The 70,773-nt window shown below is 34.3% G+C and overlaps 10 protein-coding genes across 10 annotated transcripts in view; 4 read left to right on the forward strand and 6 right to left on the reverse strand.

Moving 5' to 3' along the window:
* The first annotated feature begins 475 nt into the window (after positions 1 to 475).
* On the forward strand, positions 476 to 9,113 carry LOC110687351 (abnormal spindle-like microcephaly-associated protein homolog). The gene is made up of 19 exons (XM_021863993.1): positions 476 to 1,455; positions 2,470 to 2,938; positions 3,032 to 3,117; positions 3,507 to 3,620; positions 3,717 to 3,905; positions 4,091 to 4,156; positions 4,241 to 4,297; positions 4,770 to 4,892; positions 4,984 to 5,097; positions 5,512 to 5,619; positions 5,694 to 5,808; positions 6,015 to 6,152; positions 6,385 to 6,761; positions 6,997 to 7,174; positions 7,296 to 7,534; positions 7,834 to 8,023; positions 8,133 to 8,358; positions 8,464 to 8,619; positions 8,733 to 9,113. Exons 1-19 carry the CDS (start codon positions 751 to 753, stop codon positions 8,836 to 8,838), a joined length of 3,756 nt encoding a protein of 1,251 aa, XP_021719685.1. The 5' UTR covers positions 476 to 750; the 3' UTR covers positions 8,839 to 9,113.
* A 1,064-nt stretch (positions 9,114 to 10,177) lies between these two features.
* On the reverse strand, positions 10,178 to 11,427 carry LOC110687352 (15.4 kDa class V heat shock protein-like). Its single transcript, XM_021863994.1, has 2 exons — positions 11,097 to 11,427; positions 10,178 to 10,635 (listed from the first exon to the last, which is right to left on the reverse strand). Exons 1-2 carry the CDS (start codon positions 11,236 to 11,238, stop codon positions 10,379 to 10,381), a joined length of 399 nt encoding a protein of 132 aa, XP_021719686.1. The 5' UTR covers positions 11,239 to 11,427; the 3' UTR covers positions 10,178 to 10,378.
* A 1,900-nt stretch (positions 11,428 to 13,327) lies between these two features.
* LOC110687353 lies at positions 13,328 to 15,911 on the reverse strand. The gene is made up of 2 exons (XM_021863995.1): positions 15,295 to 15,911; positions 13,328 to 14,882 (listed from the first exon to the last, which is right to left on the reverse strand). Exon 2 carries the CDS (start codon positions 14,851 to 14,853, stop codon positions 14,038 to 14,040), a length of 816 nt encoding a protein of 271 aa, XP_021719687.1. The 5' UTR covers positions 14,854 to 14,882; positions 15,295 to 15,911; the 3' UTR covers positions 13,328 to 14,037.
* Positions 15,912 to 17,173: 1,262 nt separating this feature from the next.
* On the forward strand, positions 17,174 to 22,165 carry LOC110687354 (polyadenylate-binding protein RBP45-like). The gene is made up of 7 exons (XM_021863996.1): positions 17,174 to 17,571; positions 18,552 to 19,014; positions 20,833 to 20,888; positions 20,969 to 21,099; positions 21,203 to 21,299; positions 21,387 to 21,563; positions 21,881 to 22,165. The coding sequence occupies exons 1-7, from the start codon at positions 17,260 to 17,262 to the stop codon at positions 21,881 to 21,883; spliced, it is 1,239 nt and encodes a 412-aa protein (XP_021719688.1). The 5' UTR covers positions 17,174 to 17,259; the 3' UTR covers positions 21,884 to 22,165.
* Positions 22,166 to 22,884: 719 nt separating this feature from the next.
* On the reverse strand, positions 22,885 to 26,462 carry LOC110687355 (mediator of RNA polymerase II transcription subunit 21-like). Its single transcript, XM_021863997.1, has 5 exons — positions 26,189 to 26,462; positions 25,765 to 26,063; positions 24,153 to 24,230; positions 24,014 to 24,065; positions 22,885 to 23,305 (listed from the first exon to the last, which is right to left on the reverse strand). The coding sequence occupies exons 2-5, from the start codon at positions 26,053 to 26,055 to the stop codon at positions 23,229 to 23,231; spliced, it is 498 nt and encodes a 165-aa protein (XP_021719689.1). The 5' UTR covers positions 26,056 to 26,063; positions 26,189 to 26,462; the 3' UTR covers positions 22,885 to 23,228.
* A 362-nt stretch (positions 26,463 to 26,824) lies between these two features.
* LOC110687194 (polyubiquitin-like) lies at positions 26,825 to 27,779 on the reverse strand. The gene is made up of 2 exons (XM_021863805.1): positions 27,723 to 27,779; positions 26,825 to 27,259 (listed from the first exon to the last, which is right to left on the reverse strand). The coding sequence occupies exons 1-2, from the start codon at positions 27,777 to 27,779 to the stop codon at positions 26,951 to 26,953; spliced, it is 366 nt and encodes a 121-aa protein (XP_021719497.1). The 3' UTR covers positions 26,825 to 26,950.
* A 766-nt stretch (positions 27,780 to 28,545) lies between these two features.
* On the reverse strand, positions 28,546 to 29,700 carry LOC110687195 (FK506-binding protein 5-like). Its single transcript, XM_021863806.1, has one exon. It carries the CDS (start codon positions 29,698 to 29,700, stop codon positions 28,546 to 28,548), a length of 1,155 nt encoding a protein of 384 aa, XP_021719498.1.
* Positions 29,701 to 32,477: 2,777 nt separating this feature from the next.
* LOC110687356 (UPF0051 protein ABCI8, chloroplastic-like) lies at positions 32,478 to 40,051 on the forward strand. The gene is made up of 2 exons (XM_021863998.1): positions 32,478 to 34,108; positions 39,507 to 40,051. Exons 1-2 carry the CDS (start codon positions 32,660 to 32,662, stop codon positions 39,723 to 39,725), a joined length of 1,668 nt encoding a protein of 555 aa, XP_021719690.1. The 5' UTR covers positions 32,478 to 32,659; the 3' UTR covers positions 39,726 to 40,051.
* Positions 40,052 to 63,460: 23,409 nt separating this feature from the next.
* LOC110687357 lies at positions 63,461 to 64,162 on the forward strand. Its single transcript, XM_021863999.1, has one exon. It carries the CDS (start codon positions 63,582 to 63,584, stop codon positions 63,960 to 63,962), a length of 381 nt encoding a protein of 126 aa, XP_021719691.1. The 5' UTR covers positions 63,461 to 63,581; the 3' UTR covers positions 63,963 to 64,162.
* Positions 64,163 to 70,463: 6,301 nt separating this feature from the next.
* The window catches only part of LOC110687196, a 1,479-nt gene continuing 1,169 nt past the window's right edge, over positions 70,464 to 70,773 (reverse strand). Inside the window, exon 1 of the mRNA XM_021863808.1 lies at positions 70,464 to 70,773. This exon is cut by the window's right edge and continues 1,169 nt beyond it. Within this exon, the coding sequence (XP_021719500.1) occupies positions 70,464 to 70,773 (310 nt within the window).

A 70,773-nucleotide genomic window follows, 5' to 3' on the forward strand; every position in this document is an offset into this window, starting at 1 on the left:
GCCGTCCCGATAATTTGTTATCGGGTATGATTATTGGGTACCATTTTAAAGTTAACGGTTACCCGATCCGATTCGATTAGCAATTTTTTGTTTTTTTTCCCCACTTAAATCTATTTTTCTAAAATCTAAACTCTTACTTTACTTCATAATCACTTTATAATATCAATGATTAGTAATATTATTAATAATTTGGTCAAGATCATGTGGTATTGTTGTTAATTAGTGTTAAATAATATCATAAAATAACTACATTATTAAATATAATTATCATTATTGGATATCTTATTAGGTATCCGATAACCGATCTGAAAATCCGGGTATCCGAAATTCGGGTACCCGAACTTATCGGTTCAATTTATGGATATCACTTTTATTGATATTAGTTATCGGTTATCCAAACCGTTAATACTAATGATACAGATACCCGTTCCATGTTGACCGCTAAAACGAGGTCATGGTAATTAAAATAACCTACCATAATTCCATAAACTCATGTTTAAGCACGTACTCGTAAAGTCGTACTATACTACTATCCTTCTCATTCCCTAAACCAGTACTCTGTAATCCTCAACACTTGATTTTACCGCTTATTCTCTCTCTCCAAAATTCAAATTTGAAAAAATAAACACGTTACACTTCAAAGTTCAAATCCATACAATCATTCAGACAAACTCCTCCCAAATCCGATTATCATCCATAAAAAAGCGCCCAGTAAAACTTCCGACGCCATTTTCTTCATCATCTTCAACAATGGCGTCTGAAAATCGGCAGCCGCCATCTCCATCCCCTAACATTCCTTCATTTCCTTCTTCTTCTTCCTCACTCTTCAAAGACATTTCCAATTTCAAAACCCCAAAACCCAAAACCTCTTCTTCTAGAATCTTCCAATCTTCTACTCCCAGATTCTACACTGCTTCCAAACAAATGCAAACCCCTTCATCTTCTCTCTCCTCCTCCACCGCCCGCCGTCGTCGCCGCCCGTCTTCACCGGCTGCGAGTAAACTCCGGCAGTTCGAGCTTGAGGTGGCGCAGTCGTCGCGGAAGGAGGAAGTTAAGAAGGAGAGATCGATGAAGTCTTTAGGCAAGTCGCTCACTGCTTGGCTCAATTTTTTGTTTGAAAACCCTAGGTCTTGCGGTTGCGACGAAGGCGGCGCCGGCGACGGAGGAGGAGGCGACGCCGCCGGTGATGGTGGAAGGAGAGGAGGGAAGAGAGAGAATGTGTTTGGTGGTGGTGTTGGCGGTGGTTGGAGGTTGCCGAAGAGGCAGAGGGAGGAAGGGGGTGGTTTCATGGAGGAGGATCGCCGGGAGGTTTTGAGTTCGAAGAAGAGGTTCGGGTTTTTGTGGAAGTCGTTACGAGAGGTTTGTAGTTTTGACGATTTGGAGGTGAGGATGAGGGAGTATTTGAGTTTGGAGGGGTGTATGGAGGTTTTCACTGCAATGTCTCAAGTTGCTAAGGTGTGCTTCTTAAGTCCTAATGTCTTATTAATGTTTATGTGTCACATTTTTTTTTTATTATCATCATGGTGTTTTCTTATCGATGTTTCTCGATTACTTCTTTTGTTTGTTCGATATTAGTCATATTACCACGGTATGTTTTAGTGTATGGATTGAGTTTGGGAATAAAACACACGACTTAGTTTTGTAATACTAGCCACGAGTGTAACATGTATATCGTATCATTTTGCACATATGTGAGTATTTCTAGATATTAGGATGCTTGAATTTATAGATCTTTACATGTTGATTGAAGGTTAATTGTCTAGCTTGCATTATAGATTTGTAATTGCCTAGCATTAGCATATGCTCCAACTGAGAAAGATGTAGCTTAATATGATAAGGTAGTTTTGGTAATGTAGAATTGAAATGTAAGAATACAAATGGAATTTTATATTATAGTATTCCTAGAATGAATTAGACCAATTTACCAGTATTAAAGTTTTTGGACAATTTTATATTATGGATTGTAGTAAACATTAATCTACATGAACTGACGAATTGTTGTTCCTTTGTTATAAATGGAAGTACCAACGGAACTTAATGTTAGTATGGTATGACATGAATAATTCTACATAATGCAAGGAATATGGAATTAACGGAAGCCTTTTGTCATAGAAATACAGAAAGCCTGCAAATTGTATAAAATTTTGTCGAAATCATGCTCTTGAATGAAAATATATAGAATAAATGGAAATGTGAACAATAACTCCTGCATTCTGATTTCTGAAACACGGTTGAGAAACTAATTGTCTGTTTAGTTGGATTGATGTTGTATGCTATTTAGTGAATAGTTCTGAACTTCTGATCAGGTAAAAAATCGTTGCAGTAACGATTACTGAGGATACTTCTTAATTTTCAGTATGGGAGTAAAAGTTGTTACTTTGTTTCTTGTCTAATGATCCAATCAAATTGTTAACTTTTCCAGTTGTCTAGGAAATTATTCTCACTTTCATATGCTGCCTTGTTTCTCAGAATATTGATGAAGGCAGGCTTAAAATGAAGGCACATTGTCCCATAGTCACTGATGTTGGAATAAGAGAGAAGGCTATCAAAGTTCTTATGAGCTACAATCCAGTTTGGCTTCAGATTGGACTGTACATTATCTTTGGTGGTGACTCTTTGTTGCCTAAGGAAGATTCTAGTAGGGAAGACGATATTGCATTCCTGAAGATGGTGATTGAGAAACAGTTGTTCTCACATGCGGGTCTGGCAAAAACTTATGCATATAATAAGTTGGTTGATGGCATATACAGGCCAGGGTACTTCGAAACTCTAGGCAATGTCATATTAAAGAGATTTTTGTTGCTTGTTCTTATACTTGATAGAGGTAAATGCCAGAGTAGCTTGCCTATCAAATATGGTATTGATGGGCTAGATGGTGGTTCTCCCTTGTTGTTCAATGTGAAATCTAACATCAAATCAAGTCGACAATTGATAAACGGTAAGAGTATTAGTTATGGCTGTTTTCTTACTTGAGTTAGTGAGCCTGACATCATTCCTAAGCTGACTTTTCCTGTTTGATGGCAATAATCAGATTTCTTATCATCTGAAGTCATGCATGGAGAGGGTAATCTACTTGCACATCTAGTGATTTTGGGGTACAAAGTATCATACCAACAGGTAAGTACTAAGCAGCTTTTTCTACTGTTATGATCCCAGTATCCTATTAGTAATTACTATCATTATGGCTGTAAAAGTACCTTGTATCAACCCTTAGAACTAAGTTAACACTGCTTGAAAGAATGGAGATCACGGAAGAAGAAATTGTATAGAGAAAGAAGCATGCGGGTGTGAGTCCCAACTTGAGAGAAAAAGTGGTGAGATAAACATAAAGCTGATATGTTAACTTAGGTCTCAGATAGAGGGAGTATAATTCTTAAGTTAATGGTTTATTTTGCACTTAGGATTCTATAGTATCTATAAGCAGTGTGCTTTATTATCTTTTTAAACAACATCAATGCAGTATATCAAGTAAATGTTTAAGATGAAAGATAAATGTCTATGTGCAGAATCCTCTCATTGAGTATGACTTCAGAATTACAGATCTATTTCAAGATATTCAGGATGGTGTGAGGCTATGTCGAGCTATTCAGCTCTTACAACATGACTCCTCTATTCTACTGGTTAGACTTTCTTAAAACATAGCAACTTACATTGTAGGCTTTCTGGGTATTATGTTAACTTTCTATTCTATTCTTGACATGCTGTATATTGAGCAGAAAGTGGTGCTTCCATCAGATACTAATAAGAAGAAATTGGCAAATTGTCGCACTGCGCTGCAATATCTCAAGCAGGCAGGTGTTCCCCTGCTTGATGATGATGGTACAATGATAGTCGGAGAGGATGTTGCTAATGGAGACAAGGAACTTGTGCTTTCCTTGTTGTGGAATGTATTTGTTCATCTGCAGGTCTGTGTTATCTGTGGGTCACATGCCTTGAGGAGAAATGGTTTATAAGTTGACATGATTTTTTGCATGTTCAATTATATAATTCTAAAAGTAAAATTATAAACTTAAACATGATAATATGTAGTCATTTGCTTTCTTGACAAGGTAGCATTCAGCATTTGCCCTGCCTTTTGTCTTCCCTGCAGCTACCTCGACTTGTAACTAAGAAGATTTTGTCAGAGGAAATTCCTAAAATCAGTCAAGCTCATACTGTATGTATCCTAATTTTATTACTTAATATTCAGTTTCCTGAACAATAGCCATGTTTGTGACTACCTTTGCCATCCATTTTACAGGAACTCATGGATGTAGATACGAGTAATCATTTAGATATGCTCCTACACTGGATGAAGGTAGGGCTACTTAACCTTTGTGTATCCAAAGGCATAGTTAGTTTCTAAATTGGAGATCAACCAGTGACTTGAGTCAATTCTATGTGATGTTTACCTTTGTCATATTTGCTACAACATCTGTCATGTCAAAACAGATGGATTTTTTTAGTAAAGTTCTAAGTGAGTATTAGGAAATTAGGATGATATTTGTTTTGGAATTTATGCTCTGATATCAAGTTAAATATTGTAGATATTAAGATGCTAAGAAGTATTGAATGTTGGCACAGAAGGTTGGTGATTTTGTCTCTATTGTTCTATGACTTCTATCACCATTTCTTGCCCTCAAGTCATGGTTGTGTACTTTGTGCGTCATCTCTTCAGGAACTGATACCCTTATTTAGATTATGCTTCTTTTTTTTTTTTTTTTTTGAGAGGTTTGTTGTGATGTGTTTTTTTGATAACCAAGCTGGAATATGTACTTATGTTGTCGCAGGCAATCTGTGGAAACTATGATGTCAAGATGGAAAGTCTGTCTTCATTGGTTGATGGGAAAGCTATGTGGTGCCTGCTGGACTTCTATTTCCGGAAGGAACTTCATTGTTCTTGTTCAATTAAGGTATGCTTTTCTTTTTCTATGGTTGGTTATATGATATTTCACTTTTTCTGCTTTCTTTTGGTCATTAATCTCACACTATACTTTCTTACAGGACCTCAATGATACAAATGAAGGATCAATTGTGTCTATGCGAGATACTTCAGATGCAGTACACAACTTTGTCTTATCTCAGAAGTTGACAACATTGTTGGGAAATTTTCCTGAGGTGAATGCTTTACTTCAGTCAAAATGTGGTCATATATGATTTGAAAGAAGACATTTCATTTTGTATGGAGTGGCTTGTAGCTATTCTTTTTATTACCTTCCACAAAGGTTTCAGTTATATCTGTCATCACTCCATGAAGGCAGTGACTCAAGACCATGAAAGAAAAACAATTTTTTTAGAATTAGAACATAACACAGCTCCTGCAATCTACTCCAAAATTTAACACCTTACAGTTGCCTAATGCAACTAACCTTATTTCTTAAGTGTAACACAGTTAGGTGGTATCACACATTGCATAACATTTCTACCCGCATATACATTCCATTATTTCACTTAATTTTTGTTTATTCGATTATATTATTGACTGTTCTTATCACTTCAGCTTTGAATAGATTCTCCATATTCTCATTCCAGGTCTTGCAAATATGTGACATACTTGAGTACAATGGCGCCTGTAATGACAGGAGTGTGATCATATTATTGGTCTTCTTGTCCTCCCAATTGCTTGTCAAGAAAAGTAAGGTAATGTCAGTGCTTCAAAAATTCTGTCTTCTAAGTCATGATATGAGACTTATGTTGAAAACGACTCTCAACAGGATAAACTAAACTTCCACAAGCTCATGGGATGCCAGTGCCAAAATCCAGAGAGGAAAAGGTGGTCCATGAGTTCCGAAACTACATGGCATAAAGAAAGGGAACGGTCTGCTGGAGGTTGTTTCATTTGATTAATGACTTTTTATGTAGTTTGTAAGCTGCTGTTAGCACACTATATACTATGCATGAAGTTGTAGATTTTGGAACCTTTGACAGTGTCACTTTTGCTTTTCTAAGATTCTGGGATTCTATGCAGCAATTGAAAAGATGATCAATCTTCTCTGATTTCATTCTTTTCACCTAACTGTTTGAATTAAATTTAGATGATGGAATGAAGTTTAAAGCAGTCCAGGCCTGGTGGCAAGAAATGGCCAAACGAAATAGTGATGGCGTTAATCAATCAGATGCTCTTGCTATCCTGCTCCCCTCTGCTGAAAATTGCATCTTTGAAATTTGGAAAGGTGATTATTAACAATCATGTGCTTTCCATTTTCTAACTTGTTATCTTATCTTCTGCTAATACTTTTACTCTTTCAGCCAATGTATTGTTTTTTTTTTTGTTTTTTTTTGCTTCTTTTGGGCTTTAAAGTATTGTGAACTCTACATGGAAAAACCTGGTTTAGTTACTGAAGTTCTGCGATGTAAGCCTCCTTATCATATGTCTTAAAGTTTGTTTCTGTTGACCTTTTGCAGTGAATGCTGCTTTAATTATACAGAGCCATGTCAGGAGAGTGGTTGAACGCAAGAAATATTTGAAGATGAAGCAATCAGCGCTGAAAATTCAGCATGCTTGGAAGCAATTCCTTGCCAGTGAGTACTGGCAGACTCGGTTTTCAGCTGCTACTATCATTCAGAGGCATGTGCGTGGCTGGATACTCAGAAGAAGATTCCTGAGGCAAAAGCAAGCGGCTCTTCAGATTCAAAGTGTTCTTCGCTCCATGAGATATTTGAAGGCTTTTCATGAATATAGTATAGCAACCAAATCCGCTATCATAGTTCAATCTCATGTTCGGGGGTTTATTGCTCGTAGAGACGCTTGTAGACATAGGAACTGCATTCTTCTGGTGCAAGTAAGTTTGAGTAGACAAGTATTTAAAAGAAAGTTTTGCAGGCCCTTCCTTCCATTGATAATTCTCCATTTACTATTTTTCAAGCAGATGTTGCTAACAATTGATGCAACCTTTTTCATGCTTGTGCTATCTGTTTGGTGTGATTATGAAGCTTCTTCTCATCACCTTGCATGACTGTTGGGCAATGTTAATACCTGTTGTCAATAGTAACCATTTTTTGTATTTGTAATTGCAGAGTTATTGCCGTTGTTGGTTGGCTAGGACAAGCTTTCTTCGTAAAAAAGAAGCAGCATTAAGAATACAAAATGCCTTTAGGGTTAAGATGTGCCGGTATGCATTTCATCGCAATAGGGATGCTGCAACTGAAATCCAACGCCTTATCAGGGGAAAGATTTCACGAAATAGACTCTTAGGTTTCTGAAGCATTCACTCTTTTAATAAGCTCCGTGTCCTTTACTTAATCTTTACAAGTTTCCACTGACAATCTGAGATAACTTTGATGTTGAGCATTTGTATGAAAATTGGGTTATGCAGGTTCTTCCTCCCTTCGTGTAGCTGCTTCTGGTCACACTACTCTTACTTCAAGCTACAGGTCATACAGCACTGAATTAAGTATAGTTTTAGATGCAATTGTGAAGCTGCAAAGGTGGTGGAAAAGCGTTTTAGAATACAAATTGAGAAAAGAAGCAGCAGTCGTTATTCAGTATTATATTCGTGGATTTCTCAGTCGGCAAAAAGCAATTAAAGAGAGACGTCATGCCATTACTATTCAAGTAAGATTGAATCCTTTACTAAAATGTTCACTGGAATTTTTTTCTTAATGGAATATTTTGATGTTTGGACTATTAACTTCCAATTTAGTTTCCTGTAACTCTCAGTTTGGAGTTTAAACACTAGCTGGAATATGATCTTATGTTTGACCTTGTGTTGTTGTGTTGTTTGTGGCTAACTGAGGATGGTGTAATGTGTAACCAATGCATACAAAGAAGCATCCCCTGCTAACTATATTCTTTTGGAATGAAAATTAGCTTTGCTATACCAATTTTCTTGATGAGTAGTTTGTATTGTGTAGGCACACTGGAAGGGCTACCTTGCAAGGAAACATGCAAAAGAGCAACTTATTGATCTGCGCTTGAGAATACAGAAGTCTGCTGCCACTGTAGAAGATAGAATGCGTATTATGAATAGACTAATAGCAGCACTAAAGGAGCTAAAAAGCATGAAAAATGTTAGCGGCATACTTCATAATTGTGCAACTCTGAGTGAGTTTCTTACACTGTGACCACCCCTTCTCCCTCCCCCTCAATTGAATTAGCTTTAGTTATGTTATTCAGTAACAAAATATAATGTGTTTCCTACATATGCTCACAGACATGGCAACTACACATTCTCAGAAATGTTGTGAGCGGCTTGTAGAAGAAGGAGCAATCGAAATTTTGCTGTATCAAATAACTGCAGTCACCCGAAGCATACCAGATCAGGAAGTTATGAAACACTGCTTATCTACTCTCCGAAACCTTTCAAGATATGCACATTTAGCTGATGTGCTTGTTGCCCATCGAGGATCCATTGAAACCATCCTTCGAGAGTTTCTAAGGTTGGTATATCATGTCATTTACAGCTTAGAATTCCTTTTCTTCCTGGATGTTTTTGGGGGGTTCTTAAGCTGTCTACTAAGTTGGCAAATCTGAATCTGATTCAGGAACAAGGAAGAAGGCTATTTCATTGCTTGTGAGCTATTGAAGAACTTGTGTACACGCCCAACAAGTGTTGAAGCAACACGCGGTTTGTCTTCCATGTTGAAGCGACTCCAAGCCCTTGTGGACGATCTTACCAGAAAAGCCAACCATGAGAAGAGGTTAATTTTGTTTGTTCCTTATAATCATTTTTAAAGATAACAAGCCAACCAAGTTCTCAACTGTCTTGATTTGTTTTCGAGTTAATACTAAGAATATAGTAATGCATATGCAGGAAGCCTCGAGCTGCGGCTGCACGAGACACCACAGAGCGAAGATTAAGAGAGGCAGTTGAACTGCTGAATTTGATTACATGTGGGCTGAACAGTTCAAGGCCTTAAAAGCATTAAACTAGTTGTTTAAGAAACCAAGTGCAACTGTAGAATTTGTTGTAGGACAACTCTAATTTTTTTTTTTTAGTTTTCTTGGAGGTTCTATACCACTGCACTATTTGTGCATATATTAGAAATTTGTTGAAAGAGTACAATTAACAAAAAGTTTTAGTGTTCATATTTCAGGAAATCTGCATTCATATGCTGATATACTATGTATATATTTCCTTACCTTTGTTAACCGAATTCGTAACTTGATTTATTATTGACACTCTTGTCAGCCATATTTCCTTATCTTAGTGTTAATTCTGAAGTAACTAAAGATTTAGGAACGCATTACCCCAATTCGGATTCAGTTGTTTCGCAGATACTTATTTTTTGATGTGAAAATCATACACATTTAACATAAGCAGCTTCTTATTGATATTACATTAGTTAGCTAATGCAGCAAGGAGAGGGAACAATACAGAGAAAGAAACAATAGCCAGCTCTAACTTTGTTTATTCTTTATTTAGAAGCAGTGGGAGTTTCTTAAGCTGCAACTTGATTGGCATTTTGGGCGATTTACAGTTGTTTAGCGTAGTCATTTAAAGTTCAACCGCGCAAGTGGAGCTTTTTTTGGATGATCACAAATGATTAGTGGTGTACAAGTACAAGTTAGCTCACGTTGGCCGCCAACAACGAATCTGTTGAACAAGATTCTGCACTCTATAATAATCAATAGCAAACAATTCCACAACACACTCTCTTGCACGTCTTCACTGTCTGTTTTATAAGTAGCCTGTTAGCTATTGTTACACTTGAGCATACGGATGCTAAACCGGTATGTAACGCAGTAACATCACTGTCTCGACGTCCTTTAGATACACAAGTGTACAATAGAGTTTATAAGCGAAATTTACCCCCAAGAGAAAAGTCTGATTCTAAAATGAGAGACCCAATACATATTTGCTGACAAAAACAAAACTTGGTGAAAATGATACTCCTAGTTTGCATTTGGCAAAAAAAAAAAAAAAAAAAAAAAAAAAAAAAAAAAAAAAAAAAAAAAAAAAAAACAAGAAAGGTTCAAAATAATTAAATAAATTAGATTCCTAGTGGGAACTCTAATCAACTGAAGTATGGACCACTTGATCCATTAACAGATTCCCAATATCAGAAGTTGTTGAAAGTTGGATAGATTTTGTCTTCCTCTTTCATTTTCAGAGGGCCCAATTTAAATTAATAAAGCATTTCAGCCTTGTCTTATGATAAATTTATCCAAAAAAAGAAACTGTAACACAGAGTATTATTACTATTAGTATTATTGTTGTTGTGACTTGTGAGATCCAAGTAAATACTCGGGATTTTATTTTATTAAGAAATGACCTATTATATTTCGGCTGAAGAACCCAGGGTAGTTTTTAACATCTCCCAAGTATAGAACGGTATCAAAAAGCCATGGAATTTTGTAGAACAATTGCTTAAATTCAACATATCGAAACAATTAAACTAACACATTCATTTGTAGAGAAACCAAATATCAAATGCGAAATGCTACATAATAAATAATTTAAGCAGCCCTTGCAGTAATTTCTAGTCTATTAACTAAAACAGCAGGATCAATGAAAAAACCTCTCCTAGGCACAGTTACTGTAAGAACACCATCCTCATACCCAGCTGATATTCCATCAAGATCAACTCTTCCCGGAAGCCGGAACTTTTTCATGAACCTCCTCGGAGGATCAACGGTGTCATCACTGGCCTCGGTTCGTATTATTAGGTACTTTAAGTCCTCTAGTTCCACCTTAATGTCTTCTTTCCTCACCCCTGTCATAACCAAATCACCAAGAGAGAATCATATAACCACATAACATAACAACCAGAACTAAAGGGCTCATTTGGGATCACTGTTAGTTTTTGGATTTTAGAAGTTATATGTTGTATGATTATATCATTTATTGAATTCAAAATAGCTATACTATTTTAACTAACTATGAAGTGGGAACTATTATTTCTGGTTAGCCATACTAATTCTGATTTCAGCTTAAGGTGAAGTGTACAATGAATAATTTCCCATAATCTTGGAGATTGATTTATTATAAATTTCCTAAGATGGGGCACATTTAAGATAGTATGCAGATGAACTTCACAAGCTAAAACAAAAAAGGACTAAGGGATTGATGACTAATGGCCAAGTTTGGCGAGATTCAGATGTACACAATCTTACGTAGTACACGAAGTATTTCACTAAATAATGCAGAGGGAAAAAGAATGTATAGTTTAGGTACCTGGAAGGTCAGCAGAGTAGACATGAGAATCAGGAGTTTCTCTCCAGTGTACATAGTTTTCAGGCTTATGGAAGTATGGTAAGAACATGTATGGATTGTAAAGAATGTCCCAAGAATAAGGATGAAATGGGGAAATCTCCATTCTTATTGATTTGATTTGTTTTGGTTTTTTGAGGTTAATGGTATGCGAATGCAGAGACTAACAGTAGGGTTCTGTTAAGGAGGGGCACAAGGATTTGGGAGGGTGTCCTTTTTTATAGGCCAAGTTGGGAGGTGGATGTGGTATCAACATCAAAGCTTACAAGTTGTAGATTTGGTAATCGAGTTGTTTAATTTTTACTTTTTCTGTCCGAAATTAATTGTTTCGGTGTTTCAATCTCCATATGGAGTGATTAAGTATTCTTCATAATTTCACTTAAAATACTCTTTTATACAAGTTGTCTTCTTTTAGGATAACTATTTCGGATATTTCAAATACGCTTGTAGATACATATATGAGTAACACAACACCGCTATATGAGTCCACAACCAGAAGTCCACAAGGAGTAATGTTTTATAATATAAAAAATATAAAAAAAAATTCAATGCCCAACTACGTATAAGGAAAGATATTTTTGGGAGGTGAGGACCAGAAAGATTGGTGGCTTATACAAAATGCCAGTTTTGCCCCTAGATTTTTTATCCCGATTTTCAATATCTACACATTTGAAAAAGAGGTACCATGTGCTAGTTATCTGGAAACACTGAAATAGTAAATTTAAGTAAAGTTCAGTATCCCTTGGTTTCATGTGTCCATTCGCTTTTGGGTAAGGCCTGCTGCTGTCAATTATGCAGTAAAAGCATTTTATGTAACAATGTAACATAAAGTACTACAAGGAAATTCAGGCAGCAAGCTTCAGAAATTAAAACACTAAATTTCAGAAATTCAAGCAGCAAGCTTCAGAAATCAAAAGCTTCAGTAACGTATATTGCAGAGAAACACATATAGTTAAAGCAGTACATAATGGATCCATGGAAAGGGCCGGTTTCGATAGGTCATGTGTGGTTGTTTTTGTGCGGCTAAGTTGGAAAAGGATTTAGGAAAATATGTTACTGTAATTTAGTGTAGTCACGACTATGTTACTTTGACTCTTCTATTTATCTTAAGTCTCTGACTTGACACTCATACTAACTTGAGACATCGATCACCCTGAAAGTTCAATAAAGATCAAGTTTTTTGTAGAAAAAATCAAGATAGAAGGAAAGCAAAGAGAGAGTTGTGTAATATATGCTCGGAAATGGGCTTGAGATATGATTTTAATCAGGATTAGCAGACGAATCTATATAAAATGTGTGTTACTGTATCTAGTATCTTCTAGTAATGTGACTGAACATGTGAAGAAATATTTTTGATCTATTCCTCATCCCTCTATGCTTCCATAGTTCCATACCCAATTTCTAGGACAGGTTGCGAGGTCAAAGTTTATAAACCGTGGTGTGTCTGATACTTGTACATATTCCCATGAAACTGATGTGTATGAGTGAAATAGTCGTGCAAACAGATTTTAATAAGCACAGTGAACTGATTACTAGCATAAGAAATCAATCACCAGAAGACCTGAGGTCTAAGCAAGTCATATCTCAGAGCATTTTATCTAAGAAGTAGATAATACAATGAGTGCTGTTGAGAAATTATTTTTATTGCATTCAGACACCTCTCTGTCTAATGAAGCTCCAAGCACAGCAAGATGTGGTATCAAAGTGTATGGATCCGGAGCATACTTTTTTGTGCAAGTGTATATTTATTATAATATCAGACCATAGAGGAACAAACATTGGCTACCTCCCTGGCTTATATTTCAAAGTCTATACCGACTATACATATAACTTAGGCATCCAAATACTAATGTTCAGTATCAGCAGTTCCTTACTTCCTGACTTCAAAAAACTGGTCAACGGCACGCATGCCATTTGATATGAATATATAAAACTACTAGTATAAAAATGTATTCTAGAGACATTATTTCATAGCAATTCTTCAATAGGTTTGGATTATTGTCACAGGTTTGACAACCAGAACTCAATCAACTAAAACTATCATCCATCAGATCACCAAAATAGGAAACTCTATAAGAATATAAGCAGCAAGTTAAATGACTAACTAAAACTTATCAGAAAAAGAAAATGGTCTCCATGAAGATTTATCAACTCGATGAAGCCCTATAAAGAAAATTGTTTTTTCTACATGAAAATAACTAGAATATCTAATGTTTCATTCCACCAAATGGAGTAGTACAGTAGTCATGCATACGATACAATAACAATGTATTCAAATTCAATCATGTTCCACTAATCATACTGTGAACTACAAGTTTATTGAGAGGTACCTTAAAGCTTATATCTTTATCATGGATTTTCCATCATATTAAAAATGACAATCCGATTACGCACAATATTAAGTCATTGTAGTCAACGCAAGCAGACAAAGCAATTACTGTAAGATGGCACATTTGCTAAAAGTCTTCTGGAGAACGGAAAGGAATAGGAATGACAGGATGAGTGATAAGCGGGGCAGCTGAACGAAGAACATGCTTAACAATTGTACAAAAAAATTCAGACTGGTTGATAAAAAATGCAGTTACGCCCATGGATTTGAATCATTTGATCAACTCAAGAGCTCCACCCCAACTTATATTGCTCTCTAATTTACAGTTCAATGCAACAATGACACGAGGAAAAAGCAAGTAGGGATAAAAGTATTCTCATTGGAAGCTCCTCTTGTCTTTATTTTATGGCTTTGTACAGGCCACACATGCCCTTATGAGACTCCTTCCAATGTGCAGCTTCTGGTAATTAGGGAAACAATAAACTATCGCACAAAGACCTACTGCAAGAAAAAGACTAATCAGTGCGAAATTCTCTCACACATTGCACATCGCCAAAGTATCTTCTAGTATGCTTTTTATGTCAGAAAATGGTCTTCACTGGTTGGTTCTGTATACTCGGTGGTGGTTGAGTTGGCTGAAGAAAAGGATTTTTCCTCATAAGCCTGACCAGGTGGATGTGAAACTGTCACTGCTACAATATCATTGCCCTTGGCCATCCCTGCAGGCCATTGAACATCCACTGTCTCAATAAATGGCTCAAAACGCATAAATTGAGACCATTTGGTTGTGGCTTGCACATCTTCTTGTAGCAAAGGGTGAACCAAAGTCATACCTCTCATGGAAGCATACACAAATCTAAGCTCCTCAAACATTGGATTCCTATATCTAAGCTCACCATCAGAATTGCAACACACAACATCGAAAACAGGAAAGTACTTGGTTCCTTCAAGAGCCAAAGACTTGATCATTTTCTTGTGACAAGGAAACATCAAGGACTCTTTCTCAAAGGTCACCCTCATAATCTCAGTATTCGGGGCAGGTACAATTTCTCTTAGCTTCGTTGCCTCCTGAGCATCATTCTCAGATTGATATAGATAAAACGCTAGATCCCCACCATCCCCCCCAATAAATTGGACACAGGGAAATGGCTGCACTCTGCCAGGCCACTCAGAGTTTTTGCCAACCCTAACACCAAAGAAATGCCCGGGCCGTAATCGCCTCCATGGATCAGTCCTATATAGAGCTGCACCAGCTCTATAGAGTGACTTGATGAAAGAAACAGTCACACCCTCCACTTTCATCAAGCAAGTACTAGATGCAGGACCAAGTCCTGGCCCAGATCCAAATTGCTCATGGAATCTACCAACCAAGTTCTTCAAATGCACATCCATATCAACTTCAAACCCCTACTAAAAGATCACTGAAAATTCAAAAATTCAACAAAACAATAATGTCCTCAGAATAATGCAGCTCATCATCCAAATCAAAATCAACAATATCAATACAAATTCAAAGAACAATGAAAACCCCAGAAATGTAATAGCAGAATTACACTTTCCAGGTTCCAAAATCCCATCTTTTTATAACTAAACAAGTGACATTCATTCTCAAAAGAATTACAAATTAACGAATACCCAGAAAGCCAATTTTCATAAATGTTACAACCCAGATGCCAAAATTTAGTCCCTTTTAAGTAAAGCAGTAAGATTTTAGAGTGATAAATAATATACTTATAATAAACTAGTACTCAAACAAATCAAATAGAACAACAATGATTGAAATGGCTATAAGATAAGCAATTAAATTAAACGGAAGAGTGTGAGGATTAGTACCAGATTTCAGTTGAAGAAGAACAAAGCCTTGCAATTTTCTTGATGAAAAATCCTATGAACTACATACTGTAGATATTGGTGTTTTTTACCTCTCCGAATTGAGAAAAAGGAGGGGGGAAAATCTACCATATTGAGAGTGTCAAAACAGAGCTGTTAAAATAGGTCAGCTGCTGTAATACAGTACTAAGGGTTTGTTTGGTTCACTAAGTTGGAATGGATTAGTATGGATTCTGGGTGGTATGGATTCTATATCCCATACCAATCTAATTATTTGGTTTAATCATGGAATGGATACTCATACTTAATAGTATGGATAATGAAACCTTAGGGGAGGTGGGTATGAAATTCCAAGGGAATAAGGTGGACTTAGAATCCCCATGAGATTTCATACTTAAATAGCCAACCAAACAAATAAAACTATCAAGAAGTTCAACCAAACAGCCCCTAATAGTGACCAAATTAAATTAAAGTCAATAAGATATTCATGGGTCAATAAGATATTCGTAGGTCAATTTTTTTTGAGGTAATCTTTGTTGCTGTTTGGTTGACTTATTTTCTTATGGGCATTCAAAATTCCCATGAATTTTATTTCGACTTTTTGTTTGGTTGACAAAAAAAAAAAAAAAAAAAAAAGTAAAAATGGAGGCAATGACAATTTAGGGGAATTTTGACTTCCCTCAAAATATGGGATTTCACTTACCCAATAGGTAAGTTACAATTCCTATGAGAATTTACTTCATTTTCAACCAAACAAACTTGATGAATTCCCATAATTTTGATGAAGGAATTTAATTCCTACAAATTGAAATTTTATGGGAATTTATACTTCCCTAATAAACCAAACGACCCTTTATTTTTTTTAAGGAAAGGTACACGATACTATTAAGTCTAAGTATCCTCTAATGATGGTATGAAAGACTACCTTTTCGTTTTGAGGGGATGGTATGAATTATAAAAGACTACCTACTTAAGTTTAAGTAAAAAACTTTTTTTTTTTCGGGTATAAAAAAGTTAATTTAAGTGAAAAATTTATCAAATATAAGTCAGAAAACAAAACCTTATACTGTTCTAAAAGATATCTATAGGCCAATGTTTGTTTCTTAATATAGATAACAAAAATCAAACTTTGGCTTATTATTTAAGTAGTGGCGAAGTAAGTTTTAGTACATTCAGTTTTTGATATTTTCATTTAGATTCACTTATTTGGACATAATAATTAGTTTGTATGTCCTTCATTTAAACATATACACCAACAAAATATCAAATGAGAGAACGTGAATCAACTAAAATAGAACTGAATAAGTATTTTGTAATATGAACAATAATTTTTTCACAGATGCCTAATTAAAGCGGAATTTCATTAAATTATTGTAAGACAGATTTAATTACCCTTATATACTACAAAAGTTACCATTTTTCTAACATAAATTTTTCCCTTTTAAAACACTTATAATGTATTAAATTTATTATGTTAGCTTTCATAGCATGTATTTATTAGGAATGACACTTTAAAATATAATCAAACTCATTAAAATTTAAAAGTAATCCAGGGATTATACTTACCGTAAAAATTGTTAAAATTACCTTTAAATTAACCGTTTTACAATAAAATTAACGTAAACCCGTCTTGTACAACACTTTGTAATTTTTAAATTATTTTTTTTACAGGGAAACAAAACAAGTAACAATAATAATTGTACTCCAATAATGCCCTTTCCATGATTCAATTTTATTTTTTTTATTTGGAAAAACAATTTCCTTACCAAAAGTGGTTAAGATTCAGACAGCCATTCATTATTACGGCCCAAAATCTTAGCCCAAATAAGTAAAACAAAGAGAGGCCCATAACTTCAATATAAAATAATTGGCGCTTCTCATACTCAAAATATCTCCTCTTTCTTCCTCCTCCTCCCATTTTCTCTCTCCTAGGGTTTTTCTCTCTCCTCTTTCAACGTCAAATCGACAATGATGCAACCAGGACAACAAGGTATGGTAGCTCCACCACCATCAATGGCGGCTTCGCAACCTTCCATGGATCAGAGCTACCATCAACAGCAGCAGATTCAGCTTTTGCAGCAACAGCAATACCAGCAACAATGGATGGCGCAGCAGGCTCCGCAACAGCAACAGCAACAGCAGGCTTCGCAACAACCGCAGCAGCAGTATCAGCAACAGCCTGCTGCTACCGCTGAGGACGTTCGTACGCTTTGGATTGGAGATCTGCAGTATTGGATGGATGAGAATTATATTCGTAATTGTTTCGCACATACCGGCGAGGTATATTGAATCGCATTTGAATTTTTGTTGATTTTCATCGATTTTTTATTCCTGATTTTTGTTGTGAATTTGCTGTTTATCTTAGGTATTCTGTTTGATTAAGGTTATGGAATTATTTGATCTGTTCATGTTTCTTATGTAATTAAGGTTATGGAAATATACGATCTGTTTGATTTAGGTGTAATTTTTGGCAGCTTATGTAATCATTGATTCTAGTATAAGGTTGTAAATTTGTTATTGCTTTTTCCTTGTCGAAGGTTTTCTGTTTGATTGAAGTTGTGAAAATGTATGATCTGTTCATGTTGTGATGATTCGATTAATTTTTAGCCGTTATGTAATAATTGATTGTAGTGTAGGATTAGCAATGTCCTGTGTTTGACTATATGTATAAAATAGGGAAGCGTTTAGGTTTTTATGATGTTGTCTGGAGGTTTTAGATTGTTAGCATTGACTGCCTGACTGGTCATTGATGGAGAGGGAAGGTACTAATGAGAGATCTTACTTGGTGTTTTTCTGTGGCGGTGATTGAGGAGATTATATTGTTGTAAATTCCGTATATACTAGTCTAGAGAGACCTTGATTTTTGACTTGTATTTCTTCTTTATATTGAAGATACTGTTTTTTTAGGGCGGTTGTCTTTTATTTGTGGATCTTGTTAACATTCTTTTTTACTGATGTTATTTAACAAGTCCAAGCTTTAATTAGGTGGCTTTGATTGCCATAGTTTGTAATTACTCAAAGTATAAGGATTATATCTGGTGGAGTCTGTAAGAGAGGGTTCTTTAAATTTTAAAATCATTTTTTTTTGGGAGGCAAATTAGCATCAATAGTTCTTTGATTTGGTTTCTGATTGGTATGACTGATCACATAATATGTTTATTTCATGTGTCAAAGTGTCTGCTTCCATGCTACTGCTTATTTTTTTTCACAAGCTTACGTGTGTTTTGTATATTCACCACTAATATTACCTAATCTTGCAGCTTTCCAATGTCAAAATCATTCGTAATAAGCAAACCATGCAGTCAGAGTGCTATGGATTTCTTGAGTTCACCACTCATGCTGCTGCTGAGAGAATTCTGCAGACATACAATAACACCCTGATGCCAAATGTTGAGCAAAACTACAGATTGAATTGGGCTTTCTATGGATCTGGTGAGAAACGGGGAGAAGATGCATCTGATTATACAATTTTTGTTGGTGACTTAGCTACAGATGTTACTGATTACACATTACAAGAGACTTTTAGAGTTCGCTACCCCTCAGTTAAAGGTGCTAAGGTGGTGATGGATAGGCTTACTGGTAGGGCAAAGGGCTATGGATTTGTTCGTTTCAGTGATGAAAGTGAACAACTACGTGCCATGTCAGAGATGAATGGAATGATGTGTTCAGGTCGTGCAATGCGTATTGGAGCTGCTGCTAACAAGAAAAATGTTGGTGGAACAGGTATTTGCTAACATTGGGCAGTGTGTATTGTAATATGAATGTCAAGAGTTAATTAATTCTGCATGCATGAACTTGTTGAGTTTTGTATTGATTCCTCCTTTTGTTGTTTATATTAGTCCGAACATAAAGTTGGTAAGGTTGAAATTATGGTGATTGCTTTTGCTCTATGTTGGTTTGTCATTATAGTTTTATTTGGGTCTCCTACATTCAGTTTTTCTCTTGAAGATGCGCAGAAATTCAGTTCCAGTGCTTTCCTTTCAGATTTGGGAATTATTAATTCTAAATTGAAAATCTTATAGAACTCCCATTGTCTCAAAGCAGGGTGTCAAGAGGCTCTACCATTTAGGGGCCTGGGACTGAATTCAGCCGAAATGGTTACCCCCTTAATACGTTGCCTTGTGTAGGTCAGTAATGTCATAAATTTTCCATTTACAGCAGTTTCCAGTGCTAAAAGTTATTCTTCCATTCAGTTTAGTATATTATCCTTTTTACAGCTATCAGTTAAGTTCAATTTCATTACAATTTAGGATGTCAATTTTTGGCATTTCTTTCGCTTTAGCTTAATACGCTACCGTGTGTAGGTCAGTAATGTGTCATAAATTTTCCATTCATTCTTCCTTTCAGTTTTGTATATTATCCTTTTTAAAGCTATCAATTCAGTTCAATTTCATTACAATATAGGATGCCAATTTTTGGCATTTCGTTCGCATTAGCTTTTTCTTAATGCTCCTTTGCCCTCCTTTATAAATATCATACTCTAGTGCAATTCTTATAAGTGTTAACTCCTTGATGTAAGATCTTGTACTCTTTTTCTTCTTCTGTTGTCAAGAGATGCCCTGTCTGCGTTGCTTCTCTATTTTTTATTTTTAAATAAAAACACAAAAAGATGTACACGAGTCTGTGGTCTAATATAGTTATGTACCTTTCCGTCAAAAAATAAAAATAAAAATATAGTTATGTACCTCTTATCGGTAGCATTGTTTGGATTATTTTGGTTCTTAGATTATTGTCATATCCTTGGTGAGCATAACTACCCGTTTATTTCATAGCAATTTTGGGATTTATTTCAGTGCTCTAAATAAATATTCAAAGTATGTATTAGTTGGTCATAAATAATGTGTATGCCCTTATTTTTGTTCTGTTCAATGGTGATGGATTCTTTGGAATTTGTTTGCTAAATGTTTTCTGTGGTCACTATATTTGTGACTTGAGGTGGTGTGATTTTACCTTCTGGTGATAATAAATAATCCATACGGCTTTTAGGTCATTCTTTTAGTTGATGAGCTTGGTCTTTGGCTCTTTCCATATGTCTGCTGGTATTTTGCAAGAGTTCCTTTTGTTTTTTTGTTATAATGTTCTGTTTTGCCTGTTCCCGAAAAAACTTACTTTGGGGGTTTTACTGAGTATTATTAAGCCTACTAACTTTTCATTTTCTGTCCCCTTCTATTTTGTGACCTTTGCTTTTGCACTCTTTTTAAAGATTGTAAAAGTAGAGAGAAAATTATTGGACGGCAATAAATATGGAAAAATTAAACCTTACCAATAGAGTGTATGTTTATTAATAGAGACTAAAAAAAAAAAGTTGTTGCAAATATAAAATGACAATGGAGTATTAATTTCATCACTGCATTGCACTTTTATGATCCGACTTTGTAGTCTACTATACTGTTTTTTTAATCTTTTTTCTTTATTCAGGAATAGTAGCACTTTTGACTTGTGTTGCCTTTCTGAGTTACATGATGGTCATTATTTTTTTTGGTGGAAATAAGTTTTGTAAGATCCTTGTTGCTTTATCCTTGTCCTCTTTCTTAATCGCAGCTTCATACCAGAACTCTCAGGGAACTCAAAATGACAGTGATCCAAGTAACACTACTGTGGGTACTTTTCCCTTAAGAGTTTCATCTAAGTTGTACTTGATAATATTTTGACTTTGATTTTAAATCTATTTTTTCAGATTTTTGTCGGCAATCTGGATTCTAATGTTTCTGATGAAATTTTGAGACAAACGTTTAGTCCCTATGGGGAATTGGTCCATGTAAAAATACCTATGGGCAAGCAATGTGGATTTGTTCAATTTACTAACAGGTTTGCATGGATTTTTGATACGGAGTACATCTTTAGTTACATGTGATTCTTGCAGGTCTGCATATGTGATTTGGAAGTTAATATAGTCTTACTAATTCTGCAGAAGTAGTGCTGAGGAAGCATTGAAAGCATTGAATGGAGTACAATTAGGTGGACGTAGTGTTAGACTCTCTTGGGGACGTAGTCCTTCAAACAGACCGGTATGTTTTCATTTCTTTTTGGGTGCTGACTGTTCAGTATAATGTATATTTGTCCTAGTCCTGAGCTAACTGGTTGAATGTATGCAGTCACAACCTGATCAGAGCCAGTGGAATAATTCTGCTTATTATGGATATCCACAAGGATACGACTCCTATGGATATGTGTCTGCGCCTCAAGATCCAAACATGTACTATGGTGGTTATCCTGGATATGGTGGTTACCCAATGCCTCAGCAGGCACAGATGCCATTGCAACAGCAACAGGTTAGTTGATGTTCATATTATAGTCAGTAAGTGTTAGCAGCTTAGCATGTCTTCTTTGTAGAGGTTTTTGGGTTTCTATGGAACAAGTTTGATACTTTTGGATGCTTCACCTATGAAGCATTTTAAATGTATTTAAAACGATGGCTGTTCATGTTGTGCTGTTGCAACTTTAAAGTCGCAGTTCTGGAGCCCCTTGTTTCCAGTTTGTTTGTTTGTTTGAATCTTATAGATCTTTCTTATGCTTAGTTTTCTGGTTCTTAAAAGTTTTCTCCGGAGCTTTCTTGTTAAAAATCTCATTACGTTTGTTTATTGTGCAGTGATCCAGCTATGCTAAGTGGGATAAGTTGATTGCGTGGGAGCCTGTATTATTTCACCTGAGGCTGCTCTTCTGGAGCTATGGTCCCTCTCTGAAATGCTGAATGTAGTATACTCTGATTCTGCTGGTCAAATTTTCTTTTTTTTTTTTTTGGATTTCGCTCAAAGCTGCTTGTATGCAACTTGCTTTTGGTACGGCTCGCGTAATGTTCTTGAGATTCGTCATACATGGAATTTATATGGCTTGTGAGTTTTGATCATCATGGGTTATTTTTAAATTAGATTTATTTTCGATTTTAAATTTATTTGAATTTCTTTTTCAAGGAATAGTAAGGAGTAAGGACGTAAACAAAAGAATTTGTTGCCAAAAAAATTAGTGTAAGTTTTAGTTAAGATTTATGGAGTAGTAAGGACCTATGGGCCGTTGGGTACATGTTTACAAACCCTCAATTTTAAAGAAAAGCCTTATTAAAAAGAGTAAACAAGGGAATTGCGAATCTTGGAATTTATTTTATTGAAGGTGAATTTCTTTTTTAACCTAACAACTCATTGATAATATCATATATATTTTGTACTTCTTGCGTTTCACAGATATTACAACTATTATTATTTTAGAAAGCTTCACAAATATTGGAACATTTTTTTTTAATTTGCATTTGTTTTCTCTCCTCTCTATCTCTATCCATCTGTGCCCTATTCCCATATTGCAATATTCGGGGAATGAAAGAAGTGTTTATTTATTTATTTATTGATGGATAACTGTAGTATTATCCCTTGTATTAATGTTATATATATAAATGCATCAAGTTTAATAAGTATCTTCAACAAGTAAAGTGAATGGCTGTAAAAACAAAACTATAGTGTATCTTTCAGGGAAAAAAAACAAAAAAGTAATGAGCCTGTTCAGGACCATTATGCTCAGCCTCATTAAACTTTCAGAGCATCGATACGCACTGGTTTTTGCTGCACAAGCCAGCCTCGGAACATTTTGCTTCCAGAAACAGGGTCAACACAAAGCCAAAGGTTTGATATCAAATTTCAATTAATGAGATAAACAATGGAATGCAAGTCAGTAAACTTGACACGTCTTGTTAACAATTTTGTTTTGGTACTAAAATTTCTTAAGCCAAGCTATGTGCTGTACTAACTAAAAAAAATATTGGTTTAGTTCATTCTAAAACATTTAACCAACAAATGTGCAATATTTGGGACAGTCCAAACTCCAAACACACTGTACAAAGATGACAGACAAGCTGCGTAATCTCATTGTTTGAGCACAAACTTCAGGCCAGTGACTTGATCAACAAAGAAAACCTTCAATCCTATTATTTTTCCGGAGGGGAAATATATTCAATATGGTTTCTTCATGTTTAAGCATTTATCAGATGCTTCACTGAACAATTCCTGGACTTGCTTTAATTCCTTATCTGGGCAGAAAGAAGAAGAAAATGTGCAAACCAGTAAGACTCACTGCCATTAGCTTTGCTAAACTCCAGAAAAGTAGCATCAAATCTATTTAGGAAAACTTCCTACGAAAATCAAGCATCATATTCATTTCAGTTTAAGTAATAGATTCTGATAGACTGATAGTTACCACAGTAATAACTCACAGGCTACACAAGTAAAAATGTACACGTATAAGGTACACAGTACACAAGAAAGTAACCACCTTCATGGCCTAATGTATCAAGAATACTAGTTGATCCAATTCCTCAATTGAATATTTGACGAGAAGGCATATATACGAATTAGATTTTTTTTTGCCATGTTACATCTTTTCCACAGTACACGTTATAACAGAACCTAATGCTCTGCTTATTCTGGCTGCACAACTATTTAGAGTAAAATGATTCAATGGGGCAAAAACAATATCAATGTGGTTATAGATGTATCAACTGAACTAAAAGCTGTGTGCAGATGGTCAGGTGGTATACCAGGCAACTAGTAAAGCATAATCAACTGGTTCAAGTAGGAGGCAAAATTACAGATTATGAAAATTCTAAAATATTTCCAGTCAAGTATTCGAGTATAATTTATGACGGGCTTTATTTCACACAGGCAAAATCTAAAGAAAGAGTAGACAATGCAAATTAATACATATGGAATATAATTTATAGTAAAAAGCAAGCCATTACCAGCAGCTTCCAGTTGCTTCTGCAATTCTTGGCCAATAGCATCATTTTCTGCCTGGTAATATGTTAAGAAAGGTCACTTTAGCAGGCTCTATAGATTTCTATATTTCACAGCAAATTATTTACTAGACTACTAAAATACCTGAAGCTCAGCGATTCTTTTCAGTTGAGCCTCTTCACCTCCCTCAGCTAGTGGTAGGGCATTAACCAAAGCATCAAACTGTAAAAGAGCAAGTTAGAAAAAAATTAGTGAGGACACAAATTATTTGACAAGGCAGACGAGAAAATTATTCTAGGCATTTGATGGGTTAAAATACTCTCCCCAATCTAGAACTCCTCATCTCCCCAGCAAATTAAAAGAAAAGAAAAGCTTGCCATATCCGCACAGGTCTAAAAAATTACAAGTCAATAATATAAGACAAGAACAGATATTATATAATCCGTGGCAAGTCGCACCTTAACTGATACCCATTGCTATAAAGTATGACAGAAAACTCAAGAAGCAATCAAATCTTGAGAATAAGCCCTAAAACCTCTAAAGAACTCTATGGTAGAAACAGAGGAATAAGTTGAACCAAAATGGCAACATCATTTTCATCGTAAGGAAAATTAAAAAAACAAGATGAAAAAGGAGGAAGATGAACTCTATATCGGTATGCCCGTATGCCATGTGTGTGTGATTTTTTTTTTGGACAATGGTATGCCATGTTTATAATGGAAACCTGGTGGGCTAAAAGCTGCATTCCAGATTTCCAGTCATAAGTCTGCTGCTAAATGTTTCTTCTAATGGCCACCCCAATATTTATAATTCCTATGCTCAAAGCTTACACCTTTGATTTCATCTTTCCACAACTATTGAAGACTCTCCCCTTAGAGAGACGCCAATCCTTACAAGATCCAGAAAACAGAATCTCTTCATCATGTTCTAATCATTGAGACGGCACATCAAAACCATATAAATGTGCAAGAATACAAATTGGATCAACATAATATAAACAGCTTCTTTGCTATGCGTCTTACTCAAACTGAGCAGTTACTCTCTACTTGGTGAACCCTGTCACCACAAGTAGCTGCAATGAAATGTAGGCCTATTACGACTTCTTCAATCAATCAATCAAAGCTTTAATCCCATAAGTGGGGGTCGGCTACATAAACCAAAAATGATTATTTTGTATAGTCATCCACAAAAGTCTTCCTCCTCCATCCCGTACGATCAAATGCCTCATGTTCATGCAAATCCATATACTTTATATCCTTACTAACTCCTTCCAACCAAGTCATTTTTCGGTCTCCCTCTCCCTCGTTTAACCTCTCCATGGTACTCTTCGTACCGGTGCACCCTTGGGTAATTAAATTAAGTGAAGAAAAAATGGTCTAACATTTTTGGACAGAGTTATCATACACACCGAGCCAACGAATTCCTACTCATTGACTCAAGAAAGTCATTCTAGTATAAAATCACAAATCCAGGATTACCATTAACAACCCAATATGTATATAGGAAGTCTCAAGAGCTCCGCACATAAGCAATCTTTTCATAAGCTAATTGACACTAGCAAAAGAAGCCCGGCTCGATACATTGAAACTAGAATAACAACCCCAACAAAACACATAATTAACATCAATATTATGAGCCTATAATGGCACAATTCCAAACAATACAGTTCAATTTTCATCATATTTCACCCAAAAATGAATTAAAAAAGATACTTAAAAAGGGTAGAAGAAAAACAATAAACCCCAGGAAAATTTACCTGCTTTGCAGCCTTAACAAGAGCAGCACTGGCAGTTTTGGGTTCATCAGCAAAATTGGCGGAAGCATCAGGCGGTGGTTGTTGTTGCTGCTGCTGCCCTTGTTGGGGAGGATTGGGATTCGAATTATTTGAATTAGGGTTAGGGTTAGGATTAGGGTTCGAATTAGGAGGTTCAGGGTAATTAGGAGAGAGACGAACAGGAGGAGCATCTCTTTGTAAAGTTCCGAAAGTATTGAATGCAAGTGATGCTATCAAATTTACTTGTTCTTGCAATTGCGATATTATATCCATCTTCTTCCCTTCATTTTTCGATCGAATTTGCAGTAAATTAAAATCGAAAATTAGATCAAAAATTAAAATTAACTAGCAAATCAATTAAAAAATAACAAAGAGGGTATAAGTGAGAGAGATTAAGAGTACTTACTTGTGAAGATTCGCGGACTGTTTTCTGCAAATTCGAAGAGAGAGCTCTGTAATTTTGAGAAGAGGAACGAAGAAGATGATTAGCTGATTGCTGTAGTTGTAGGGCTTGTTTGATGATGTTTGCGCACAATTTTTTTTTTTTTTTTTTTTTTTAAGTATTACACTTCTTAAATGCGATCATATATATGACTTATTACTATGGGACATTATTACAGTTAAAATGAATTATGCATAATTACTCAATCGGGCTAACAAATTATCACATAGTTTGTCCTAATTAATCGAGCATTCTTAATCTCTTATTGTTCAATTTAATTGAAGTTGCAATTAGAAAAATGTGGTCGGATATATATATATATATATATATATATATATATATATATATATATAAATATATATATATATATATATAAAGACTACTTACTGTTCTCCCTCTGCCTAATTTATCATTTATACACGAAATAGTTCAAGCTAATAATCATGCATATAGAGGTCACAAAGATTGTTTCAATTTTTAACAAGCATGCAACATCTCAATTGAAGGAAAAATTCATTGATGTTCATCCTAGCTTGTTATAGCTATGCATGAAACCACCTTTGTCTACAGATTTATGTAAACATTTTGCGACAGCAAGCATCACTAAACAGAATTTAAATGAGAATCATACAATTGATACAAAGACACGAGTGTAGATGAGAAAGAACTGTCAGAGTAGATTACTACAATAAGGAAACATAAACTAAAAATTGTTCATATAACCTACTAAAAGCAAAGCAAAGAAAATCTTAAGCCAGCAGCCTTCCAAACAGTAACAATCCCACATAACCAAGGAATCTTGGTCTTAACATTGTCGACAGTGTCAGAGCTTTCAACCTCCAAGGTAATTGAAGCACCAAGTGGAGGGTAGACTCCTTCTGGATGCTGTTTTCCAGCGAAGATCAGACGCTGCTGATCTGGGGGAATCCCCTCTTTATCTTGAATTTTGGTCTTAACATTATCAATCGTATCAGAACTCTCGACCTCGAGAGTGATGGACTTGCCAGTTAGGGTTTTGACAAAAACTTGCATCATCTAAACCATTCAAAACAATAATCAATTGTGTAATAAGTACAACTAGCATCGCCAAAAGTGCAAATTTATTTTACCCCATGATAGAGAACCTTCTAGAATTTTATTTAATTATTCTTCAGCTTTTTGTCTAATCCAAATTTTAAATAAGGTAAATGGGTAGTTACCAAAAGTGCACGTTTCGTCAACATGAAGATTAAATTTCTATAGGAAGTTTTAATTTATTTATAGGAAGCTATTTCACTTTACTAAATTCCTATAAATTTTCCGAGACTTGGTAATTTATTATCCATGTTGTATATTATGCATTCATGCACCATATTAAAATAAGTTCAACCAAGCTATGACCAATATAAAGGGTGATCATATTTTAAAACAGGATTTGATATATTACGATATACGAGTATTGGGTGCAACAAAAGAGTGATGTGATGTGTCTATATTTCTTTTGCCTTTGCAAACTTGCCTTAGAAATCATGGCTAAGATATTGATCAAATTAGATTCTAAGTTTGAAACTCCCATCTCTAAAACACTTGCTAAAAATGAAAGCTCAAAATTTAGGGTCACTCCATACTATTATGTGATGATGTTGGTCTGTACTCTGTAGAATATGGCGAGCCAATCTTACTGGGGTTCTACACTTTGCATAATCTTGATAACAACTTATCGAGTATAGACTATGACACTTCATATTGAATCAAATCGTGAAAGACTTCACGGAGTTCTAACACTTGCTCAATTGTACCTATGTTTGACAGATTGGAACGAATCAGAACAACACAAAACGTGGGTACCGATCCCCTAAGATGATAATTCAAAATGCAATCGTTATGAAAATAGATACAATTTACAAATCATATAGAAAGTTTAATGTTTTGTAAATGGCAGTGGAAACCCTGCATTGCAGCCTTTGTTGAGGGAATTTACAACTAAGAACCTGCATATATACATGACAACCGATCAAACTGTGGTCTATTATCTCTATAATCCAAAAGTTGATATAGTTCTAAGTCTAAAACATGAAACATCCTATAAGACAGAAAAATGCACCAGAATATAAGAACTGTTTACCAGGTGATTACAACATATATAAAACTAAGTTTTTCATCAAAGCCATGAAAAGTTCAGTTCCTACAAGTTCAACTGTGAAAACCATAAAACAATCAAGAAAAATCTAACCAAAACGATCAGCCCAAGCAGTCAGGAGGGTCTAATTCTATCTAATTTGATATCTGCGATGACCAAAAAATATCATAAAAAGAGCAATTAGAATCATTAATTCCCCTAATCATTCGTCTCCCCCCTTTTCAGTTTCCATTGGGCTAATGTCATTAGGTGGTTCAGACAATTCATCTTCATCGTCTGGATTCTCCATGCTAATCTGAAACCCTGAAGTTGTACAAATGTCCTGCTCCATGACTGTCGGAGCATCGACTGATGAGTCTTTCAGGGAAATTGCGATTTGAGGAGGACTAATATTTGCTTCCTTAAGCAAAACAGTATTATTAGCTTCTTCAACAGGCTTGACAGCATCCTCGGAATTCTCATTAGTGACATCAGCATCATGTTGTATTATATCCTCCTCTTTTGAGAGACTCACAGTCGTTTCATCTGTCTTCTGCCTCTTCACCGGAGGCTCTGACAAGTCTTTCAGACTCTCCATTTTAGCAGAGACCTCCTCAATGATCTCGGCTCCTAGTGATAGCTTCTCCTGCTGTTCCTTATCATCAGATAAATTGTCCTGCTGTTCCTTATCATCTGACGCTTTCTCCTGCTGCCCCTTATCTTCTGACGCTTTCTCCTGCTGCTCCTTATCTTCTGACGCTTTCTCCTGTTCCTTGTCATCTGAAGCTTTCTCCTGTTGTTCTTTATCCTCTGATTGCCCCTTCTGAGTGACACTTGGGGAAGGGATCTTTTCTTGCTGTTGGATTTCGATGTTTTCAGCTGGATTCAAAGAAGAATTACGAGCAGTTTGTTCAGCTACCTGAGGGATGACATTCATCGAGGGGATTGGGAAATCTTTTCTCTTATGCATCTTAGTATTGGGAGCAATATCATTTTCAGGGGTAACAGGAACAATACATTCTTCCTTGAACACAACGCCTCGCATGTATACGTTACTGTCCCCAACTCTGACTGAAAGGAAATACCCTGCATCGAAGGCATACTCTAGGACTCCTGTAACCACCTGCCCTACCATCTCATCATATTCCTGATCATCATCATCATCATCATCGATATCTTCAATACTTTCTTTTCCTTTTGATGGAATGCTTGCTGTAGGTTTGAGTGTACTCGATCCCTCCCCTTGTATACTGGGAAACCTGGGAACTGGAGGTCTTGGAGGTGCTTGACTCTCATCCTTCCGAGGGCGCCCCCGTCTCCTTTTTGGTTGTGCCTCTGCTGGTATAGTAACTGTTCCTTGATTCATCAGTTGGCTCATTCTGCATGCACATACAAATCCAACTTCAGAGACAGCCTGATCTTTTTATTATTCAAACATAACATCATAATTTTAAAGTGAAGCATAAGATGTTAAAGAGAATTAAGCTCAACCTAGAAAACAAATAACACAAGTTCAATCCATAAGAAGACAGAATACAGCAATTCAGTTTAGAATTCTCTCAACTATTACCTGTTATAACGAAATTTTCTTCCTGTTGATTTAAAAGATTAATGAATTGGAAAGTAAGATGTGCTTCCAAAAAAAAAAAAAAAAAAAAAAAGGCCAGAAACTGTGGATTTTATGTGACAAACATAACCATATGCTAAATTAACCAAAATTCATGTCTCTCATTTCTTTAACCTCTTTTAATGCAAAGAATCTGACAAGGAAGAAATGCACATTGAACTAGAGATTCCATCGTATCATCGCTTCAAATTACATGACTTGGCATCACTAACACACACAACACACGTACACGAAATGCTAACAAAACAATCCTCCGTTCCACATCTCATAATCATAAATAATGTCACTTTGATAAGACTTAATCATATACCATAACTATTAAGAAAAGGCGATAACTTTTTCCAAACATCCTAAAATTGTATCGGACACATAATGTAACTCGTAAAGAGATAGCGCAAAGCAAACTTCTATTAAAGAAAAGCTCATCTACTGATTAAAGTCTTAAAGATGCTTTTGCAGCTTTAACAAAACAGGGGAAATGTTACTGCTAACAAGGTTTACAAAAACAGGACAACCAAACTTCTCAAGAAACTAGTACGTCTAATGGTAGTCACCATAACGCCATTACGTATACCCGAACTCGAACCGAGTTCATCGTACTCAATCCAGCGTTGAACATACTAAAAAACCAACATGATATTGTCTCTAATTTCACCAAACATCTTCAAATTAACCGTTTAATATTGACACAAAATTTCCTAGAAATGTGATCTTGAATTTTTATATACGATGATAATGCATTATGTTACATAAACAAGAAACTTTAATCATCATAAAATTAATCTAAACATACACAACCTAGCGTAAAAATCATCATTATATGAGTAATCTTCTAAGAAAGCAAAGATTAAAAAAATAAATGAATAAAAAATGCCCAAGAATATGATGAATGTGTTCTTTATTAATAGTAAATATTATATAAATCACTATAATTATTCAAGATCAAATCATTTTGAAGAGAAAAATTAAAGAAAAATAATGGGTAGTATCATACCTGTAAAAGTTGCCTTCTTGTAATCACTGTGAATTTGCTAATTTGCAGTGAAAATTATGAAAAATTAAGTCACGAAATTAAGAAGATTTGCGTAATGTTGCGACGCTTAAAATCTCCAACAAAATGGTAAAGAGTGAAAGATATGAAGAAATTTAATTTTTGTTTGATGGTGCAACCCAGAAAAATGATATGGGATGATGAAATGGGAAAATTGAGTATTGAATGAATATATTTATAGCTCCTTATAAAGTTTCACCTTTCACTTAATGCTCAAGTTTGAGAAATCCCAAATAAACTTTTTCTCACCAAATGGGTTGGGAACAAAATGGGCTAGGGTTATTTGGTGTAAAATTCCGATCTTGGCCCGAACTTGAAATATGGATCGAATTGGATAGGCATATTGAATAATTCCGTTTCATATTGATCTTATCATTTTGATCAATTTCAATATGAAAGTGAAGGAGTAATAGTTTACTTTTCAAACATCAATATGAGTTCATAATTTCACAAGGTATTTTATACAGCTTTATAATCCTTATTTTTCAATGAGTTTGAAATTTTTAATACTAGTATAAACCAAGGTGCAAGGTGTACTCAAATTTAGCTTTACTCACTTAATGATTATATATTTATATGAGCATAACAATCAAAATTTTTTTTTTAAAAAAGTTTGGATGCACCTTTTATTCGAGTGTCTTTGTGAATTTTCTAGTTTTGGTATAATACTCTATCGAGTATTTTATTAACATGCACGAGAAAAATAGAAGGCATTAGGAGAATTTGTTGTACAAATATGTTCTGTTATAAGTGATATAGTTTGGTTGTGTACTTTTGTCGAGTTAGCTTTCTTTATCTGGTTGCTGTATTGCTTTTGGTGACCATTTCTTAGCAAGTCGTATTGCATTTTTTGTACAATCTTTGAATTGTGCCAAACATGATTGAAGAAGTTTTCACAAACTTAACATGATTAACGAAGGTTTCACAAACTTGTCATTGGATTAGGCTGGCCTAACGACAGCCTAACATAACTTGAAAAAGCCCTATCCAACTTGAGCTAACCAAAGCACCACCTAACAAAGTTTGATTTTGTTGGATCACATCTTTTTAGGCACAAGCCACACAACCATACCAACCCGAAAAATGTTAAACATGACATAAGGTGCATTTTATATTCTCATTTTAACTTATCATAACTCATAACTTATTAAAACTTATTTTAGGTATAAAATGAACTAAAGTTAACCTTTATTAGTTATTAAAAGAATTACTTAAACTTTTTTCAAAAATCCTTTTTCAAAAGAATTACTTAAACTTATTTTTTCTATAACCCTTGTCTAAACCTATATAGTCTGAAATAAGCAAATCTAACCCAACTCCAATAAATAGACCGTGATTTCAACAGTACGTGGCATGCGCCCCTGCCTAGCCAAGTACCCGAGTCTAAAGCATCACCAATCCAACACGGCCAATGCCAATCCTTTTCACCCCATCGAACTAACCAAGGGTCAAGAGTGCCCAAAAATCCAAGATGAACTGAAATTCTGGAAACCGCCAAATGATCCAAGATGGTTCGTGTCATCCACGAGTCTCCCAAATTTCATAGCCACATAAAATAAAACCATTACTAGAAATTTAGATTTTCTCCTAAAATTACTTCCACTCAAAAACTTCATCTTCTTCGATAATTATTCATTCTGCAGAAAAAAAAATTCAGCCATGGCATCTCTACTAGCAAACACCATCTCTCGTTTCTCTCTCCAACCCTCTTGCGACCCACCATCATCGACCTTAATTCATCAAAATCCCAATACCCTAAAACCCAGATTCCCAAATCTCACAAAAATCAGAGCTGAAATTGGGTACGATTCAAGCGCAACAATTACTACTGAACCAGGTAATAAATCTATTTCTCCTGCTTTAATTCCTAAAAATGAAGATGACCCACTTCAGAGATTCCTTAAAAGGGAGTATAAATGGGGTTTTAGTGAAAAAATTGATTCTTTTACGATTCCAAAAGGGTTATCTGAAGAAACAGTTAAGTTAATTTCTGCCCTAAAGGAAGAACCTGATTGGATGCTTGAGTTTCGATTGAGTTCATATCGTAAATTTTTGAAGATGGTTGAACCGAAATGGTCAGATAATCGATACCCACCAATTAATTTTCAGGATTTATGTTATTATTCTGCACCTAAGAAAAAACCCACTTTGAATAGCTTAGATGAAGCTGATCCTGAGCTTCTTAAGTATTTTGATAAATTGGGTGTGCCTTTGAATGAAAGGAATCGTTTAGCTAATGTTAGTGGTAGAAATGTGGCTGTTGATGCTGTTCTTGATAGTGTTTCGATTGCGACTACACATAGGAAGACATTAGAGAAATCGGGGGTGATCTTTTGCTCGATTTCGGAGGCGATAAGGGAGTATCCTGATTTAGTTAAGAAGTATTTGGGGAGGGTTGTGCCTTGTGATGATAATTACTATGCTGCTTTGAACTCAGCTGTGTTTAGTGATGGGTCATTTGTTTATATACCTAAGGGTACTAGGTGCCCTATGCAAATTTCGACTTATTTTAGGATTAATGCCTTTGAAACGGGGCAATTCGAGAGGACTTTGATTGTTGCTGATGAGGGTAGTTTTGTTGAGTACTTGGAGGGGTGTACAGCCCCTTCATATGACACAAATCAATTGCACGCGGCTGTGGTTGAGTTGTATGCTGATGATGATGCGGAGATCAAGTACTCTACGGTACAGAATTGGTATGCTGGTGATGAAGAAGGGAAAGGGGGGATCTACAATTTTGTTACTAAGAGAGGATTGTGTTCAGGGCAAAGATCAAAGATATCATGGACACAGGTGGAGACAGGGTCAGCTATTACTTGGAAGTACCCGAGTGTTGTTTTGGAGGGAGATGACTCGGTGGGTGAGTTTTATTCTGTGGCTTTGACTAACAATTACCAACAGGCTGATACTGGGACAAAGATGATACATAAGGGCAAGAATACTAGAAGTAGAATTATATCCAAGGGAATTTCAGCTGGGAATTCAAGAAATGTGTATAGAGGGTTAGTTCAGGTCCAGTCGAAGGCATATAATGCTCGGAATTCCTCACAATGTGATTCTATGCTTATTGGGGATAAAGCTGCTGCAAACACCTATCCGTATATTCAGGTATTTCCTCGAAGATGCCATGTGTTCTTGTTCTTTTCATTTTACATGTTGCATGTGTACATTCAGTGAGTTTGCTTATTTGGTATTGTTGACTGTTGAGGATTTGAATTATAATTGTCTGAACTTTGTTTTTGGTTTAAGGTTATTTTGGATTGCCTTTAAGCTGTATTATATTTGACAGGCCACTAAATATTGCTGATGTTCTTAGCAATAGAGTTCCATTAACCCCCCCCCCCCCCCCCCCCCAATATGGCCATATGGTTAGTTGTGAAGAAAAAAAGAGCTTACATGTTTACAAAGACAATACTGAAGTTGGTCAATGATAATATGACAATTGTTATGCTATTTTAGACTAATAGGGACACTTTCAAATAGATGCGCCTTCTTATACTTGGTTATTTCAACAAAATTCACCTTATCTAAACTTTTTAATTATAATGTATTTGAACTTATTTATAGCTGTAAAGTGAATTTGTTAGCCCTTATCAGAACTTATTGATCCTCACCGGAAATTATTCTAAAAAATGCCTAATAATTAACTTGCGACAAAACAAAAGGACTTGGAGTGAGTTATATTATTTCTATACTTAATTTAGACTTTGAGTATATGTACAATGATGCAAGGGTTAGAAGGATGTATGTTGGAGGATTCACAATTACTGATTCCATGAGGGTGAAATGTTGTGGGGCACAGTGGAACATATGTTCAATAAATGTTGAGAACAAAGGACTAATGGAGTTGTTTCGTTAGAGTTAATAGTATATCATAAAAACATGTAAACAATTTGTAGGATTATGTTAAAACTTACTTGGAGAAATCTGAACAGTAGTCTCATTTTAATTTTCTCTCTTGCTTGCTCGTTTTTGTTGGTACTCTTTGCAGAGCTACATAGTATTTTTTAGTAATCAATCTGATTCTCTAAACAATCATTATAAATGTTCACATTTACTTCCTACGTGTTTATCTATTGCCTGTAACTTAGATTTCGTAACTTATTTAGAGTTGCGACTCTCGTTCACTTCATCTTTTCATTGACGTTTTTTGTGCAAATAAGTTTTGTATCATCCTACTTCCAATAAGTAACAAAAACTTCTTTTAGCAATTTGCAATAGGCATGAGAATATTGAAATTTAGAGCTATTTCCCCCTTATCTACTGATCCTTCAAATATGGATGTTCTTTGTTCTTAAGGCTTGTAGCCTTGTACACAAATATCAATATCAGTTTGATTTCACCATATGAAAAAAGTAAGGACGCTGTGTTGCTTAGGCAATGAACTGAAGAAATAACCAACTGAATTGAACTTAATAGACATCCTGCTTATGACAAATATGTAATCAACTAATTGAGAATTATGTCAGACTGTCCTCTATGGTTTCTGACTTGAAGCCGGCAAGCTAGGCCAGTAAACATATGGAGGATAGGTACAGTTTGTGACTCAGGCAAACCTAGCTAAAGTGCACCTGCTTAACAGTAGCTTCATTTTTAATTACAAACACTGCTAACTAACTTGAAGCCAGCTCAGACTAATGAAAACTTGAAATGCTGATAAGTTTTAAAACTAATCATTAGTCATTACTTCATTGGCCAATATATTTCGGTTCTTGAATTGCATTACCATTATTTTTCTTCATGAGCTTGGTATAGACATGTATGTTTTATTATCCAGAATTAGATATAGCCGTTTGATCATCTTGTGCTGTTTAATCTGCCCTAAACACTGTTAGAAGAACTCCACTTTTTCTGAAAAGCAATAGCCTGCACTTCAGTTCTATGCTTGGTACACTCGTTACGCACCCCTTATTTTTAGTAAAATAGGCCTATTTTAATTGCACACTAGTGAAAATTCTGAGGTAGAATTAGATTATGACACTGTACATAGTTGTGGTGATTTGTTTTTGCTTTAAAATATCTTGTATTAGGTAATATATAAGACTAATCAGAAACTTGAGAATGGTTAAATGGTCTTCTAAGCATCTGCGTGAAAATGCACAGACAAAGAGGCTTGGCCTAGGAAAGTTTCTGTCCTGCCTTTTGTTTTTCCCCTCAAGTATAAATTAATTGTGGTAGAGTGACGAATCGTGATTTTTGAATAACCCACCATCAATGATTTCTCCTGCTATTCAATGACTGGCTATTGGTAGAACTACACGACCTGTATCTTTATGAACTCAATACTAAAAGGCCAGGAGATTCTGGTGATCAATACATACATATAGGCAACAATTGAGACAATTTTTAGGCTCATATAAGGAGAGAGTCAAAATTCTTACTGGCTATACTCATGTGATCGTACCTGGACTTGTAATTGGTTGCTTGCTTGTGCTTTATCTTTTGTCTTACTAATTTTAATTTGTGTATGACTGATGCCTTACATTAGAATTTAGAACAATGGAGTAATAATCTTATATCTCTTTTTTCATGATCTATTTTACCTTCCCCCCTTTTTTCTTGCTAGAAAGGCAACTTTTTGCTACCACTGTTGGCCTTGGCCCTAGGGTAGTGCTAAGTGTTCTGGTGTTCTCTCTCTCTCTCTCTCTCTCTCTCTCTCTCTCTCTCTCTCTCGCGCGCGCGCGCGTGTGTGTGTGCTTTGTTGAGGGTGGGGGTGAATATTGGTAGCTAATAGGCTCTGAAGTCTGAACATCAGATATGAAAATTCTCAAACCCACTATATAGTGTGTAATGGATTCAGACCACTATTGTACTAACAGCAACTCAAAACAGAGAAAACAGAACAAATGAAGGAGAAAGCTTAAAGCTTGATTATATTCAACAATGGCAGCAAAATGAAGAACACAAACTAGTAGGTTTAGCCTACAACTCTCAACAATAGTAGGTTTAGCCCACAACACTCCAAGATAACTCTAATACAAATTGCCTGGGTAAAGCTTTCCCCCTCTTTCATTTATATACACAAGTTCCCAGACTGATTTAGTGCCTGATGATTGCATTTTGTCTTCACATGCTCTGCTCTTTGTCCCTATGTGCTGTTACTCATTCCCTTACCCAGTACTCACGGCCTGCTGCTGTGTTGGTGCCTTGTTGCCTGCTTTCTTCTTCCTTCTGACATACGTGAGGACCACAGGTGGCTGGTTCATTACATAGTGCATCACTAATACTCTAGCCATGGGAATGCATGAGCTTCAACTGGAAACCTCATTGTTGGGGTGGGATAATGTTGGAAACACTTTTTAATTTAGTTCCCTTTTCTCTTGAATATATGCCTTTGTGGTAAGCAGGAAGTGTCACAAAGTTTACAAAATATGAGGAATACTGTTGCTCAATCAATCGTCTATTGAAGACTTGACAATTGTTAGTTTGCTGTTATTAGGTGCTGCTTCCGTGACTTCTTTCTCAACTGGTATTGCAAATTCTAGTAAGGAAGGAGATTAAGAGAATGCTAATTAATTAGTGTAGTAGAGATATGTATGTTGAGATGGATGTGTGAACACACCTAGGCGGATAAAATTAAGATGTAGATTTTGTAGGAAAGATAGAGTTACGAGTATTGAGGATAAGATGAGGGAGAACGGTATGTGAGATGTCTACCAGAGGATGCACCAGTAAGCAAGGAGCAGAATTGGGATAATGGAGGTTTCACATGGATTTGAAGGAGGCCAAAGCTAACTAGGACAGTGGGAGTTTAGAATGACATGAAGAAAGTGGGTTTGCAAGAGCATGTAGCACTAGATAGAAATAGATGAAGAAAGGGAGTATTTGCGGATGACCAGAATGATAGAGTCTTGGTTCATGCAGCCGATCTCATCCTTTTAAAAATGAATCTATGATTTTTTATTTTCTTAACTGGGATTATGAACATTTGATCTGTCTCACCTCTACATTTTTTGTCCTTTCCTCTCATAGTTTCCTACTCCCAATTTGAGGCTCTCTATCAGTGCAATGTCTGTCATAATTGGAATCGAAAAATTCTAGAACATGTAATGTTAGAATCAAATGAGGGAATTGATCCAAATCAGCAGCACAGTCCAGCCAAAGCAACCTTGGTGGTTGGGTTTGGGGAGTGGGAAAGGGGGTTTGGGGATGGGGATCAGAAATTGGTTTTGGGAATACATAAACATAGTCCCATTTCCTTGTTTGGGTAGTCTTGAAATAGTTTGGGATTAACTTACAAATTTACCAGTCTACCCTTATAGCTATTCTTCCCCCCACTTTCATGAATAGCAAAAGGGTTTTTGATCTATCTCTCAAAATGGTTGGAGTTGCACCTCCAATTACCATTCCCATTGCTTGATTTATTCTTAATCTGTTCATACAAACAAGGACTAGGGATTAGGTTTAACTGGGATTATGCCTCCCAATCCCACCCTCAATTCTTCCACATAACGAACAACTCCAAAGTTACTTGGATAGGGTAAGATGGAATTGTATCCTTTTTTTTCAAAAGCCCACTATCTCTATTTTCTCTAGATGCCCAGTAACTACTGGTTGACTAAAGCACTAGTACCTTCTGGCCTGCCTTTTAGCTTCTCTATCTCCATTTGACACAGTAGTTCAGGGTATGTGATAAGCTGTAAGATTCTCTCCCTTCTATTGAGTAAATACTTGAAACATGAGGTACACCTCACAAATGAATGATGACAATGATTGATTGTGTTAGGCAGCAATAAGAGTTCTTTTTTTTGGCAGCTTGTTTGAGAATCACAATTTGCACTACCTTTGCTGATTTAAATTATTGTCAGCTTACTTGCGGTTTTCCTCCTTGTGTTTCACTTTTCTATTGTGTATGCCGAATTCTTTCAATTGAAACCGTGGACTTTTATACTTTTATGATTTGTCCCCATACCAAATGCTCTGTGTATGTGTGTGTGTGTGTTTTTTTTTTTTTTTTTTTTTTTTTTTTTTTTTTTATCATTTTTTTCCTGATCCTGATGAGGGAATAGTCCCAATTTTTTTTAATTTGGTGTGTGTGTGTGTGTTGGGGGGTGGGGGTGGGTAGTGGTGTGGGTTTGGACAAAGGGGTCTATCTGTTGTCTCGTTTAGACATGATCATTTTTAGATTGCTGGTTTGTTGCTACAATAGCTGCTTATGCAACTTCTTTCCCAATTTTGAGTACAAATTAGTGGTCTGATCTCTAAATTTTTAATTCTCCTTTGCTTCTAATTTGATTCTATCTACGGTTGTCATAACTAGGGAGTGATGCAAGTCCCAAATTAATGAAGGCAATTCTAGCTTTAATGGAAATGACGAAGCTGTATCCCCCTCTTACTAAAATGCTTCTGTTCCTTGCATATTCCAAACATTTAAATGTGTAGTGCTGTTCTGCTGTATGTGTTGAATTTACCTCTCTAAATGTCCGACATTCAATAACTTCTACGCTCATCAATTTTAGGGTTGCTGCTTGTGCTTTGTCATTGATTATCTAATGTTAATGAACAGGTAAAGAATCCTTCTGCACGGATCGAGCATGAAGCTAGCACATCCAAAATTGGAGAAGATCAACTTTTCTACTTCCAGCAAAGAGGAATTGACTATGAAAGGGCAATGGCTGCCATGATATCTGGGTTTTGCAAGGATGTCTTCAACGAGCTTCCAGACGAGTTTGGTGCTGAAGTGAACCAACTTATGAGCATCAAACTTGAAGGATCAGTTGGTTAGATACCTTTTTATTTATGTGTTCTGTATTCACGTGGTTGCGATGACAGACGACTCCACCTTTGTGAATAACCGAGTAACAAAACTGTGCTCCCATTTCTTTTTTGAGTCACACTTCAGAAAATTGTATGATGCTTAGTTCTTAGGTCGACAAAGTTCTGTATATATTGTGTTTCCAAAACATATGCTGTATGATGACCTCAACCTGCCAAAACATACTAGTGATAAGTGGTTGCGTTTTTGTAATGCATGTAAGCTTCTTATTGTTCCCTCTAGTCTATGACATGTTTCTCGGTCATCTCAAGGTAGTATTCCGCCTTCTTTCTTAATTGATGGTTACATGTGTCCTTAAGTAAAATACTTCGCAGTTATTGTAAGAAGTACTCCGTATTTTGAGCTATGAGATACAATAGGGAATTTGGGGAAATTTATAAATTATGTTCAAGGTCAAAGTAGCTAATTAGCTATGTTGAAAGAGGTTGAAGTGGTGGAATATTAACATCGCTCCCACCTCGAATCTCCATGGTATAGGGATTAAGGCCTTGTTTAGTTCAACTTATTTTTACTTATTTCAGAAAAAATAAGTTCAGATCAAATCAGATCAGAAAAAATTAGTTCAGATCAGAACATCGTTTTATGTGCGGTTTTTTATCGCTAAATATTCTTAATTTCGTAATGAAAAAAATTGTGAAAATTACATATTAATAAACTACACATTATTACGAATCTAACAAGATTCCACTTGATATTTTTCCTTATAGATTATCGTACACTTAAGGTCAAAATTTGGTCAAATCAAACAATCATATCGGATCGGATCAGACCAGACCAGATCAGATTAGATCAGACCAGACCAGATCAGATTAGATCAGACCAGACCAGATCAGATCAGTAAAAATAAGGTGAACCAAACAAGGCCTAAATGTCACGATATTCATTTGGAAAAAAAAAAAAAAAAAAAAAAAAGAGAGAAAGAATTCTTCTACCCTTTAGACAGTTGCATAATCTATGAGGAGAATATATATTTAATTACTATTCTATGCTTAGGCATTTTGTTTACAAATTAGGCTATTGATGTTGAAGTAAATAAACTGTTTATTAATTATTCAAAATTATCACCTAATTTTTTTTTAGGAATGTTGCAACACAGGCTAGGTTGTAGTGAAGTCATTGATCTAGAATAAAAGTTTAAAATAAAGAATGAATCATGCTAAAGATTTGTGAAAATTTGTCAATTTTCGCTTGATTTCTAAAATAGTTCTGCTTACATACATTGTCCATGCAATTGGTTTAGGCATGAAATATGCTGACAAGTACCTAATTCCCACCATGTACTTTACCTTATCGGAAAAAAAAGATCGTTATAATAAAGGCTACTTGAATACTACAGTACGAATTAGCCATGCAGTATATTAGAGTTGACAAATTGACTAGCCATTCACCATCTGTTTGTCTTTGGGAGTGGATATTCCTTTACTTTCACGGTTTCATCGTATCCTATGGCCTGGGTTAACAAACTTGTGAGGATTTAACAGAATTATTTTTCTTACAAATAGAATAAATCTGTTTATTATTGTATAATTTTTTAAATACAAAACGATTGAGCCAATACGAATCAACTAATCAAAACAATACATACATACGATTGCATGGTAAAAATACATATACTCTGTGTTGTAGGATATCAAAGTTGGATTAGACAAAGTTTGCTTATATTAGCTTCATTTATCTTTATCGAATCCTTTTGCTTCATTCCAAGCCTATAATTCTGTAAGTTACTTCTACTTGCATTATCAATTGTTTTCAATGTATTCATTTAAATATTAATTTATAAATGCTTATTACAAAAACTCCTAGCTCAATCTAACGAGAGTCATTATCATTTTTTTTTTTTTTTGGCTTGTAATTGTAAACAAAGCCATGCAATTTTTAATGCTTCATCTTTTCTTTAGTATTTTTCTCCTTTAGAAGCTTGCGATTGAAAAGGAAATATATTAACAGAATAACAGGTCAAGTTAGGTATATATAATAACATAAGGAAGTTATTTAATTTAATTTGTAGGTTAATTAATTAATTAAGTGTAAGTTTGAATGGTAGTCAAGGTGAGATTTCAATTTAATAATTTGGTGAAAACAAATCACAAATTATATGTTGCCGCCAATCTTCAAGAAATTGACCGTTTGGTTAAATTAATTCATCCTTATACTTGTATATGTTTTCTGTTTCCATGCAATACTTTTTTTAATTTTTTTTTTTAATGAAAAGTAAAAATTTACTGCACGTCTTGTGTGCGGCTGGCCACACCGTGTGACCACTTATAAAATAATGAAGTAACCCCTAAAACACTAACCGGGTAATCACTGTAACATTGACGGAGTAACCCCTACATACAACACTAACGAAGTAACCCTTTTGAACACTAACAAAGTAACCCCTGAACACTGTCCGGGTAACCCATACAACATTAACGAAGTAATCCAATGATGATTGGCCATACTAGCCACATATACGAATTTGTGAAATTTTTAATTCTTTTTTAAAAGAAATTTTACAATAATGAAGTTGTTTAATCGATCAACTTTAAATTATTATTATACAAATTATACTCCATATTACTTCATTTTAGTTACTCCCTTTTTTTTTTTTTTTTTTTTTTTTAAGCTAGAGTTGAATTTGTACATTTGACGAGACACAACTTTGACCATCAATATCTTTAATTAGAGGTTAATATAAATTATGAAAAAATTAATTTATAAAAGTAGACATTATGACAAATCCAACAATATATTATATGATCATATTTATATATTATATATTGGTAAAAAAATTAAGTCAATGATGATATATTAATAGTGGAAAATTCCAACTCTAGCTTATAAATTAAAAAAAAAAAAAAACCGGAGGGAGTACAAAACAGTACTACTATTAGAAGTAGTTTGCAATAATGCTTTAAAATAAGGCTGAGCTGAATATATTATATGATTACAAAAATATGTGTTATTTATTACAAAAGTATCAAAAATTCTTTAATTTAATTTTTTTTTATGATTTATTAAAAAAAAAAAATTCTTTTAATTTTTTTTTATGATTTATTAAATATGTACCTACTAGTATAATTTTTTTTATTAAATTTGATTATTAAAACCAACTAACCATAATACGTGGCATGGCATGATGATCATTGTAGTTGTAGCTTGAGAGTGACAACTTAACTTACCATCAGATTAAGACAATAAAATTGCAATTATTTGTATTTATTTGCCGACCCAAATAAAAATTGTTGGTCTTTTACTTATATGAAGAGTTTATTTGGCAAAATTAGTGTCTTGCATAGTTTTGTTGGTCTATTTTGAATAATAATAATTCACTTAAATAGCCTTTGAAATAAAAAGAAAAAGGTGATTTGTGGGCAAAAGTTGTGCAAAGAGAAACCTAGACCATTGATAGTGTGCTAATACAATGTCAACGCCAATTATAATTAACTCCAAAAAATGTCAATAATTTTGGTTTATTGTGAGTGATATGGTGTAGTGAACAAAAAATGAGTACGTGTAATGTATGGTTGTCAAGTGGAGAGCACGGTTGAGAGTCTTAGCTTGCCTCTTTTTTATTCTTTTGGTTGTAACTTTGGCCCAAAAGATGCTTCATTCTCTTTCGAAAGGAACACATTCAATTTTCAATTGATCGTTTGATTGAATGTAACTAGTATTTATCCCGTTTACACGGGTTAAACTTTTTATCAAATTACATGAGTGATTATTATAATTTTATAATTTTTGTTAAGTACTTATTTTAATTTAAGATTTTTTTTCAATTTATTAATAAATTAAACTAACAAATTATATCTTTTCTATTTCAAAGAAAATTGATGTAATAGTAAAATTATAATTTGTACTATTAACAAAAAAGATATATATAAAAAACTAATGCAACCCTTCATGAAAAATAGTAAATGAAAAAACAAATTAAATAATTTACAATTCTATACTATTATTTTAAAACAGGAAGTTGGAAGGACACGTGCCCACTTCATGTTTTTTCTGATTAAAAAATATTTAACTAAAAAAAAAATAAAAAATCATGCAAGTACACCTTAATTTTCGAACTAACTTTATACATAAATATTGATCATGCTTTTACAAATACCTTAATTTTGAAACTAACTTTATACATGAAAATTGATCATGCCTTTACAAAAAAAAAAAAAAAAAAAAAAAAAAAAAAAAAAAAAAACCTAACCTTTTTCAAACTAAGACCCTGTTCTTTTGAGTTGCTCTGCTATGCTCGGCTCTGCTGAAATCTGCTCTGCCCTGCTTAAAAATAATAATTAACAATAATAATAATAATTAATATTTAATAAAAATAATCATAATAATTATTAATATTTAATAATAATAATAACTAATATTTAATGATAATAATAATTAATATTTTATAATATTTAACATATTTTCTAATGTTATAAAAAGAGTAAAAAAATCTTTAAAAAATCAAATAATAATAATAATAATAATAATAATAATGCGATAATAATAATACTAATAATAATATTAATAATATTAATGATAATGATGATGATAATAATAATAATAATAATAATAATAATAATAATAATAATAATAATAATAATAATAAAGTAACACATCAGCAGGTCTGAGGGCCCCACCATTCCCTCCGGACAACCCTATGTCAACCTCCTTTCTTGCTGAAATTCCAGATCTGTAGCAGATATCAAAAAGGGTATCCCGGACAACATTATGCCGATGTTTAATACCCACAATACCAGCACACGACACCGCGTGATCACCGAAAATATCCCCAGTAAAAACCCGAGAACAAGTAGAGCATGGCGTCGAGATAGAGAACAATGGAATACCCATCTTGTAGCACAACACACATCGGTAGGTCTTAACGTTCATCATTTGACCCAACCCAGAAATAGGGACTGCCCGAAGCCAAGCAGAGGTGTGATCTCCCTGCTGCGATTTCCACAGTGCTGATTGCCGGGGAGACAAAGAATAGGCGGATTCTGCAGAAGCGATAACCTTTGTGAAATATATATCTGCCAATTTCTTCATGAGTTTAGGGGCAGCGATCTCACTAGGATTACTCACAATGTCAGACTCCACTATTCCATTAAACAGACTCAACGCATCTCCATAGGCTCGTCCAAGACCAACAATGGCAGCATGCCATAAAAGTTGTGTCTGCAACCCAGCAGACTGTAACCGAGAAGCAAGAAAAGCATAATGACGAACATCACCTGCTGAATATACCCCAAACCCTTCAAACGCAAATGGTAAGGTGGCAAGTCGCCATTGCCAATCGCCAAACCCAGGCCCTGAAGCAGTAACAATACGCTCCAAGGAAGATCGAAGAGCCCTGTCGAATGTGCGCTGAGCCGTCTCAAAAGTACTAGGAGGACAAGTACGCAATGCAAAGTAGAGTTTAGAAACTCCGGTACATGCCCTAAGTAACAATAGCTCACACTGAGGATCATCAAGCATATCAACCTTATCCATAAGCGTAATGATCTTGGTCACCCTCTGCATCACAAGCTCACCACCAAAACCGGAATCGGAACTAGCAGGACCCCCAAGCAACTTAACACCACGCAAAGGTCGAGCAATATTAGGTGGAAAGACACCTACAAGCCTGCTTCGCGGGTCTTCAGTAGGCCAGAAAACTTCAATTTTCTCCACGTTAAGATGTAACCCAAAACGAGGCCCTTCCTCCATAATCAACTGCAAAGCCTTCCCAACCACCAACGTGTCACCAATAATAGTGTCGTCATCCAAATACCAAGCATGAAGACATACATCAAAAGTGTCTCTGATTTTACACACCAGGGGTTGTAAAACCAAAGCAAAAAGAAGAGGACCAAGGGGATCACCCTGCTGCACCCCCTGAGACGACCATAAGGTGTGGTCCCCGTAATACAATCTGGCGGGATTAGAATAGCAGAATTCAACCCATCGCGAAAGGCCTGGACAACGACGACGCACTTCACGTAACATGACCGCACGATCAACTAGATTGAAGGCATTTTGGAAATCCACCAACAACATAGAAAGACCAACATCGGAACCACGATCCTCAATCAATCGATTCACAGCATGAATAATCGCCTCACCTCCTGAAGAAACTCCAACACCAAATTGGAGACCATCAAAGTAACATCCTAAAGACTGGCCAACCATAATAGCACCGACCTTCGAAACCAGACGCCGCCAAATAGTTCCCACAACTATAGGACGAATACCACCACCAGGCTTGACAAGAGGTGTGAGAGGAGCACTAGCAATATACTCTCCTAGCTCCATAGGACATCTACCAGTTAGAAAAAGATTAACCACCCCGGAAATAGAGTCAACTAACTCATCTGAGACAGCCACAACAGCACCACTCAAGCAATCCATAAGGTGCTGAGCACGTAAACCATCCCTACCACATGATGTGCCACGTGGAAAACTCTTAATCCAATCCAAAATAACAGCTGAAGTAGTAACGAGATGAAGGCCATCAACAGGTATGTCAGGCAAGGATGGAGCTGGAGAAGTAGGGTGCTTAGACTGTAAATCTGCTAGAGTGGCGTCATTATAAGGAGCAAGGCCTGAAGAAGAAAGAACCCGGACTGCAGCAGTGTAGTGGCCGTCACAAATCTTCCTACGACATTGCTTGATATTACGCTCCTCCAAATCAAGGTCCTCATCACCAACCACTGATAAAGTAGGAGAATCCTCTGCCAAAGTATCCCTCACAAGCTGCAAATTACCACCTGGTGCACTCCAAGAACAAATAGCACGGGAAATACTTGCTTCTTGAAGCCGATGTTTTACCGAAGACCTAGACTCAGAGCTGCTCCGCGGGCGAAAGGTTTTAAAGGTACAAAGAGGTAACACCAACAAAGAGACCCAACTGGAAATGTCATCAGGCATAGAGATCACCTTATCAAGGGCACCTTTCAGAACCCGAGAAAACCCCAAACGACACTTGGGAGGTATAGACTTCACAGTACGAAACCCCTTGGAGAACAAACAATCAAGAAGAGCCACATCAAAACCACAATGTTGATCTTGCACCAAACCACCTATTCGTCCAAGCTGAGCCGGAGAAGATGGAGCTTGCGGCTTGGAGAAACCATGAAGCACAAAACGAACGATACCATCCCCTTCATCCGGGGGTGACACAACCTCACTGGGATCGTGGTCGCGATGTCTGTGTGGACCTAACTGGGTCTTCTCCCTTGACACAGACAGGGCTATCTGACTTTGTTCCTGGACGGGTTGTGGCTGATGCGGCTCATCGTAAGCGGGTGAAGTATGAAGCTAGTTGTCAGCAAATTGGATATGGTTTCATTCCCTTCTCCTTTTCTTCGCTTGGGGAATTAGAGAAGGAGGCTGTTGCGTTGTTGAAGAGGGTTCAGAGGTTCTCGGCGATGCAAGACATTGGGGCGCGTGGTGCAGCTTATATCTTTACTAGGGTAGGTTTTGCTATAGCTAGAGGAGTGGGGGCCCAGATTGTATCTCGGCTTCCCACTAATTTATTGTAGGTTGTATGACTTTAACTGTTTTTGAGATAATAATAATAATAATAATAATAATAATAATAATAATAATAATAATAATAATAATAATAATAATAATAATAACTATTATTTTAAAAAAAAATGTGTGAAAAAAGTGTTATCTAACTTACAAAGGTGTCACTTCAACACGTTTTAAAAATGTAAATACGGGATGCTAAACCTAAAATTATTATTATTATTTTTTTTTATGTAAGATTAGTGTTTTATAAAGGGAAGTTAATTGTTCATAGACCCATCACCCTATTGAAAATAGTAAGTTCCTTTCTACTTTTCATTCCACTATATATGTATTCATATTTTAAGTTTCATTTATGTTATTATGTATGATCAATTTGTTTTTCAAATTTAATAAAATTGTTATTTTTAATTTGCATAAAGGTGATTGTGGGTCAACAGTGAAAGTGAAGATTAAAGAAGGCTGCAAATTATGTTTAGGTGAGCCTATTTATGACATACGCTTTTTCTTTTTCTTTTTTTTTTTTTTGTAAAAATTTTGATAGACTTTTAACTATGTTTTACTTTTAAAATACTTTTTTTTTATTAGTGCTTTTAAAATATGGAGTTCTTATTTAACCTACTATTGAAATATTTTTTTACGGATTACTATTCTTATATGAAATTGAAATACGAAGCAAAAATACAAATACAAAAACAATGATTATAAAACATTATACAGTCTTGCATCGCACGGATTTAAGACTAGTTAAATTAAAGAACCATAAAATATACGAAGTAAAAATGACTGATTATCACAACCCCTAATAAAAAAGAAGACAAAAATTATGGATAAATAAGAATATGAGAAGTGATATAAGAAGATAAAAAATTCCAGTTATTAAATACGAAGTATTAGTATAGATATAGATAAGTTGTACTTGATGTAATTCTTAAATAATCATACCAATACTCCAATAGACAATAGTTAATATGAAATGAAATTTTAATTTGCACAAAGTGTTAAACTTTCATGAGTTAATTAATTCTGTAAATCTGTAAACCTATCTTGTACACTAATTTGTGAGTAAAAAACTGCGAGTAATCTAATAACACTGCCAGGGAATATATTATTTATTAAAAAAAAAAAAAAAAAAAAAAAACCTATACACAAAGATGCAAATGTATGGTTTATAAGTATATTCTTCTTAAAGCCTTAAACCTTTAGCATATACGAGTACTATATAAAAACAACATTGTCGAAAATTTAAAGTTAAAATTAAAAAAAAGTGGGTTTTTTTAGCACATTCGATTTGCTATATTTAGATGATGATTAAGTACGCAATAAATATTACTCCCTCCATTTTTAAATACTTGCTTCATTTTTTTTTATTTCCGGCTGTTTTTAAATACTTGCTCCATTTCCTTATTTGGAAAGCTCTTACAATATTTAACTCATTTCTTTCAACTAATGGACCCAATATAAATCATACTGTATTAATTTTATATTCTCTCTCCTCTAATTCTCTCAACTACTTTTGCTTTTTACAATTTTTTATTCTTCCACCTACCCCACTACCTCTATATTTATTACTTTCTTCAATTTTTCCTAAAATTTCGCGCATGGAGAAATGAAGCAAGTATTTAAAAACGGATGGAGTATTATGATAAAGTATAAAACATATTCTTGGACCTCAACCATCAGCTTAAGCTATTGGTTGAATTGGTCCTTTAACATGGTATCGGAGCCAACATGACATGAAGATCACGGGTTCGAATCTCATCTACCCTTACTTTCAAAGTGAAATATTTCGCCCTGGGTATTAGGGATTGATTTAGCTGGTCCTTTAACAATTAAGACTTAAGAGAAGTGTAGTCCAAGATTATACTAGTCATTAACAATGCAAATTACAAATTAAAGGTAAATGAAATTATTTTAAGCGTATGAATGTGATTTATAATTATAAATGCACATGCATGGTATATTCGCCTCGGCGTTTCGTTTTTATCCATTTGAATAATTGAATTAAACTAATAAGTATTGTCATTTGTCAACTTGCTTGATTTGTTTACTATGTTGACTCGCTATCATCCATTTTACAAGAATAATATTCGTGTCAGTTTTTGGGTTTAATTATTTAATTTTTCTTTAAAAAGGGCGAATGATTTTACATAAATAATACTTAGTACGTACTTCCTTAGATGAGCCGTTCCTCCATAAAAACCTGTAGTTGTATAACATCAATGTATTATGTATACAATAATGCATTATTTATGTAGGTAAACTTTGTGATTATCTTAACAATTATGATTCTATCTTTCATGTTATGCCAAGTAGAAACTTATTTCTTCATCATCACGAATTCCTGAGATTGTGACAATATGCCATGTGTATTTTAATTGATTTCAATGTCATCACTACTATTTGGTGTGTCTATAAAGAAACAAATCGAGTAGCAGTTATTAGCTGATAATTAAGTTGTATCATCATTACTTAAAGTGCAAAGAATCTTATCATAAATAAGTAATAAGTGATATAAATATTATTACATGCAAGTAATGGTTAAATCGATGGTTATGAGGCAAAGTAGATGGTTTCAACCACTTAAGTGGCCTCCCGAGGTCTTATATAATTCATGGGAAATGGGGAAGCAATAGCCCTCTATCCTTTCCTAGTCCAAATTAAAAAAAATTAAATAAAAATTCTCAATCTAAATACACAAGTTTAAGTCATTTTTGGATTTTTTTATTTTTTTTTATTTTTTAAGTGTGTTATCAAATTAAATGGAAACTAATCAAAAACGAAAACAAGCAAAAGAACACAGAGATTTTCTTGCTATCATAGCTTTATCCGCATAGTCTCTAAGCTCAAGCACTAGAACTAATACTTCATTGAATGAATGAGAGAATTACAGAGTGTTTTTGTGTTTATTACAATTATTGAATGAATAAGAAAAGTAAGGGAAGAAACCTTATATACTAAGCTACTGTAGCTATAACAGAATTAAAGCTAGTAATAAAAGCATGACTTATTACTCTAACTACCAACAGCTGACGTGGCATAGTTAAGCTAGTAATCCTGTGTGTGCACATTCACCAAAATATCAGTGCACCTCTATATTTCACATCCCCCCTCAAGCTTGGGGTGGAGCAAACATGCCGAGCTTGGACTTCAGCTGGTTGAACTGAGGAGAAGGAAGCACCTTAGTCATGATATCTGCTAATTGAGAACTTGTAGGCAAGTAAGTCAGTTGGACTAATCCTTCAAGCACTTTTTCCCTTGTAAAATGACAGTCAATGTCAATGTGCTTGGTACGTTCATGAAATATAGGGTTCCTAGCAATATGAAGAGTAGACTGGTTGTCACAATGAAGTTTGACAAGCTGCAAATCAGAAATCCCAAGTTCTCCAAGTATTCTGACCAATCAGGTGACCTTAGTGGCAGCGGAAGCCATTGCCATGTACCCTGCTTCAGATGAGGATTTAGAAACTGTAGGCTGCTTTTTAGATTTCCAACTTATAGGAGACCATCCCAACATCATGATATAACCAGTAATGGACCTTCTAGTGTCCACACATGCTGCCCAATCTGAATCACAAAATGCCTGCAACTTCAAATCAAGACCACCCTTGAAAATAATACCTTGACCAATTGTTGCAGCAACATAATTGATAGTGTGATTCAAGGCTTGTAAATGTGAATCCCTGGGAGTTTGCATAAACTAACTTAGGTTATGAACTAAAAAAGCTAATTCAGGTCTTGTATTGGTGAGAAAATTCAATTTCCCAACCATCTTTCTGTAATGAGCAAGATCATCCAAAAGTAATCCCAAATTTGCCTGCAACTTAGAATTCAAGGGTAATGGAGTGGATATAGATTTGAAATTCTGTAAACCACTATCATCCAAAAGCTCCTTGGTGAACTTAGCCTGAGACATAGTAGTTCCACCTGAAGTATAGCTGATTTCCATCCCCAAAAAATAGCTGAGATACCCTAAATCCTTAATACTAAAAGTAGTGTGAAGATGATTCTTCGAGGCTTGGATCTGAAACCAAGTCAATCCCAGTTATGATCACATCATCAACATATACAACTGTGACTGTAACCTGGAAATCAGATATCTTTAAGAACAAGGAATAATCTTTCTTGGATTGAACAAAACCCAAGACTTTCAACTCAACAACCAATTTCTCAAACCATTGTCTGCTAGCTTGTTTTAAACCATACAATGACTTTCTCAGCCTACACACTTTATTCTCAAGGTTAAAAATACCTTTAGGCATCTTCATATACACTTCTTCATGCAAATCTCCATGAAGAAAAGCATTGTTCACATCAAGATGGAAAATGGTCCAACCATGATGTGTTGCAAGAGTTATAATGCTTCTAATTGTTGCCATTTTAACAACAGGTGAGAAAGTTTCAAAGTCAACTCCATACTACTTCTGGTTGAATCCCTGCCACTAACCTTGCCTTGAATCTTTCTATGGTACCATCCTTCTTGAGTTTTATCTTAAAAACCCATTTGCAACCTATTGCCTTTTTCCCTTTAGGCAAATCAACCAACTCCCAGGTTTTGTTATCTTCAAGTGCTTTTAATTTATTTTTCCATGGCAACCACCCAATTAGAATTGGTGACAGCTTCTTTATAAGACACTGGTTTTTTCAGAGAAGTGGTTTCAGCAATTAAATCTTTATGAGCAAAAGAGAAATCCGAGTATGAAACCAGATTACACCAGTGATTAGTAGGAAGCTGAATTGCAATACCACAAATATATTTATTCATCCAAATAGGAGGCTTCCTAAGTCTGCTAGATTGCCTGATTACTGGTAGGAGCAGAAGAATGTGTATCAGGATTAGTGGGAAGAGGTGGAGTCTGAAAATGGCTGGATATTTCAACAACATCAGTGTTGACTGGCTGAGGAGTATATGGTTGATGAGGGATTTCAGGAGGTTGAAAAATGTCAGGATATTCAAAGTCAATGACAGAAGGAAAAGGTGTATGAGTAGGAAGAAAGAAAGGAAAAGGTGGTGTAGATGACTGGTTAAAGTGAAATGGGAAATGTTTCTCATGGAAACCACATCTTTAGAAACACTAATCCTTTTAGTGCTGAGATTCAATACTTTGTACCCTTTTTGGGTTGGTGAATATCCCACAAAGACACACATGTCTGCCCTTGCATCCAACTTTGCCCTGTTCCTCTGTTGAAACATAACATAAGCACCCAAATGCCCTTAAATGCACATTGTCTGGTTTGTTCCTATATAACCTTTCATAAGGTGTGATATTATTCAGTAAGACAAAAGGCATCCTATTAATTAGGTAAGCAGCACATAGGACACACTCTCCCCAATATTGGACTGGCACCTAAGACTGAAATATAGAGCTCTCCCTACCTCAAGCAAATGCTTGTGCTTCCTCTCAACAATTCCATTTTGTTGAGGAGTATCACTACAACTGGTCTAATGCAAAATACCCATAGTTGTGTACAAATTCAGAATTCTCCCTTCACACAACTCTTTTGCATTATCAGATCTAAGAATCTTCACACAAGCACCAAACTGATTCTCAACAAAAGTAACAAAATTGAACAAAATGTCAACTGATTCAAGTTTTGATTTCATTAAATGAACCCAAACAGATCTAGTGTAGTCATCTACAATTGTCAGAAACATATTACATTTATCATGTGTAACTGACTTATATGGTCCCCAAACATCTATATGAATCAACTCAAAAGGTTTAGCAAACTTAATACTACTATGAGGAAAAGATTTCCTATGTTGTCTAGCTGCAAGACAGATGTTACATATTACATCATCTGCCAATCTAGAACAATCAACTTTATTCTGTACTAAATTTAACTTGCTAAAAGGTATATGTCCCAACCTTAAGTGTAACAACTTGGCATGTTCAATAGAACTTAGACTAACAGCATTAACAACTGAAGAAGCAGCAGTCCTTCACTACTAGAAATAGGCCGATTTCCGACGGATAAGAATTTCCGTTGGAAAAGTCAGAAATTCCGACGGATTTTTATTCCGTTGGAAATCCGTCAGAAACTTCCGACGGAATATAAGTCCATCGGAATATATGGGCTTTCCGACGGAATATTCCGTCGGAACATTCAATTTCCGATGGAAATAAAATCCGTCGGAAGTTTCCGACGGAAAATTCCATCGGAACATTAAATTTCCGATGGAAATAAAATCCGTCGGAAAAGTGAATTTCCGACGGAATTTAATACCTTTTCCGACGGAATTATGGCTTTAAAAAAAAAAAAACCCTTAAAAAACCCAGAATCCTACTTTCCTCCTCCTCTTTCATTTTTCTTTTCTATCTCCTCTCTTCCGCCTATCTTCTCTTTCTCTCTCCTCTCCTCTTTCCTATTCTCTTCCTCTCCTCCTTCATTCTCTTCCTCTCTGATCTCCTCTCCACCTTCATTCTCTTCCTCTTTGATCTCCTCTTTTCTTCTCTTTCTCTCTCTTGTCCTCTTCTCTCTCGTCTATCTTGTTTCTTCCTCTCTCCTCTCCTCTTCTACGGCGCACCATCAACAACAACAATCAACATCAACCGCAACAACAACCATCAACAACAACCGCATCAACCGCAACAACGACAACAAAGCCAACAACCACCGTCGCCAGCCACCTGTTTCAAGGTTTTTATTTTTGTAGATCTTATAATTTAGTGTAGATCTAGTTAATTTTGTATGTAATTGTAATGTTAGTTTATAAAATTTATTAGACAATTGTGCATTTATATATTTCTTTTGATTTTCGTTGTTTAATTTTCGGTTTTTTTGAATTTTTTTTAATGAAATTCTGATTAATTTGTAGATCTATTGGTTTTGATTTTTGTGTGGTATTTTTTTATTATGCTGTGTTAATTTTCGTATGTTTGGGGTTAATTTTCGGTTTTGTGGGATTGATTTTCCTTTTTTTGGGGGTTTGGTGTGGGTAGGGTTGTGGTGGTGTCGGTGGTGTGGGTTTGTTATCGGTGGTGTTAATTTTCGTATGTTTGGGGGTGGCTTCGGTTTGGTGTGGGTGGGGTTGTGGTGGTGTCGGTGGTGTTGGGGTGGGCTGCTATTGGGGTGGTTTCGGTTTGTGGTGGTGTCGGTGGTGTTGTGGTTATAGGGGGTATGTGTGGTGGTGGGTGGTTTGTGTTCCGGGTTTTTTGTGGGTTTTTTTTGTGGGCAGGGGGTGGGCTGGTGGTGTGGGCTGGTGGTGGGGGTGGTGGGTGGGGCTGTTTTTTTTATTAACATTTCCGACGGAAATTTCCGTCGGAAGGAAGCAGATTCCGACGGAATATTCCGTCGGAAAAGGTACATTCCGACGGACTCTTGATTAAAGTCAAAAACAGCCCATCATAAATTAATCCGTCGAAAAACGGTCTTCCGAAGGAATTTCCGTCGGAAAAGGTCGAATTCCCTACAATGGGTTTTGCAACAGACTGATTCCGACGGAATTCCGTCAGAAGACCCTTTTTCGACGGATTTTCCGGTGTTTCCGACGGATTTTTTCCGTCGGAATCAAGCTTATTTCTTGTTGTGCTTGTGTCAGAGTGTCTCACCCTATCTTTTTCAAAAAAATATAATCCATTCCCAACTTTACCAAGAACAAGAGGAGGAGTCAAGTTGTGTTGATCCTGAACAACACATTTGTCAGTAGTGAATTGAACAGAACACTGACCATCTTGACTTAGCTTATGAACTGATATTAGATTGAACACAAAGCATGGAACATACAGCACATTCTTCAGTACTAATCCATTAAACAACTTAACAGTCCCAATATGTGTCACTTTTACTTTAGTTCCATCAGGTATAGTAATATGATTATCCAAGTCATGAATCATCTTGTAATCATCAAATAGTTTAAGTTTATGACACATATGATCACTAGCACCACTATCAACAATCCACCCACTACTGTAAGAAGAAGATAAGAGACGGTAGTTACCTGCAAACATGGCACTTCCACTTGCATTATTTGCACTTTGTTTGCTTAAGAAGGCTTTGAAATGGTTATACTCTTCAAGTGTCAGATTTGGTACTCTAGTTAAATTAGTCACATTTGGTTGCTCAGAAAACTGATCATAATTCACATTGTTGTCTTCAAAATTAGCAAACTTCTTGCCTCCTTGAGCCTGCTGTTGAGGACCCTTATAACCTGGTGGATAACCTTTCAGTTTAAAACACCTTTCCATGCTGTGCCCTGTCATCTTACAGTGGTCACAATAATAGTTTATAGTTCTCCTAAAACAAGAATTCTTGTTAAAGTTGTTCTACTAATAGCCTCTTCCATATGACCCACCAGAATTCCTATTTCCAAACTGGTTTCCGTCATCATATCTCCTCCTGTCTGCAGCAAAAGCAACTGAATCCAATGACCTCTGACTCACATTACTTAATGACCTGTGCTTTTCTTCTTGAAATACCATTCTATAAGCCTGGGCTAAAGTTGGCAGACTAGGCATCATGAGTATATTGGATCTCACATTAGCATAGTTGGTAGTCAACTTCATCAAGAAAACCATCAATCTTTGATCCTGCTGGATCTTGAGATACTTTTGTGCCAACGAACAAGTACAATTGCTACAAGTACAAGTTGGCAAAGGACAAAGGTTGTCCAATTCATCCCACAACTTCTTGAGTTGATTATAATACTCAGAAATAGTAGCATCATCTTGATTTACATTCAGAACATCTTGTTGTAAAGCATACAAGTGAGCAGAAGAAGCATATTCCCAAAACTTTCCTCCAAATCCAACCATATTTCTCTTGTTGTATCAACAAACAAAATACTCCCAGCAATCTGAGGATCCAAAACAGCAATAATCCATCCAATGACCATACTATTGCATCTATTCTATGCCTTAAACGTTACTGCATTCACATCTGGTTTAGGCAAAGAGCCATCAACAAAACCCATCTTATTTTTTGCAGTCAATCCAATCATCATTGACCTTTTCCAATTACCATAACTTGTACCATCAAAGATATTCGAAACAAGTTTTAACCTAGTAAAATCTGATGGATGTAGAAAATAAGGACTAGATGGATCTTGACTAATATCTCTCACAGTTTCGTCATTAGCCATATCAACAAATCGAAAAATACCCAGAATTCAACAAATGCCCAGAAATCAAGAATCACTACTTACAATTCTTCACCAAGGAAATCCAAATAATTCTCAAGAAAATTTCGTTCAACCGACACAAAATACCTAGAAAAATTCAAAGAATCAATCAATAACAACTACGAACCAACTATTTAGCCCAAAAATTTCAATAAACGAATCATACGAAACAAGGAATCGAAGCAAAAAATTGGAAGAACTCCCTGAACTAAAGGCGAAACATCAAATGGTCAAGAACACCATTAAAATTGCTCGAGAATCTCGATCGTACACACTCACTCTAATACCATGTTATTAGATTAAATGGAAGCTAATCAAAAACAAAAAAAAAGCAAAAGAACACAGAGATTTTCTTGCTATCATAGCTCTATCCGCAGAGTCTCTAAGCTCAAGCACTAGAACTAATACTTCATTGAATGAATGAGAGAATTACATAGTGTTTTTGTGTTTATTACAATTATTGAATGAATAAGAAAAGTAAGGGAAGAGACCTTATATACTAAGCTACTGTAGCTATAACAGAATTAAAGCTAGTAATAAAAGCATGCCTTATTACTCTAACTACCAACAGCTGCGTGGCATAGTTGGTTGAGGAAGCTAGAATCCTGTGTGTGCACATTCACCAAAATATCACTGCACCTCTATATTTCACAAAGTGAATGTGGGAGATGTCTCCTAAGTTGTTTTGTCATCAAAAGTTCATAACTAGCCAACCAATAGGTATCTAAAGTCTCGAGAATGAGTTTGGTTTAATGCTGGAGGCAAGACTATTTTGAAAACCTCGAGACTTGTAAGAGAATTGTTATTTCAAGTTTCAACCACCAGTCGACTAGGCATTCCAAGGTTCCATTAATTAAGTTGTTGGGAATCCTTCATTGTGTTATCACAGCTTTGATGATTTTAGAATTTTTTTTTTTTTAAATATAGTGTGTTTCACCCTCCATTGATCGATCATAAAGGTTGTTTACAATCATTTATATTGAAAAAGTATATGTGATTTATTTAAAGCGGGTTTAAACTTATCAAAACTCATACAGTAATTTTGTTTTAAAAAAAAACTCATACAGTAATTTAAGCCAAGAATTTGATCAACTCACATTATAATTAAGGGGCACCAACTGCATGCTATTATCGTTTTGCTGAAATAATTCAAGCAGAAATTTCATCATTATTATATGAACTATGATCATTATAGTTCAAACATTCTAGGACTTATGTTTGATTAGAGTTGTCTAATCATAGAGAATTTCATCACCTATAAATTCGAAATTATTGATCAACAACTTTGACAATTGGATCACTACGTAATTTCTACTTGTTTTAATTTTCTTATACTTCGTCGAACACTCTTTTTGTTTTTGAAATGATATGCGCCACATTTTTAGTCTAAACCTTCTCATTAAATTAACATACTGCTATTTAACAAAAATTTTAAGAGCATCTTATCCAAAAAATAAATAAACATATAAAATTAAAGTAACATCATTTGTAAAGAGCAAAGGATAAATGTATTAGCTAGGTATCTCCATCGTACAGAGGATCTCCTAATACTTCGTATTCCTAATTTTTCTTACCTTATACTTGTATTTTATTTTTAAGAAATAAAGTTCGTAAAAACCAAAACAAAGGGCAATTATGATATCTCACTTGATTTCGGCTGTCAAAAAAAATAAAAATAATAATAATAATAAAAAAATAAAAATAACGACTCTCAAACAGATTTAGCACATTAACTTTCAACAATAAATCAAAGGAAAATATAAGTTTTAGATGAAGAGTGGAAATTAAGAAAAAATAAATTAATTAAAAGATGATGAAGAGCATGTTGTTAAAATTAGTCATGTAAGCAACTTATCATGTTTATGCTTGCAAGTATGATAAGGAGTATGACTGTATGATAATAAAAACAGCTAACTCGAGATTTGAGATCAGATGCATTTATCTGCTGTCTTCGAGGAGGTGCCATCTTCTTCTTAAGAAGTACTTAATTATAATTAATTAGTTAAGTTAAACTATTAAAGCCATAACTTTTGGTCTACTTAGACGGGCAAAATATGCAACATTTTGACTAATGACTTGATGACTAGTATAAGTGCATAAAATCTATTCTAAGTTTCCTATTACGGGTACGTCTAGGGGGTACTAATAGACCATTTCAAGTTATGTTTAGTCCAACATTTGAGTTAAGATTAAGTTAAGTGGTAGAGTATGTCGAGATTAAAATGCTTTTATTCGATCGTAAAGCCTTAGAAATGGTGATGGTCGGATGTCAACTAATCTCATTACTTGAAAATTTTTAGTAGGAGTTATCTAGAATTTGAGATTGATTCTCATATACTCCTACTCCGTACATCACTTTCCTTGTTAAACTCAAGAACAATTGGAGAAAATAGCTTAAGCCTTGTATTGGTATTCACGACAATATATATAGTACAATACAAAGGAGACCCAACTTGCCTAAAATTCCTAAAAGATATACATGCCAAAAATACATATTAACATAAAACCAACCGACTTATAATATCCCTTAGCTTTGTAATTCTCTTTTTTGTAAAATAAATTTAAAAATAAAATAAAATGCTAACAATACGGCATGACTGCTTGATCTTATTCTAAGAGTGGTAACAAAGTAGAGGTTGAACTATAGTTCCATTTCACCACGTAGTGAAATGAATGCATCTTGCATGATTGAGATTGTTATGTAAATGTTAGTGGACCATCTCAACCAAAAGCTTAAACTGATGGTTGAGGCTCAGGAATATATTTACACGAAATATTCTACTTGAAAGTGGGGGGTGGATGAGATTCGAACTCGTGACCTTTGTGTTACGCTGGCTTTGATACCATGTTACTGGACCATTTCAACCAAAAGTTTAAGTTAATGGTTGAGGTTCAGGAATAATATGTTTTATATTCTATCAATAAACACTTGGTAAGTTGATGAGATATATGAGTACGGTTGAAATCATAACCAAAATTAAACCTAATTGTAATGTATATTGACTATTGAGTAATGGATTATTGTACAATGTTATTGCAATCCTTCGGTATAAAAGTGTCAGCAATCACATGCAAATCTCTTTAGATAACCTTATGAAAAAAAACAGTTCATAATCTTAATATTAATGATTGGAAAGACTTACGTACATAATACTAATAATAAATACTTGTATGTACAATACATATATTTATATTGCTTGACAATTATTTGGCATGATATTTATGAATAAGACCGACTTATATTTATATCATAAAAATTATATAATATGGTTAGAGGACAAAATAATATCAACAATGGTGCGGTGCGGCTTTCCCTCAAGTTGTATGGTCAGTGCAACGAAATTAAGAGAAGTAGTGTGGCTTATTAGCAACAGGGTTCATGCTTCGTGTTCTCACTCATTTGACTTTGACTTTTGAGAACTTGATCAATTGAACTAACATGCTTTTAATTGACGGTGCTTATTTAAAATTTAAAATAATTCTACTACACTATAGTTTAGTGCATGTATATACTAATGTATCATGGCATTGATTCAACGGTCATTTGATTTCTCCCAAGCTAAATCATATGAAAACTTTGATAATTTCATCATCTCTATGTATGTACTAACGTATGTACTTATTTAATAGTTAGTGCAATCATTTTATTGTCTTGTACGTATACTAAGTGACTAATTAAGTGAGTCTTGCTCTCATGGTACGGGTCTTGGAATACTTTGGAATTTGTGAAACTCCCGTTATTCCTTGGATCGAATTCTATAGTATATCTGGTTCATGTTTCTAGAGTAAGACTTTCGGGATTTAGGTTTGTTTCGATACGAGTATTATTTAATTTAATGTAAATTATCAAGCTTTCTACTTTATACTTTGTATTAAGTAGTATGGAGTATTATATTTTGGAATCTAACGATCATCAAAATGCAACAAGTGAATGAGAAAATTGAAACCGTAAATCCTAATTTAAGCTAATTTATATTAAATTAATATACTTCGTACAAAAGATGACTCCAAAAACCTAAGCTCAAAATGATACGGAGTATATTTTTTCACTAATATGATATTTACATTACTTTAATACGGTGTATATAATTATCTAATTTTAAGATTACTTGTAACATAAGCTCAATAATCGACTAGAACCTTACATTTAATAATATTACGAGACGACTACTAGAGTTACTCGGTGAGATTAATGTCGTCACATATAGTGATACTAATATACCACCTACTTAAAAGTATATTCTTACAAAAAAAATTCAAAATGGAATGTGTGGTATTATTAAATTTAAGAGATCAAGATCAAAAATTCATATCATACACATATTTTGTCTTGTTAATTATACGGAGTACTTTTATTTTATTTTTTTATTACTTTTCTTAAAAAAGAAAAATAAATAAATAAAATAAAATAAAATAAATCAATGATAACATGATCAAAGAAAGTTGATCCGTGGTCCATGCATGCAAAATGCTATGTCGTTTATTATTGTTACTATTCGGCATTCGCCTATTGTGACATTCAACTATAAGAGGTTCAAAATGTTTGAACTCTAAAAGTTGCAAATCTCTACCCATTATTTGATTTGACTCTTAGTTACCTACCCTCTTGTGTGGTTAAGACTATAATCAATTATTTGATGTTCTCATACCCTTCACGTTATACTATTAATATTTCCAAATATCATTGACTTAAAAAAAAAAAAAAAAAAAAAACAAAACAAAAAAAACCAACCACAATTGCTTGATTAAGAACGAATTTAATTACAGACAAATTAGACAATGTGGATTGAATATAAGTTGTCACTTGGAAAGTTGGAAGCTTACAAGAGTACATTGGACAAAACAGCCAACTAGTCACTATTGTGCACGATGATATACATGCTTGCTAGTCAAAATTGGCCTTCTATTTCTTCCAAAAAAAAAAAAAAAAAAAATGGCCTTCTATTCTTGACGTGATATTGGCCATCTCAACTTCTTGAAAGACATTCTATATAGTATTACTAGTATAATTAATAGTATCAATATCAAAATTAATAATCTTAGCAATCCAATTAAGCATGGACCAATGCCCATACTTAGAATTTGACCCAACATTTTCCAAGTAGTCCTTTTGTTTGGCAACAAAATAAACTAAAATAAACAATCACATTTTAGTTTCATTTTTCTTTGCAAATTTATACTTATTTAGAAAGTAGGAAGTACGAACTATTTGAGTCAAAAAATTCTTAAAAGTAAGACTTACCACCTCTTTTTTGATTTGCAAGTGCTATATATAGAAAGTAGAATTTTAGATTGACCATATATTTATTTGTGAGTTTGAAAGAATGAGGGATTGCTTTCTCATTGCCTTTTGGAAAAAATAAGTAAAAGTAAAATTCCACTCTATAATAGTTATTTCTTTTTACGATATAGATTGACTTTAGCTTTTCGTAAATTTTAAGGATCGCACTACTAGCACTTTGGGAGTGGGGGGGAAAGGGTAAGGGAATCCCCACCCCAAAGTGCTTCTAGTGGGGTTTGATCCCGCAACTTCAAGGTTGTGAGATGCAAACCTTACCACTAGACCATATGTTATTGGATAAGTCTACATAAATCAAGTGAAATTTTCTCTATCTCTTCTCTTCCCACTTTCGTTTTTGGTTGCCTCAATTTTATAAACTTTATTATCCATACATATGTAAATAACATACTTTGTATTCTTCTAACCCTCCTATTCTCAACCTTTTAACTTAAGCTCTACTTTCTCTCTTCAGCTAGCTCTCATAGTGAAATACGTAGAGTACTCACATTTCTATATCTTGGATATCACTCCTAACATATTAAGCAACTCAGCTAACTAGCTAACATCCACAAGCTGGTATCCACATTATAGAATCGAAAGAACTATATAAATATAAATTTTATGTTGTATACAAGTATATTGTTTCACACTATTATTGAAAAATATGAAGAGATTGAATAATTAATTTTCTTTCTCATCTATCATAGATTCTGTTACAATAAAATACTGCAATACCTCACAATAACTTTTCTATATCCTGTAATTAGCTAACTCCATATTTCAGGGAAGAAGAGTAGAAGATCAGTATACTGGGTGGATGCCCACCCCATCCTCCTTTGACATCATGTTTAGGACATCCAAGCTAAAAAAAATACACAGAAATAAAGTAGTTAAATTTTGTTAGGTAATAGTGTAATACTACTACTAAACGTATGATGATGAGCACATCCAAACTCTTTCTTATGATGTAGTTCTTTTTTTTTTTTTAATAACATTAACAATAAGTGAGGCCGAGGATACTTGGAGGTGGGAATTCCCTTCTACATTGAAAAAATCTGGTCCACAAAAAGTCAAAAACTGTGAAAATCAACTTTGAATTAAAATTTGGTGACTTAATTTTTATATAATAGGGTAACTAATCATAATATATACAAAATGCAATACGCGCACCCGTTGTACACAAAACAAATCAAAAACTATATTGTTATTACTCATCATTTGTAATTAATATACTCCAATTTGTAATTAGTGTTATTATTATTTTTCATTTGGGCTTAGTTTTGAACCAAAAAAAGGTTAAATTAGTTTTGGGTTTTAACCATCATCAGGTTATACAAAAGCTTAAACTAATAGTTAAAACTCATGCATGATTTGTTTACTGTACAAAATTAAGAGTATGTGAAAGTGAAATTATTGATGACTTAATTTTTATGTAATTAATTAGGGGTCACTAATCATAATGTATACATTATGCACACCTCTTATATACCAAACCTATGGAAAACTATTACTTGTCATTTGTAATTAATATACTCCAATTTGTAATTAATATTATTATTCATCATTTGGATATATTCTTAAATAATTTCTCTTAGACAGCTCCGAAAATTGATGAAATAATAATGTATGTCCTCATATATATATATTTCCATGTAATTTCATTTCTATTTCCTTACTGTCACATAATTTAGTGCTAAACATAAAGAGCACATTGTATGCTTTTCCAAACCCTTAATTTAATAATTAATTCTTTGACTACCTCACTTCTTCCTACTTATATATATACACCAAAATCCCTCCCACCCTCATTTCATTACATAACCTCTCTCCTTTTCTCTTCTTTCTCCAACATTTTTGGTACACATATATTTTTCCTACAAAAATAAAAAAGACCATATTATATACAAAAAATATGGCAACTTTATTCAAGAAAAACAATAGTTTTAATAACTATGGTTACACTATGATGGAAAAAGAAGATCCACAAGATAAAAAACAAAGAGAGGCTCAATTTTTGATTTACAAGACGTTGAAGCAAGCGGATCAAATTATAGTAAGAAGATCATCAAGGCCTTCTTGGTTAAAGTTGAGAATATGCAAATTAAAGGTGAGAATTGGTAAGAGACTTTTGAGGTTAAGGAAAACTATGTTGTCTAACATTGTTAAGACTAAGATGGGTGTTTACAAACAAGTTATGGTTCAACTTAAGAACTTCAAGCGTTTGTTTAATGTTGCCGGGTGCCGAGAAGGCGGTGTTGCAATCGGCCGTCTTCCTCAACCTTTGTTCACTTGATCATTCAGTAATATTAGACCAATTTGCATTGGTCTTTTCTCTTTTTGTTCAAAAGCTTATGGTAAATGTCAAGTGAATGCAAGCTTTCCTTTTTTTCTTTTCTTTTTTTTTTTTTTTTTGGGTTTTTCTCTTTATTGAAGAGAAAAATTATATGGAAAATCCAAGTACTCCCTATATATAAAGTCTATAATTATATTTTAGAGAGATGATTAATTTGCCATTTTTTCTGTTACATTGTTTCTTTAAATGGTCACTTTGGATATATCAATAATATCATAGTAAATATCAATATGTGGTATGAAATAAGTCAAAATTTTCACTATCTGAGCATTTTTGGTAGGAAATATGGTTAGATTCCTTTAAGCCAGCGTTGAATAAGGAGTGCCTTTTCCATATGTCTAAGGTCTCATTCTCATACATCTAGAATTTATTTATTTAATTCCATTTTTATTTTTTTTATTTTCTATTTTTTATTTTTTTATTTTTTTTTAGAGAGAGAGATATTATATATATTTTCATGTGGCCTTGTGATGTAATGAACAAGATAACAGTTAGTTGGCTAAGTTCCATGAATAATGCAAAACTATGAATTTAATATTCATATGCAATAGTTGAGGACTTAACTAAGAATATGTCGAAGTTTCCGGTGTTAAATTACTAATAGAAAGTTTTTTACTAGCTAGATTAATGAATAATGATAATGGCCGGTTTCGTTAACGTGAACAAACTATAATTCAATAAACTTAGCTTGGTTAGGTATTTTTGGTACGTTTTTTTATAAATATTGGTTTGGAACAAGTTAAGCTCATATATGATATTCTGGTGTTTGTTTGAGAAATTGAGGGTTCACTTGAACATAGCTGACATGCAATAATCATGGTTAATGTAATAGTGTGTAATGAACTTTGTTTACTCTCTTTGTCAAAAATTTGATCTCTTTTACGTGATTACGTCTCTAGTTACAAGTTTGGCATAAACTCTAATAATTCGAGGGCGATTACATGTGTTAGTTGTTGTGTTTTCAAATACTAGCTACTATCCTACGTCTTCTCTTGACTCAATATAGTTCAAGTGGGACCATCATAGTTGCCAATTGCATTAACAAACCAAAATTAGTAGCAACAATCACTTGCAACAAAAACCATATGCTATATATTGAACCTTATAATCAGTTTTTCGGATACACATAAGACCACATGACAAAAAAATAATATTGTGTATATGATCAGAAATGAACCCAATTCATAACATATTTACCACATCTACTTATTTAGTGTTCAGTTGTTCGTGTACAAGCTATCATTATACTACGCATTACATCTTTTTCACACAAAACAAAAACTCATATAAAGTACTCAACCTTGACTTAACATACTTCAACTTTCTGACTTACATTCCATTCCAACTTCAATAATCGATCTTGTTGTTTTGCGTTTTTATGAGCTTTGAAGTCCAACAAGGAGGCTATACATACATACAGATCTTATCATACATATAAGTGGTCCTACTTATATATTAAACCAAATTAAACTTTGGTTCCTCTCTAAAACCCAAAAAAAAAAAAAAAAAAAAAAAAAAAAAAAAGAGGTTAATTTACATAGTGCATATATCCGTACCATCCCAATCTACATTAAAGGTCGGTCCATCTTCCCACTATGAAACATGAGTATGATCTATTCATCTATACATGCATGATTGGCATTTAATTGGATCGAGTTCTTCATCACCGCGTATGTCGGCTACCACATTATTACTTAGGTTAGCAAGAACATCAGAATATACCTTTGCTTAGTTTATTCATCATGTTAATTAATGCTCCATATAATATAATTAGTAAGTACTCTAACTAGCTTTACGATATGTGTCAAAGTTGCAACCACTATACATAGATCTATGCTCCCTCCACCATGTGGGAATGAACATAAAAAAATAAAAAATAAAAAATAAAATAAAAATAAAAATGTGTAACCCGTCTCAAATGTGGAAAAAACATGTCTATAATATATATCAAAATCAAAACACATACATACAATGATCTATATTACCCGTGGAAAAAAAAATGTACTTCGTAATTTGTATATGTGTAACCTCCGATCCATCAAATGGAAAAAAAAAAAAGAAAAAGACTTTATTTTAATTATGAAAGTGATAAAATATTGAAAAGCTATGCTAATCTTAGAAAGTTAATTAAAGAGTCTACTTCAACATTTGCCTTTTGCCCTAAATGCACTTTTATACATTGAGGGAATGCATAATAACTCGAAATATGCCCAAAAAAAAAATTACTCAGACATTTATCTATATTCTATCATACTATTCCTTGCTAGAGATCGATCTCATAATAATATTATTACTAGTAGTAGAAGAAGAAGTTTAGTAGAGTAAGCTAAGTAAACATTGGAAAATTAGCATATTGTTTACATGACCCACAAGTCACGCCTCACAAGTCACAACCAACCGACTAACCCTTGCCTCCCTCCACCGAAAATGGGAAAGAAAGATAGTGAGTTTAGTAATTAATTACAATAATTAGTACATAATCCTCGTTTTTTAAGATTAGAACACTTTGATTATTTTCATACTCTCTACTATTTAAACACGCACTTTACTTCCCTATATTTGGTGGATTATACTATACACTAATGGAAAAACATCATTTTATAGATAAGTGGAATCTTATATATTCGTTCTTACACAAATTCTTATATGTGGTTAGCCACATGGTGTGGCCACTTCACATATAAGGCAATTAAATAAGTAATAGGGGGTTACGGTGATTAGCAAATGGGGTTACCTTGACGTATGTGGGTTACTTAAATGAAAAAAAGGGGTTACTCTCTTACATAAGTGGAATCATTCTTTCAATTTTTAAAACAAAAAACTAAGGGTTACTTGAATGAACAAATGGGGTTACTTATATCTAAATTAGGTTATATTACTCATATAATGAATTGGAGTTACTTTAATGGACAAAATGAGGTTACTTTTATATATAAATAAAGATTATTCTTATAAATCAATGTGGCCACACCGTGTGGCTAGCCACATACAAGACTTGCTCGTCTTGATGTTAGGGTTTATTTTATCAATAATGGTATTAAAATATATTAATATTTGAATTTCACGACTATAAAATATACCGTAAAAATGAAAAAGTTTTATCTAAAAAAAACAGAAGAAGTATTCGTATAAAATAATGGTAGAATGTTTTGGTCAACCGTAGCAATTAGGTTTCAATTTCCAAATGCAATGGTAGATCCATGTATCCATTACAATAGTAACAATACTTCAATAACATGCTTGCACTTATGAATCATTTCAATAACAATACAAATATTGATATACTTCAATACGTAGTATGTAGTCGTATATAATAATGTTTTGTACTCCGTATTAATTAATCAAATAATAACTTTGGGTTACAAATTTAGCTAGTTAGCTATCTTAATCACTAGTATTCATATGATTGATTCCAAATTTCCACGAATATAAATGTTGTTTGTTGCTGATATTCCCTGAAATCGGACGTTTTGTTATGTATAAATAAAAGAAAAAAGGCAGGTAATAAGATTAATTCTCATAATTGGGTGCACGTTACCTTAAATTCTATTGTCCAAAAAATTAGATGATCAACTTATTAGCAGGCAACAGCTAGCTTAATTAATGTCAATCTTAGCTTGCAACTTTGATCATATCGATCTGATCCGACATCACAAATTAATACTGGATAATATTTTGGAGGTGTGTTTTATTTGGGGAGCCTGACATTTTGTGCAGGTTTCATCTTTGTGTCACGGTATATAACTACACATATTGGTATGGGTGAGAGTTGAAAAACTCGAGGACTATTAAGCGTCTATCTTACATTGGGTGAACTATTGTATTTACATTCTGTACGTGATTCGTGTAGGTGTATGGTGCTTTTTGACGTGTTTACAAATTAATGCTCAATTTTGGTTAAATATTTTGTTTGATTTTTTTTATTTTTTTTTTGGGGGGACACATGACAATATGACATGATGGTTTGGTGTGGAGAAATATAAACACTATATACTTAATAGTATAGATCATTTAGTGAGTTCATTCTTAGTATTTTTACTAGTGAGATTATATACATGAGTTCAACTCTTGTAATTACATAGTCCTTAGTTTCAGCCATTGGGGGGGTGTCACGAGGTTATAGGACATGTCTTGATTGACATTGAATTTTGATGTTATTATAGACCTTACATAAATTATGTATGCTTTTTCAAGTTGAATTTGCGAGTTTTTTTTTTTTTCGAAGACATTAAATTACGATTAACAATTAAGGTAAATTCTATCCATCGTTTTTAAAATAATTAAGACTATCCTAGAGGCCTAGACAAAGAAAAACAAACCTAGATTCAAAAAGAAAATCTATAAGTAGCAAGTCTGACAAATTTTGTCTACAAATATGATAAAGCGAAGATTTTTCTCTCTATTGTTCAAATTTTATCGTATGATCCCAACCGGACATACTCACATAAAATACTATGGCGTTTTGAGAATCAATATGTCATGCTAATAACCAAGCAAGCTTGGTGGAATAGGTAGGGAATTCACCTTATAACTTTGAGGTCACGTGTTCAATGCTAGGGAGTAGAGGATTCTCTTACCTTTCCCCTCTACTCTCAAACGTTAACCTATGGAGTTGGACTAAATTAACCTATGAGAGATGTCGGTTCAAAAAGGTCCTTCATAAAAATAAAAAAATAAAAAAAAATAAAAAGATTGTCATGCTTACGAGACTACAGAGCAACCCATATTTTATCTTTTGCCTTGGTAAGTCCGAACTAGTCGATTTTGTCTTCATTGAACTATTAGGCCCAACCCAAAATATGTTCTGGATACATTAATTGGGCTCGTCTAACCAGGCCTCATATAGATAGTATTTATTTTGGTGCCCAAGCCCAGTATGTCACTCAACTACTCAAAAATTAAGATCGATTTCAATGTCTACATACTCAAGAAATTGGAGTAGCTTTTCATCTGATTTTTGTACTTTCTAGGTTTTTCCTTAATTACCGTGAAATTTTACAAATAAGCACTATAAAAGGGGACGAAGGGAGTATTTGTTTTGTTCTTCTATTCAAAATTTGAAACATAGTGTGTCTACATTGCTACATATACTACCCGTAATTATGGATCTTATATAAACTTAATTCATGTTACACTCAATGAGTTAAGTTGAGTGCTAATATGTTTACAAAATTTTAGGTTAGTTTGAAACCAAAAGGTCCAATTAACTCAAGAGTGTCTTCTATTCAATAAGACAAAAAGTATCAAAATCCATGAAAATTGAATCACAATGAAGGAATGAGAAAACCAATCAAAGGTTGTAAATGGTGAAATATTATTCACTCATAATTTTGAAGTGAATTTTTTACGAAACAAAGGTAATGACAAAAAAATAAGAGCTTGTATGGTGTTCTTATTCTCATAACTCATAAATAATACAAAGTAAGTTCAGATAAATTTTGATAAGATAATTTTCGCAAAGTTATGATAAGATAATTTTATACAAAATAAGTTGAATCAAATCAACAATTCTTTATCCTTGCCCACCCTAAAATCCTCAATCTCACATTCCCACGTATTAAATTCTTTGTTGTTATAAGTAATAATTTATGCCCTTTGCTATCCTATATCTTCAACCACCCTCCTTGAACATTTCCTTAAAATTTTTATTAGGAAAGATGTTTTAAGATATCTAAATGCAAGCAAGTAGTTTAAAATTATCTAACTCGATCTATGTTTTAAATTCAATAAATTTATACCTACTTGTAAGTGATTAGGATCATGACGAGTATCCATGAAGTCCAAATCTACAGTAATAAGATTTTTGATGTGTATAACGGACAATACTTAATGTCTTACGTAACAACATTTATTTATATAATTCTTAACTAGATAAAGAATTACATTTCCATTATAAACTAAAAAACAAATTAAACATCATATCAATCACGCAATTCACTTCATACTCCTTAGAGCATACACAATGGTTGCCCAACCCCATCTTGGTTATTGATTATTTTATTATTTTATCCATCTTCCACCTCACTTATAACCACTCTTATAACCATTTAATAACCAATGTATGTCAATAGTTAACCATAATATTTTGGTTATACATTTTCTCTCTCCTACTTTTACCCAACCCCACCACACAATTTATTACTTAAATTCTATTATTATTAAATAATGCATTTGGTAATAATCATTCAAAATTAATAATTATTTATTAGCATACATTAATTAGATAAAATCTCAAAAATTTAAAAATAATGCAATTTTGATATTAATTAGTACGTAATTAGTCGTTAATTAAGACACAAACAATAATTGTAACCCTACTACATTCCACAATAATAAAAATCATACATATATATTCTATCAAATGACAAAAGTCTTTGAAAGATAATAACGAACCGCGAACAAGTACAAACACAATGATATAATATTGCGATTACACATCTATTAATGCATATTATTGTCCCTACTTTGAACACCGAATTTGAGCCACATATGTTCAACTAAGTCTTTCTTCAATGCTTTATGCATAGCTTCATCACGAACACGTGCTCTATTAGACATGTAAGTTTCCAAACTTGCAATTCGGTTGTTGCTATTTTGGAACTGAAAAGGCTCTTCATTATTTTCATTACTTGAAGACGCATTTGTAGCTTGATCATATTCATTTGGATCGTAATACGTTTTATATGTATCTCTTTCATCCTCAACAATCATATTGTGCATAATAATACACGCTATCATTATTTTTCCTAAC

The sequence above is a fragment of the Chenopodium quinoa genome, unplaced genomic scaffold (assembly GCF_001683475.1).
Source record: "Chenopodium quinoa cultivar QQ74 unplaced genomic scaffold, ASM168347v1, whole genome shotgun sequence".
Classification (NCBI taxonomy): Eukaryota; Viridiplantae; Streptophyta; class Magnoliopsida; order Caryophyllales; family Amaranthaceae; genus Chenopodium; species Chenopodium quinoa.

Bases quoted from the DNA above. Each gene is read 5' to 3' on its own strand.
- LOC110687351 (XM_021863993.1), top strand. From the start codon at position 751: ATGGCGTCTGAAAATCGGCAGCCGCCATCTCCATCCCCTAACATTCCT. The intron at 1,456-2,469 runs GTGTGCTTCTTA...CTTGTTTCTCAG, and splicing joins CAATGTCTCAAGTTGCTAAG to AATATTGATGAAGGCAGGCT. The intron at 3,621-3,716 runs GTTAGACTTTCT...TATATTGAGCAG, and splicing joins ATGACTCCTCTATTCTACTG to AAAGTGGTGCTTCCATCAGA.
- LOC110687352 (XM_021863994.1), bottom strand. From the start codon at position 11,238: ATGGAGATTTCCCCATTTCATCCTTATTCTTGGGACATTCTTTACAAT. The intron at 10,636-11,096 runs GTACCTAAACTA...TGGTTATGACAG, and splicing joins CTACTCTGCTGACCTTCCAG to GGGTGAGGAAAGAAGACATT.
- LOC110687353 (XM_021863995.1), bottom strand. From the start codon at position 14,853: ATGGATGTGCATTTGAAGAACTTGGTTGGTAGATTCCATGAGCAATTT.
- LOC110687354 (XM_021863996.1), top strand. From the start codon at position 17,260: ATGATGCAACCAGGACAACAAGGTATGGTAGCTCCACCACCATCAATG. The intron at 20,889-20,968 runs GTGGGTACTTTT...CTATTTTTTCAG, and splicing joins GTGATCCAAGTAACACTACT to ATTTTTGTCGGCAATCTGGA. The intron at 21,300-21,386 runs GTATGTTTTCAT...GAATGTATGCAG, and splicing joins GTAGTCCTTCAAACAGACCG to TCACAACCTGATCAGAGCCA.
- LOC110687355 (XM_021863997.1), bottom strand. From the start codon at position 26,055: ATGGATATAATATCGCAATTGCAAGAACAAGTAAATTTGATAGCATCA. The intron at 24,066-24,152 runs GTATTTTAGTAG...ACATATTACCAG, and splicing joins AAAGAATCGCTGAGCTTCAG to GCAGAAAATGATGCTATTGG. The intron at 23,306-24,013 runs GTAATGGCTTGC...CTTTCTGCCCAG, and splicing joins GAAGCAACTGGAAGCTGCTG to ATAAGGAATTAAAGCAAGTC.
- LOC110687194 (XM_021863805.1), bottom strand. From the start codon at position 27,779: ATGGGAGTTTCAAACTTAGAATCTAATTTGATCAATATCTTAGCCATG. The intron at 27,260-27,722 runs GCAAGTTTGCAA...TGAATGGTTTAG, and splicing joins TCTTAGCCATGATTTCTAAG to ATGATGCAAGTTTTTGTCAA.
- LOC110687195 (XM_021863806.1), bottom strand. From the start codon at position 29,700: ATGAGCCAACTGATGAATCAAGGAACAGTTACTATACCAGCAGAGGCA.
- LOC110687356 (XM_021863998.1), top strand. From the start codon at position 32,660: ATGGCATCTCTACTAGCAAACACCATCTCTCGTTTCTCTCTCCAACCC. The intron at 34,109-39,506 runs GTATTTCCTCGA...GTTAATGAACAG, and splicing joins ACACCTATCCGTATATTCAG to GTAAAGAATCCTTCTGCACG.
- LOC110687357 (XM_021863999.1), top strand. From the start codon at position 63,582: ATGGCAACTTTATTCAAGAAAAACAATAGTTTTAATAACTATGGTTAC.